The 60,948-nt window shown below is 40.4% G+C and overlaps 4 protein-coding genes across 7 annotated transcripts; 1 reads left to right on the plus strand and 3 right to left on the minus strand.

Annotated features, from left to right (window-relative positions):
- Positions 1 to 19,175: 19,175 nt before the first annotated feature.
- On the minus strand, positions 19,176 to 22,769 carry myca (MYC proto-oncogene, bHLH transcription factor a). 3 transcript variants are annotated; one of them, XM_042399261.1, is made up of 3 exons: positions 22,560 to 22,769; positions 20,649 to 21,339; positions 19,176 to 20,228 (listed from the first exon to the last, which is right to left on the minus strand). In XM_042399261.1, exons 2-3 carry the CDS (start codon positions 21,304 to 21,306, stop codon positions 19,570 to 19,572), a joined length of 1,317 nt encoding a protein of 438 aa, XP_042255195.1. In that variant the 5' UTR covers positions 21,307 to 21,339; positions 22,560 to 22,769; the 3' UTR covers positions 19,176 to 19,569. The 3 variants fall into 3 exon arrangements, with proteins under 3 accessions (XP_042255195.1, XP_042255196.1, XP_042255194.1); XM_042399262.1 differs by lacking the exon at positions 22,560 to 22,769 and adding an exon at positions 21,707 to 21,978 and having other exon boundaries at positions 19,176 to 20,225; XM_042399260.1 differs by lacking the exon at positions 22,560 to 22,769 and adding an exon at positions 21,707 to 21,957.
- A 10,000-nt stretch (positions 22,770 to 32,769) lies between these two features.
- Positions 32,770 to 42,792, plus strand: ankha (ANKH inorganic pyrophosphate transport regulator a). Of its 2 annotated transcripts, none has more exons than XM_042399941.1 (12): positions 32,770 to 33,334; positions 34,501 to 34,717; positions 34,920 to 35,038; positions 35,304 to 35,387; positions 35,502 to 35,672; positions 35,925 to 36,059; positions 36,750 to 36,842; positions 36,938 to 37,030; positions 39,454 to 39,583; positions 39,750 to 39,873; positions 40,089 to 40,188; positions 40,499 to 40,566. In XM_042399941.1, exons 1-12 carry the CDS (start codon positions 33,239 to 33,241, stop codon positions 40,538 to 40,540), a joined length of 1,404 nt encoding a protein of 467 aa, XP_042255875.1. In that variant the 5' UTR covers positions 32,770 to 33,238; the 3' UTR covers positions 40,541 to 40,566. The 2 variants fall into 2 exon arrangements, with proteins under 2 accessions (XP_042255875.1, XP_042255874.1); XM_042399940.1 differs by lacking the exon at positions 40,499 to 40,566 and adding an exon at positions 41,869 to 42,792 and having other exon boundaries at positions 32,772 to 33,334.
- Positions 42,793 to 43,177: 385 nt separating this feature from the next.
- LOC121888457 (surface protein-like) lies at positions 43,178 to 56,412 on the minus strand. The gene is made up of 11 exons (XM_042399961.1): positions 56,072 to 56,412; positions 54,460 to 54,753; positions 52,871 to 53,485; positions 52,039 to 52,221; positions 51,328 to 51,693; positions 50,171 to 50,256; positions 49,916 to 50,013; positions 49,662 to 49,805; positions 48,269 to 48,400; positions 45,524 to 45,793; positions 43,178 to 44,386 (listed from the first exon to the last, which is right to left on the minus strand). Exons 2-11 carry the CDS (start codon positions 54,606 to 54,608, stop codon positions 44,177 to 44,179), a joined length of 2,253 nt encoding a protein of 750 aa, XP_042255895.1. The 5' UTR covers positions 54,609 to 54,753; positions 56,072 to 56,412; the 3' UTR covers positions 43,178 to 44,176.
- A 1,934-nt stretch (positions 56,413 to 58,346) lies between these two features.
- otulina (OTU deubiquitinase with linear linkage specificity a) lies at positions 58,347 to 60,585 on the minus strand. Its single transcript, XM_042399632.1, has 3 exons — positions 60,340 to 60,585; positions 60,089 to 60,210; positions 58,347 to 58,974 (listed from the first exon to the last, which is right to left on the minus strand). Exons 1-3 carry the CDS (start codon positions 60,451 to 60,453, stop codon positions 58,551 to 58,553), a joined length of 660 nt encoding a protein of 219 aa, XP_042255566.1. The 5' UTR covers positions 60,454 to 60,585; the 3' UTR covers positions 58,347 to 58,550.
- Positions 60,586 to 60,948: the final 363 nt, after the last annotated feature.

The raw sequence follows: 60,948 nt of genomic DNA on the forward strand, positions 1-60,948 counted from the left end.
ATTCGACATCAAAACAGCGGCGGTTCGGCAGCTGGTGAAAGGCTGACAACAGCGTCTTGTGAGGCTCTGCTAACGCTAGCTAACATTACCTGTGGACTCCTGTGTTGTTATGTCACATAGAGACTGCTTTGCTACCTTTGCAGCGATTTGCCAGCCGCTGAACTGTCTTGTTTTACCTGCAGGTTACGTCTTTTGGTCAAACTTCCTGTTACTGATGACGCCGCTGTAGATGCTGCTGCCGCCTCCACTTGCTACGTTTTGAGCCATTAACCCGACTATCATTAACTGACAATATATACTACACAAAACAACTCTCATAAAGCAAAGTGATAAAAGGTTGAAGTGTTTGTCGTGCTAAGATTAGCTTGATGGCGTCAACAGTATGAAAGTGATTGTAGTAAATGGGTTTATATTTTTATGTTATAAAACTGCTTTGAGTGTGTAAAAATGCCAAGGAGCTGTAAAATAAAACTAAAGATTTGTACTGTAATGTAATTTTCTGGATTTTATTGAATTGGTAAAGAAAAAAGTATCGTTCAGGAACCGGTATTGAAAAGTTTTGAACGATACCAAGCTCTATACAACCGCCTCATAAACAATAAATAAACCAGGCAAAAATTCAGAGAGCTCAAGAGCAAAGCTTTACTCAAAGTAACTTTGACTCAGGTCAAACCATGTCACTAACCTTTCTGTGACTTTATGGGGGTCAAGGGTCAAAACCTTGAATATGAATAGTTTACACAAGCATCAAAACAAATAATTAACACTTTTCAGTGAAGTCTTTACAGCCTCCTCCGGGCAATGAGGAGAATGGGACACAACTGAACTTTGATGCGCACATGATGCTTGAACTGCCAAAACAACACACGAGGGGGAGGAGGGGGGGTACAACCAGAGCAGCTAACAGTTATTCTCAACATCTATTAATCTGTTGATTATTTTCTCAATTAATTGTTTAGTGAATAAAATGTGAAAAAACTGCATTCACAATTTCTTAGAGGCCACAGTGGTGTCTTTAATCGGCTTGTTTTGTCTCACTAACAGTCAAAAAAACCTTAAAATATTAAATTCACTGTCATATATGTCAAAGAAAAACACAAAATCATCACATATGAGAAGCTGGAACCAGAAAATATTGAGAAGAGTTGCTTGAAAAATGACAAACAATTATTTGATTATAAAAATAGCTGCCAATTAATTCTCTGTCAATCGACTAATTGATTCATTGTTGCAGCTCCAGTCACAACAAAGCAAGTATCAATTCATGAACAGTGAGCGGGACACCAGACTCAAGTTCACTTTAAACAGACACCTTCAAAAAGGTGATTTCAGGTCATTTTATGGTCAAACTGGGTCGTAACCTAATTTGATAAACTGCTTTACTTCCTTTCAGACTTCCTCTGAAAAATGAGTACATTTGTGTGAAATCGTTATATGACACAGTAGATACGTATAGTTGGAGGAGGCATATGATTACTATACGGGCTGCTCGTCATGCTCGCCCATGGTGATATAAGGCCGACTGTTCTCAATGACATTCATGGAATTTCACCCTGCTTATTTTTCTTTCATCTCCACTTCCAGTCATTAAGAAACATCCCCGCACAAATCCAATAAGTGAACAACCGGCCCTCACATTAGCACTCTGATGGGAGAGTGTTTATTTCCTGCTGTAAGAATGACACCATTATCATTCTCAGGAAATCAGGCCAAAAAAAATTGATTTGGGTCCCTCTACTTCTTAATTCCTGGTTGGTTCCTGACAGAGACGGAGAAATGTCATTCAGTTGGATTCAGTTCAAACTTTGTGAATTCAGTGCCTTTTTTTATTGTGATTTTCCTTGATGTCAGTTCATCTGATTGGCCCAACTGTGAACCATAAACCATCTGATTCTGTAGATAATGAAGATATATCTGACTCATCTAAACGTCACAGGGACTTTTGTGTAGCTTTTCTGTCCTCGAGGCGCAGCGGCTGAAGTTCTGCACGCTGAAGAAAGAAAGAAGCAATGAAAAGAAAACTGTACGGGCATGAAATTTTTCCCGCAGTGGTCAATGAAAGGCACCAATGTTTCACATGACAAATGACAATAACTTACAGTAAACTTCAGATTACTAAACAGGAAAAATAGGAGTCAAAATGAGGAAGTGGTAATTGCATAACTAACTGTTCCTCTCACACAGCTCCCACACTTTATAAAGGGTCATGACACCTCAGACCGGATTGTCTGGACAGGGAACGTGCTCATGGCCGGAATGACCTTTCGACCTGCTTCGGCTGTGACCTTTCACCCAGAGCTCTGGCCCTTGATGTTGTTCCACTTTCACTGTCGCTTTGAGTAACAAGCAATGAGTAACCCGACTTTACAGGATGGCGGATCCTCTGGTTTAAAAATCAGAGGCACCGCATTAATCAACAACTGCGGTGGGAAACTCCAGGGACGTGTGAAACTGGAAGCTTCTGTGTCCTCTATCCTACATTAAAAGGCGTGTTTGTGATTAATTGCTGCCCCCCTTTTCACAATGAAAATGTAGGTTTAGCTGTGAAATTTCTTTGCGGACATTCAATTCAGCTTCTTTTTATCTGGGCTACACGTCCAAGTCGGAGAAGGTCCCTCATTCATTTCGTCGGCCGCCTTTGAACTCTCTCAAACATGGAAGGCTAAATATTTACACGTCGGCCCTTGCTTGTTTAATGTTAAAGGCACACTTCCACAGAAGAGTAAATGAATGAAAAAGCTTTAGACAAAACACCTCCAGCGGCTGATGAGTACCAGGCCACTTTAGCGCGTCAGTCCCACAGGTTCAACCTCCTTTTCAGGGCATGGGAGACAGGGACCCAGGGGTCTGCTCGGGGGCTCAGCGGAGAAGCACAGCCCTGCTGACACTGCTGTCTCTCTGAAAAGAGACGATCTGTGCATTTAGAGTTGGCTTAGGCCCAAAGAGATTAAACGGAGGTAGGCTGGAATACCATGTGAGGGCATTACAGACAAAGACAACAAGCCATCTGATCAGCTGCGAGCACCATTCATGATCACAAAAGAATGAGGTGTACAAAGGCATGTACGAGCGAGTTTTTTTTTTTTTTTTTTTCCTTAATTGACCGTTATCTAAATCCTTCCCTTGAACACAGATTGTCCAATCATAGCTTAGCAACTGTAACTAGGCACGAAAAGTGTGTCAAGCTTTGGATTTCTCCACATGTTGGGGCTGTAGTAAGAGAGATACTCGGCATTTAAAGGGTCTGAGGGTCTTTTTTTTAAGGCTTTACAAAACCAAACATACAAGAGCAAATGTGTAAAGAATGGATTTATTTTTATCTGCCGAGTCTGTTAGCTTGTGGCTATTTAGCTTGCTAACTATAGAAATAACCTAACTCAGTGTTACAAGGCCAAGGAGTATTTTATACTTCCTGGGGTTACAAGTTACATAAAAAAAAAGCTACCTTCACAATAACATATCCACTGTGTAGTATATCCCAACTGTGTGGAAGCCGTTTATAGATGCTAATAATGTTAGCAGCTCTATTTGGCTCTTTATTGGATATACAGGGATGTTTACACTGCATCAACCCTAACCAAATTATCATGAGTGGTAGTTTTTGCTTTTCTCTTGTTATGTTAAAAGTGAAAAAAATACAATTTCAAAACATGAACAATAAGGCATTAATCTACATTAACCTTTGCCTTGCTGGTCCAAGTATTGTACTCTCTACTCCACTACATTTATTTAACAGCTTTAGTTACTTTTCAGATGAAGATAGATAGATAATATAACGTCCAGCAGCTACAACAGTAACATGCTGCTTCAGTATTAATAATCTAATGATGTCATATATAATAATATATCAGTCAGAGGGACCAAACCACTACTTTAACTACAGTTTACTGCTAATACTTATGTACTTTAGTAGGATTTTTCATGCAGAACTTTTACTTATAATGGAGTATTTTTACATTATATCTGAGTACTTCTACTACTGAATATGAGTCAGCTCTTACATTTTTCCTCATCTTACTCTTTATCTATAGCACTATGGTCTAAATAGCTCTATGAGAACAATGCTGTTTCTTCATTTCCATGTCATCTACATTAATTATCAACCAAGCCTTTTACCTTTAAAATGAGTCAGCTTGAAACATTAAAAAGTCTGCTGGAGACAATGTTTTCAACCAACTGTGGAGCTGATGTGGGCTTAATTAGCCGGCTACCTTTAGCGATAAGAGCCGTCATTTCAGTCGGTAAAATTGACAGTCACAGGCTATAAAATGAGAAGCCTGCTTTTGTCTGTCTGAAATCAAGGAGCCATTGTTTAAAAAGGTAGTGTGGCAAATCCATGATTGTAAATGCCAGCGAGGTTAACAAGCGTAGCAACATTAACAGTAGGGTTAGCCAATGGTCAGTTAATCCTGTCCCCTGAATTTAGTGGATGCCAAATGGCAGTGTCAGAGGTGTGAAAATCTGCTGGATTTGAAGACTTTAAGATGCTTCCTCCTGCCCTTGTGACATTTTTCAGTCTAACCACCTGGCAATATAAAGTGAAAAAAGGAGGTGTTAAGAAAGTTGTGACAATACTTCAGATGTGTGCTGCAGAAAAAAAAACCAGGAGGCAGGACTGAAAGCAAGTGAACAGTGAAGGGAAAGAGCTTTGCAGAGCAGGATCAACTCCTCTCTATCATTCTTAATCCTTAAATGAGTTTACATTAGAAGATCTAATCTAATTCTCCCGAATGAAACATCTGTTTTTACTAAGTAGAAAAAGTGCCTAGGTCAGTCAGAGAGGAGCAAGAGTTCAACTTCCAGGGAAAATAATCAGGGGAAGGAAGCTATTACTAAATGTGATCATGGAACGAATGTCAGCTCTCAGGGTTTCGCTAAATCTGTCACAAATGCTTTGGACACAGTCTTGTATCAATGTAAAGACCAGTTATATGACATCAAAAAGCCTTTTCTTCATGATCTTTGGTCACAACAGTAGGCCGGCATTATATTTCGTACTATGCTTCGTGTTATGTTAGAGTGAAACCAAGCAATCTCATGCTTGGGGACAGCAATCTAATCTGTGGTGAATCAGCAGCAACTGAAAAAGTCCCGTCCTGCTTGTCCCTGATAGTGAAAAGAACAACAGCCATCAGCAGGAAGAGGAAACAATGTCCAATGTCACCACAGCGGAGAGAGGAGGAAAAAAGAAATGTTCAAATTCTTGAAATCTGAGGATTAAACAAAAAGGGACTCGATTCGTACATTTGTAACAATTAACAGGGAGTTTTCGAAACTGTCTTCTTCCTCCAAGATGGTAGAATTTATCGTGAATCTCAGACACATAATGACAATCTGCTGTGTGAATGAAAGACTTCTGGGACGAGGCATTTTTCAGTCTGGTGCTGCATTTGTCTGATTTGGCAGAACAAAGTACAAATGCGTTATTTTATTCAGACGAGACAGAAAAAGAAAACATTCTGGCACACACAAAAAAAAAAAACCTCACTGCACTGAAAACTGTGATTGAAGGTTGAAATCATGGAAAACTAAACGTTTCATCGTCGGTGACCGGGCTGTATAACTTCTACTTTTGCAGTGTTTGGCTGAACCACCTGCTACTCATGTCCAACTTCTTGACCCGAAGCTGTTACTGTCTGAGCCGCTCCTGAAACTTTAATCCTCTGGAGAGTTGTCAGCCATAGATTACATATTATAATTGCATATGGTGGAAAGAGCTAAAACTCTGTGAGCGCTAATGATGTATACGTTAGAGCTGAGGCAATTAGTTGATTAACACAGTAAAAAAAAAAGTAGTTTTAAAAAGTTCTGGCCTCTAAAATGTGAATATTTACTAGTTTTCTTTCTTCTTTCTGTTCGACAAAACACGTAATATCAATATGTCAACTTATCTCAAAATGTATAATAATTGATAATGTAATTAGAGCTGCAACGATTAGCTGATTATTAGATTAGTTGTAAACTATTAAATTAATTGCCAACTATTTTGATAATCGCTTGGAGTCTTTTTTTCAGAAAAAAAAGTCCAAATTCTCTGATTCAAGCTTCTCAAATGTGAATATTTTCTGGTTTCTTTAGTCTTCTATGACAGTTAACTGAATATCTTTGGGTTGTGGATAAAACGAGACATTTGAGGACGTCATCTTGAGATCTGGGAAACAGTGATCGACATTTTTCACCATTTTCTGACATTTTATAAACCAAACAACAGAAAATAATTGACAGGTTAAATCAATAATGAAAATAATTGTTAGTTGCAGCCATCATTTTCATTATCAATGACTTGGGGATGCACAAATCCAACTTTTTCTCTCCTCATACTCAAGTATTGATCTCATATCAGTGCTCTTTTTCACCCAAATTTAAAAGCTCTATACATCACTGTGTGGAGCTCCTTGGAATATTTGTTATTTAAGATAACATGAGATGACCTGGGGTCAGGGGTCACTGTGGCGCTGAAAACAGCAACCCGCAGTGACTGAATGAATGTAAACGACAGCGGTAACACTAATAAAGAAACTGTTTTTTATGTGGATCAGTCACATTATGGTCAGTATCCATGGTGATACCAATCTAGTTAGATCAGATTGGTGCATTCCTACAATTAATCTGATATTTATTTGGATAGCCAGAGCCCGACGTGATGTTTTCAAATTGACTAACAATCCAAAACGCAAAGATAATTGAAAAGACAAAACAGGCAAATCCTCACATTTAAGAACCTGGAATTGAAAATGTTGGGCTAGTTTTTTCTCAAAACTGTTTGTCAGTTATCAATACAGTTGATTTATTTTCTATCAATTGACTAATGAAATCATTATGTATTATTTCTACACTAATGCTGCCCAATTTTACGGAGACACAACCCCCAAAATATGCCAAGACTACCCTTCAGAGCGGGCATGAAATGAGAAGACAAGCACTAATATCTCTTTTTATATGTTAAGGAAACTGTACTGTGGCAGCATAAATATAACCAACACAAACTATGACTGGCATCTGAATGCCTGAGTGGCAGAAAAGTAAACAAACATCCTACAAGATGACACCAGATCTGTCATTTTGCCAGTACATCAGTACATCATCTTCCTGCAGAGCGAGGATGAAAGAGAAAAGTCTTAACAACACATATATATTGAACCAGAGAATAACATAGTGAGCTGCTGCTTTAATCTATCTGGTAACTTTGGGAAGGTGGACAAGTCACAGAGGTCACCTGTAGGTGAGGTGGCTGCGCTCAGGAACCTGCTCACTGATTAAGATGAAGGACGCTGAGCACATAAGGGAGGGTAGGTGCAAACGAGCCAGGGGCCCCGGGGGGCCCATCTGTTGTGGGCAAATAAACGCAGGCTTCAGTCGATGAGAAAACAGCCCTGCTCTTCCCCTGCGAGGCGCAGCAGACAGCTCCATTAATCAGGACCAGGATGAGCCTGCTGGGCTGCAGTGACAAGTCAGCAGTGGCACACACTCTCCTCCTCCTCCTCACACTGTATCTCCATTATAGGGCCGAGGTGTCAGCTGGCTGCAGCTTCTGTTCCTCTGTTGTCACTATCAATGTTTTCACAACTGTCCTCCAAGAATAACTGAAAAAAGCGACACAGGAGGGAGCAGTGAAATAATTTATGGGTTGCCATGAATCCCACCAATAAATAAACATTTGTTTTAGGGGTTGTTTTAGTAGAGAGTGACCAAATGACTTCAGTCTGTCAACAACTACTGGACTGTATGAAAGCAACTCAATTTGTCAATGACAAATGAGTCAAAATGAACTTTATTGAAAAGATCTCACCAAGATGGTTGGAAATGTTTCTCGGCAGGCAGAAATAGCCCTACTAATAACGCAAAATAGAGAGTTACAACACGGCATACTGCACAGATAAATGGCCTTTCATTAATAAGTAGTGACCAGACATTTAAAAAGTTAAGTAACAAAACCAGCAACTGACATTTATCCAGGTCAACAAAAAGAATGGATGTACTAGTTTAGTACAAGTGATCAGACCTACATTAGCACTCTATCAAAGAACAGCTTCCACATTCATTTCAATGAGACCACTGTGTGTTGGTAGTGTAGGGGTCATGGTGCAGAGGGCCGCAGCAGAAATGTCACAATCACAGGTATGCAGGATGTAAAAATTGATAACCATGATAACTTTGTTGTAAAATCCTGCTGTGCTGAAATTTGGCCTCTTATAAGCCTTCAAACTGGACTACGTTGTTCAAATGTGCCATTGCCATTCGCGTTTCGGTGCTATTTTCAGTCTGAACACGGCCTTAGTCCCAATTGGCAGACACGTCTATTGCATCTCTAGCAGTAAGATAAGATGTCCCCACAGTCGGAGAGGGAGGTTAGGGAGGGGTGCAGGGGGTGAGAGGGGGGGCGGGCACAGACAGTGGAAAGGAAGATGGAGGAGCACTTTAATAGTATGATTCAGCAGAGGTATCAGTTCCCACAGATGGCAGGCTGGCTCCTATTGACTTACATAGGAGGGGAGTAAAGAGGCAATCAAAACCACCCCAGGGACGGACAGTCAGCACATCAAAAGGGAGCGGGATCAGTGTGCCCAAGGCTCTCCATCGGAACCCAACTGGGGAGGCATGGAGGCTTAGCTTTGTAGAGTGTGAAGTAAATGTACTATAAAATGCTAATGTCGCGAGTGATTTCATTCGAAGGAAGTAAAAGCCAAACCCTTTCAAATGTCACCGTGAGTTGTAACCTCTTCCTCTTACCTCTAATCTTAATGCATCTTTCCTGTCATGAGAAGATGCATTACTCTGAGTGGTGTATTGTGCCTTATCTGCAGACTCTTAAATTTGATTACTGAGCTCCCTCGACTCGTCGCCGACCGCATCTTCTCATCCGCGCAGACGACCGGAGAGCCTCACCGGCAAGCCAAGGCTCTCTGAACAAGGATCGGGGCTCTGTTTAGTGAAGACCAGGTGTCAAGAGGATGTCTCGAGACACCTAAAACACACAGTACGACATCCATAGACGTGCCTCTGGTGGTTTCCTTTGGAGGCCCACAGTTTTCACACTTTCTCACTAACCGCGACACAACAGGAGGAGAAGACAGAGGGAAGGTGAGAAAGCCGTTTCCACCTTCAGACAGAACGACTCGGCGCAGCAATCCGATGATCTCACCCCTCTTCTACTAAAACTGCTCCTCATTTGGCGAAACACAACAACATGACGGTGCACAGGCCGCTCTCGCTCGCAAAGTGGCGTCCAGGAGTAAAACTACATTAACCTTTTGGAGGGACTTTTAATCAGTCTAATGAATTCTGCCAGACAGACAGCAGCCTGACCTCCAACCACTGATGAACGAGTGATGGAGAGACTTGGCACTGACAAGACGCCATTAATATTTCATTAACGGTGCTTTAATGATCATTAAACTGCACTGTCGACTCTGCTGGCAACGTGATGCTGCGTTTGTGCTTCAATTTGCAATAAATAAAGATGAATTCGCCTGTAATTATAAGCAAAAAAAAAAAGAACAGGAAGAGCTGCAACGTTGAAATGATTAATGAATCGACAGGAAATTAATTGGCAACTATTTAGATAAGTGAATAATCACCTTAGTCACTTTTAAGCAAATTTGCTGGTTTCAGTTTCTTCAATGTGATGATTTAATGCTTTTCTTCATCATACATGAACTGAATATCTTTCACCTTTAACTTTTAACAAACATTTTTCTAATCGAGAAAATAAGCCACTAATGGAAAAAAAACTGTTAGTCGCAGCTCTTCATAAATGTTTTGGCAACTTCACACTAAGTGGGCTTTTATGTCACTTTTCTGTATGAGGTGAAATGGCAATCGGACAAGTAATACTTTCCAACACCTGCAACATTTCTCAAGTCTGAATCATATGATGTGACACGAATGTAATGAAACACTGTTAATAAGCCAAGTTGTAGAGAGTCTTCTCATATCAGATTGGTCAATAAAAAAATGCTTTCCTTCATATTTTCCATCAGTCTTCCAATCCAGTAAAACACTTTATATACAGCTTGTTAGCAAACTGGAATTAAATGTCAACAAGCCTTGTGTGTTCCTTTTTTTTTTACTATGTTTGGGAACTGCTGGATTGTTGGTTAATAAATGGCAGAATTCTATGTTTTATGTCATAAATGATTTACCTGAGAGACAGACTATTGCCAATTTGTTTCACAATTCAGTCTGTATTCATGTTGTTGTTAGCTGAGTCCAGTTTGGGAAAGGAAGGTTTTGTTTTGTTTTGTTCTAACCAATCATATCCCTCCCACCTCTACTGTTTCCAGTCTGCGTAGGTGGTTGCTGTTAACGGTAAAGTTTTACATCTCAATCAAAAAAAAAAAAAACATGTTAGATAGTTAAGTTGTTATATCTCTAAGTTGGCTCACATCTGCATCAATCTTATCCATTTCTCTCACTATTTTTCTGGCTCCAGCGCAATGACGATGACATCCCCCCCATCCTTATTCCAGCCTACAAAGCTCCAATTGATTGTTTTTCCAACTGGGGGAACAGCTGTCACTGAGCACAACACCAGACCTGTTTGAATCGCTGAAAAAAAAAAAAAAAAAAAAATCTGTGATGTGGGCAGCGATTCAGACGTCTGGGACCACGCTAATAAATCATGACATTGATGGGGAAGTTTCGACTGAAAAATCCATCACTGAAGCGGCGTGTGAGAGAACGGAGGAGGACACTTCATATTATTATTTCCCCCCCCCGACTCTCCGCCGTCATCCGGCAGAGATGCTGTTACCTCAAACACGTCAGGTGCCAAATATGACGCAGGTATAGCAGCTCTATCTATATATAACAGTCAGTAATGATTAATGAAGTATCAGGAAACCTGTTTGATTGCCAAAAAGGCAGTAATGTTACAAATTTCTTCTCTGGTAACATGTCATATAACATATTGCATAGCTTGGCCAATTAATCGATTAGTTACCAACTATTAAATTAATCACTATTTTGATCATCGATTAATCCTTTTGAAGAAAAAATGCTAAAATTCTCTCATTCCAGCTTCTCAAATGTGAATATTTTCTGGTTTCTTTAGTCTTCTGTGATAGTTAACTGAATATCTTTGGGTTGTGGACTGTTGGTTGGGATTTGGGAACCAGCGACTGACATTTTTCACCATTTGGACCCAAAAACAAATCGATTAATCGAGAATATAATTGACAGGTTAATTAATAATGAAAATAATCATTAGATGCATCAGAATCATTGCAACAACCTATGTGGCCCTTCCTTTCACTGCAGCGAGCGAACAAGAAGGTGTCTATCCGTCTCGCGCTCCTCCTCTGCTCTGTCAGCTCAACAATGGAATTTTGAAACCTGCTTATTAAATGTGTGGGCATGTTTCCTTTCAAACACAAGTCCTTCCACTACCACAGTGGCAGGACACATAAACACAGTATGTAGGTCAGTCAAACAGTTTGTGTCTGTTCTCTCCCTCCACGCCTGAGGTAAACTGACAGCAAAAATCAAACAAATTGTTTGCCGAGTGTGACTCATCTCACCCGCAGAACCTGGGAAGTGGAACAAGGTTAGTCTCCTCCTTGATGTCGCCCTCCATGTTCACCGTTTGTGCCAACATCTACCTGTCGAGGTGCACAGTAGTCCTGCTGTTTGACAGCAGCTGAGGATCACATTTCCTTCCTTATGATTGAGGGTTAAGTCCGACCTCCTCTGTGTGTGTGTGTGTGTGTTTACAGCAGTATGTCATTTGGTGGCATAAACTGTGCCGGGCTATAGTGAGAAGCAAGAGAGAGAGAGGGAGAGAGAAAGATGTCATGGGTTGAATTCCCTGAAATCCATTTAGTGGCTTAACACGGATGCGACACACAGCATGTTGAATTTTCCATTTGATATAATGGTGCAGCCATAAAAAAAGTAACATCATGGGTTTCTACAGTATACTGCACTTTAATAGAAGTGTGACAAAGCTTCAATGAAGCACTGGAACAAACGGAATAGATGTGACAATGTCACTCAGCGTGGAAAAATGATTTTCTAACTTTGAAGCGACTTAAAAGGATTCAAGAGGTTAAAGCTGATGTAACTCTTTAACAGGATATGTTCCTTTTATCGCACCGTGACGTGTTCATAGATAGATCGAGTGTTTTATTCATTCCAAAAGGGAAATTACAGTGTTAAGCACCCATTTAAACTGTTTCAGCATTTCAAACATTTTCTTTAACAACACATTCATGTCAGTTGAGCTGTAATTATTAGCTGATTAATCGAAAACTGGCAACTATTTTGATAATTGTCATTTTTTTAAACAAATATATCAACTATTTGCTGGTTGCAGCCGATCTGAAGCTGTTATGTGTCAGACATGATGGTAAACTGAATATCTTTGAATTTTGGACTGTTGATCAGATGAAACGAGACATTTGAAGACAACACCAATCAACACCAACACCATCATCTCTGACAATCCACAGACAAAATGATTAATTGATTAATCAAGAAGATAATTAGCAGATTGATCCAGAATAATCGTTAGTTGCAGCTGCTGGAAGACACCTTCTGCAACGACTGCAATAAGTTTCCTTTTCAGGCAGGGTGGAGTGGAAATGATGAGAGAAATTAAAGCTAAAGTTAAGCTAGCGCTAGCATAAAGCTCAAAAGACAACCTCTTCATCCCTTTCCTCTCCCGGCTCCCTTGTGCTCCTCCGAGTCCTTCACCTGCATCCTTGTGATCGTGCACACCTGATATACTGATATCTCCCTGGGGACTGGAAGTAATGGTGCTCTTAGGCTCACAGGTCGGTCTCTAAAGGTTTAGTTGTTAAAACTGGTTGAAAACAATTAGAGAGTTTAAAAAAACCTGCTTGCAGAACCAATCCAAGTCTTTAAGGCATGTCACCGCCCTCATGTTGGAGCGGTGACATGCAGTTCACTGCAGAGGAGAATGAGGAAGGTAAGGTGTGTCCTTGACAAAACGTCAGGGGTGTAGGTTTGTTAGCGGCTGTTCTCACCACCGTTCAAGCAACTACTGTGCATTTAGAAATGACCAGACTTCAGTAGGAGGAGATCTCCGATTGTCTGGTATCACGAGAATGTGGAGCTCTTAGATCACAGGTATGGGGATCTTGCTAGCCTGTGATTGAGACATAGCGATGTCTTAGGAGTAGTAAGTACATTCATGTATTGACTGACAGCCATGAGCCCCCACCCCTGACTTTGGCCTCCTCTGATTGGTTAGAAGGGCGAGGCTCGCTTAAAATCTTGATCTCCGTACTGCTGCCAGGCTGTTCAATGAGCCTGAGTCATAGAAGACTTTGACAACACCTCTCCACGTTAAGATATATTTCAACTACAAAATATAATAAAAAAAACTTATATTCTGTACAAAGTTTTTGTAGGTTCATACATGAAGTAATTATTATTTGCTAACTTATTCTCTGACAGGGAAGAAGGGTAGATTTGGTTTTTGTGCACTAGAGGCTTCAAGTTTCCGCATAAGACTTGAGTAAGTTGCATACTGGGCCAGGATTGGCTCCAAATGAGCTGTGATGTCACAAATCCTGCTCATCTCCCCCCCCCGCTAGTGTCAAACATACAGCACATCATCATGCACATCCAACTGTAGGAACAAGAAAGAGAACACATTTTTGAGTGGAGGGGTTTTAAAAGAAGGGTGCGGTGGCTCATTTTTACTTCAAAGAAGCAGAACAGCATGACCGGTCACTCAACTGATTTTTTGCAGTCATTTTTACAGAGGCTGATTTCCCAGAGCATGAATTTTCATGATAGAAAAAAGTAGCCGTGGCGATATCAGGTTAGAATATTTTTCTAGCTTTCAATCCTGTTTCGAACCTACAGGAACATTAAGTTCTGTTCAGATGCTCAGAGAAGGTCAGATGACATCAGTTTCATTCACTAGGATGGAGCAACTCAAGGCTGAACATCATCAGAGTGACTGAATGAAATACTGCGTCTGTAACTCTCATCTCTGGTGGGAGATGTTAATGTGCACGAGCACTGATGAATCCAAGGACGTTGGAGTTTTCTACTGAGGCTAATTCCTCTTTAATATGTGCAGTATGCCTTTCCACTCTTACCGTAAACTGCCTGCCTCTTTAAACTCAACACTACCGCTCTGTAAGACCACTTGTAAACAGACACAGCCTCTCATGCCTTAGTCCCTAAAATGCAAACGTGAAGTCAGCGTTCACAAGTCACATTACTGGTATTTTCGGTATGCAAGTCACCAGCCAGTAGCCACTGTCATCAATCAAAAGTCTGGCATCGAGCCAGTCAGCGTTAATGAACACATTAACACAAGAGTCAAAACGCTTTGTCCTTTGATAGTGCGCAGCTGCAACGAATGATTGAAGGTTTACACTGTGAAATGTCAGAAAATAGTGAAATACTCAGTTTTACGGAGCACAAAGTCGCTTATTTTGTCCAACAGAAGTCTAAAACACAAATATGTTCACCATAAAGTGATATAAAAGACAGAGAAAAGAGAAAGCGGAACCCTTAACCAATTATCAAAAAGACTTTGGTACTTTTCAGTTGATCGCCAATCGATTAATCCACCAATCATCTCAGCACTGAAGATCATTACACGTGAATCCGACAGGAACGCACGATTTCACACATGCCTTAGATTCCTTGCTTTCTATACATATATGCCCATCTTTCATGTGACATAAATTTTAAAAACAGTCATCATGGGAATAAAGTCTGTTCCTTGCAGCTAAATAAGATAATTATGTCAACGTTTGAACTTATGACTGGCCTTTAGTATACAATTTATCTACTGTATCTGTTAGAGCCAGTATGCTGCAGCATTCCTCCGCTCCGCCAAAAGTCCAAAAAAACCTGCCCTCCTCTTGGCCTCCTGTGTGGACGTCTGCGTTTACACCGTGCTGAGGGAAACTCCTGTGGGAGAATTAGCTTTAATCCTGCCAGCACGCCCTGCTTTGATGAGGATCGTCGTTACAATATAGCGCGTGACAATGCTCCGCTATGCACTGATGTCTCCTGCATGCAAATAGAAAAAAAAAAAAAAAAAAAAAAAGGGCTGACCAGCTATTCAGCAGCTTTTTTCCATCAGTGCTTCGCCTGAATGCGGACGGACCGGCGGCTTGAAAAAGTCGGGTTGTGACAAAAAAACAGGCTTATCAGAGACTTTCTGAGAGATTACTGTGGTCAAAACTGAACGCTACACCTTTGAGAGGGAGGGTAACGTGCAGTGTTTTTACTGTAGTCTGGTCATCTAAAACACTAGATATCCAAGAAAACATCAAGCCGAAAAAGAAAAAGTCTTGAAATTGAGGTTTGTAATCTTTAAAAACTCTCTTTCTTTAACTTATATCCTATATCAACTTGTATATTCTGAAAGCATATGAGGTTAGGCAATGACATCATTCACCAGAGGGACCAATAGTGTTACATAACAGCCAGACGTTGCTGTGGGCGCTCCGCAGCACTGTTCCAAATGGTTCCCCTCTGAGGCACCGTACATAAGTCAACTTTCTTATTTATATCCGAGAAGTGAACACAAAGTTTACTCAAAAGATTACCCTTCACCCACACCGCCTACACAGTAAAAAATTAGATCAATTTGCGCAGCTGATATTGTAAAAGTAGCCTTAAAATGCTTTCAACAAAAGTCTGAAACAGTGGTGTTGCATTCAAGAGCACACGTGCCACTTTTTTTTTTTTTTTTTTGGAAACATATCCCTAAACGGTCTCACATGGTGAACTGTCTGACACTGTGCAGCCATGAAAGCTGGCAGCGAAACACAGGTAGCCGCCGCTAATAAAAACATACTGGCGGCTCGGAGGCTGAAACAGAGAATGCAAATGAAGCAGCGTATTCCCAAAGAGGAAAGTGATGTCATTTGATAATAATGATGCTATAAAAACGAGACACAGCCAGAGAAAGAGAGAGAGAGAGAGAGAGAGAGAGAGAGAAAAGTTTAACAGGCGAGTGGCTACAGTTTTGACTTCAGGAGTATCAGCTGCTTAATCTATTCCAGTTTCCAGCTCTGAAAAGCACTGATTACATAACAGCGGACCTCCATGTATTCCTGGGCCTCTAAAGTATCTGAAAAGTATGTGTGCAGTGTTTGTGGTGAGGCGGCCGAATGCTTGGCTCGACTGTAGGTTTGCCTGGAAAACACGCAGATCTCTAAGACACACTTTAACATACTGTATGTAACGTTTACACACAAGATTCAAAGTATGTACAGTATGTGATCGCAGCAATGCGGAAAAGAAAAACTCTCTGTCTTACTCGAGGAATAGCAACTATCTATGGATCTGACTCCAGCGTTCCAGGCAGTAAACCCTGAAGAATCACATGCACATCTGTTTTATCACACAACTGTAAACTATTTCTCTCTCGAAAAAACAAACTCTACTGGTTCATATTTCAATATCTCATATTTATATTCCCTACATGGAATAACCAAATAATTTAGAGTCTCAACTGTCTCTTTTTTTAGAAACAGAACTCTTACTTCTAGGGCTGAAACAGTTCATATCAGTTCAACTTGAATATCTTTGGGGTTTTTTTGTTGGTTGAACATTTTAAGATGTCATCTTGAACTCTGGACTCTTTTTTTCACTATTTTCTGACATTTTATAGACATACTCGTCTCTATGTTTACTATAGAAGCAGCAGTTCTTCTATCTGACACAGAGCCGGTTTGAGCTGGAAACTTTGGACTCCTTTTATGTAATGAAAGTATGAAATACAGAATCTATGCAAAGCAGCGGAAATACTGCATATCATTTTGCAAAAAAAAAAAAAACCTGAAGAGATTTCCTTTGTTTTAGTGATTTCAAGTGAAAAGATGTTCAGACATCTGAGTTAAAACTGGACTAAACTTCAGTGTGTCAAAGGTCCTAACTACACACTGTAAATGTGGTTTAAAGCAGCAGTTATTTTTAACCAAGCCACGCACAAAAAACTTGACTTTTCACCTAAATCTAGCTCAGTCTGAACCTGAATGCCAACCTGTTGATGCCTTTTGACATGCAAATCACCACAACCATGCTTACAGAGCAGTAAAACTAGATTTTCTTGCCAAAATGAGATCAAAACGCTTTCTGAGGCTCATTCTGGACAACACTTTAGCAGTAGTAGATGCGTGTTGTCATGGAGGCTTGAACCCAGGTCAGCCAGTTACAGGACACTTTCCCTGCTCACTATAGACCGCCCTGCCCACCCAGAAAGTCTACACAATGAATCCACACTAATCCCATCTTTTGTGGTCCCTCCCGTGTGTCTCAGTGTGGCTGACTCATGTCTCAGACATGCTGCTGCTGCACCATCTCTGCTAAAGTGCTTTTTATATGCATTCACAGGTGAGGAAATAAACTGTAATTTAGGGGTATTTCTTCTTCTGTTGCACACAAACAAGCCCCACAAAATGCATTAAATTGCCCATAAATTCAGACACAAGACAGATGTCATCTGTTATGATCATAACAACTGCACTACTTCACTGACAGCACAGATAAAACAAATGCATGAATCAGGTTTTGTGGTCCACAGAGAATAAGTGTTAACACGTATTCAGTGTCAGTTTTATAATATATAGAAAAACAAAGATAGTATCTAATCAGTGTGATCAGCACGTGCAACAATAGGCTAGCACCAAATGTGTTGTACAAGCCTGCTGCTCTAAACTCTGCAGCATGAACAGGAGTTGGACAGACAATAGAGAAGCCAGCCGAAAATAACACTTGTCCAAAGAACAATAGTTTCACACAGGTTATGTCACAATATGCGTTTAATTCACATCAGATTAAACCTCTGCAAAGTCGTTATGATCCCCACAAGCCACTACCGCCTCTTTAAAAATCAAGTTTTCACCAGACAGATTGGAAGATACAGAGATTTGACTTTATAATATCATCAGGCCTGTTCATCTCTCTAATTAAACGTGTGATTAAAGCTGTTGAATGCAATCGATAGAAAACATACAAAAGAGCTCTTACCGGGCCGGTCGGGCTGCGTTTCTTTGCTGCTTTATTGTTTTTATATTCCTTTTTTTCTCCTCCTGCTGATCAGTCGCGCGTCTCACAGACACAAATCTCGACCTCACTTCCATGTGCTCGCGACCAGGACCACGCGCTCAAGGGAGCGCTCGGGATACGGCGCGTGACGTCACGGCAAGACTGGAAAGCCGGTCGAAAAATCGATACAGTATCAATAATACAGGTATATTATTGTTATTATTAACTGTCGCATAGCATATAATAAACAGACTTAACCGCATGTGTGTGATACTCAACTGGAAGGTTTATTTATTGATTGATATTCAGCGTTTTTTTTCATGTTATTGATAATTTTCCATCAATATTGCAGCAGAGATTCCAATTTAAGCGGTTATATTTGTGTAATATCATAGAAATTATGTTTTTTTGCCAAGAAAAACACGTGTAAATAGTCTGCACAGGCAATTTATCTGCATTAAATGGATGTAAATGTAACTGTTTAACAACCTGTTTTTAGTTTTGTGCGTCAGATTTGTGTTTAAATCTTCAAATCTGAGACATGAGCTGAAGAGATCTGATCAGAGTAAAAACTCAGCTTCACTGGCCAGAGAACCACTTCCAAGAACAATGTTCAGGGAAACATTGTGTAAATGTAGGTCTGTGTTATGAGCTGGTGTCCCTTAAATACAACACAGATCTATTTTAAGTAAACTGAACTCCCTCTGTCCACAACAACAGGTATCGGAGTGATTATAAGAATGATTTTGGAATATGACGAACTCTCCCGCAGGTTAAAAATGTGGCATTTTGCCAGTTTAAAAGCTTCCATGTGTAAATCATAAGCTTACCTTGTCTTCTTTATGATCATGAACAGGCACCACAGCAAAACTGCATCTTCCAGGTGAAAATTTCACTTATTCTAACCTTTAACTGACTTTATATATACCATGAAGCAGCCAGCGAGAGATGACTGCCTTTATCTGAGAATCATTAAGCTTAAACAGGAGCATCAGAGTCTGTGTATGACTTTTATTCAAGTAATCTGTTGACCGTTGCTGCACCCCTCCTACTTCCACATGTACCCCACCCAGCACCTAATTGATGTGAAACAACTCATAGTGCAGCTGCTGTGATATAAACATGTTTGATGGTGTTTTTTTTTTGTTTTTTTTTCCCCCCATGCACTGCAAGAACAAGGACACAACTTCCAGAAGAAACATTTTTTTATATTTCAAAGAGAATCTAAAGAACATAATGAAAAAACCAAACACTGGGTCTGAAACATCCAGACAATTGAGTCCAAAAATACATTTTCTTAGGAAATATTAATTATATACAAAACATAAAAATGTATATTTTAGTTTGGGCCCTCAACGGGGTAACCCCATTTTTAATATTTCATTAATAAAAATAAACTTTAAATATTTAATCCACCCATAACTTCAATTGAGGCAGTTTCAACATTGAAATCAAACAAGATTCCAAACAACTTAATCCGCTTTGCATTTGCATGCAACAACAACTGTACACCCTAAGTCTTGAACTTGCATAAAAAAACAAAACAAAAAAGGCCAAAAAAAGTCTATGATGATTCAAACTTTAAGCACGAGAGCCCTGCAGCTGTGCGAGTCTCTGCTTTAAAAGTTCACTTTTCCTCCTCAGCTGCTCTTTGAGTGAGAGGAGTCTCTGTTCGTCCGACTGCATGCTGTAAATGCACTCTGTAGCCTTCTTCAGGATCACCACTTTGGCCGCCTTCTCGTTGTTGGCCACTTCGGGGATCTCGTCCCGCAGGGCAAAGAAGCTCAACTTGAGCTCGTTCCTCCTCTGGCGCTCCAGTACGTTATGAGTCCTTCTCTTGTCATAGTCCTCCGTGTCAGACGTCCGGGGGCTTGAACACTTGCGGTTGCTGCTGATCTGTTTGAGGACCCTGCTGTGGCTGCCGCTGCTGCTACCGCCGCCACCGCCACCACTGCTGCTGCTGCTGCTGCTGCTGCTCTCCAGCTTCAGCCTCTTGACAGCCGGCTGCTCGTGCCTCATGGATGGATGGGCGGCGTAATTGTGCTGGTGGGTGGATACGTGGCACCTTTTCAGCACGAGCGGGCTGGGATGCCTGCTCTCTGACGGGCTGGGGTCGCACCGCTTCACCGCCTGCCTCTTCTCCACCGTGACCACGTCGATCTCCTCTTCCTCCTGATCTTCGTCCTCCTCCTCCTCCTCCTCCTCTTCCTCCTCATCGTCGTCGTCTCCGTCCTCATCTTCTGCAAGACAAGTGACAAAATGCAAAATTTAAAAAAAAACAAAAAAAAAACAGTCACACTCTGATTCTACAGCAAGGTTGCAACCCTCACTCCACTGCATGCCACAGTAGGAGGGGAAGGGGGGGGGCGTACAGTCTCTGCTGTCAGTTTCTTCCTCACTCATCTTCCTCATCAATTGATTGCTTAACATTGCAGCTAATCTCAAAGCAGCATGTCTCTACCTCCTGCCTGCCAACAAAACTGCATGTTGCATAAATTTAAACAAGCATTTTATTCATAATAGAAGCTACTATTGCTACTATCATGCTCTATCTGATGTACTATCTCTGCACACTCAGTAGAGGAGGGGGGGGGGGGGGGACGGGGACTCCTGAATGCACAGAGGGGTGTGCCTGCATGATGAGTATAGTCAAAGCTTACCTGAGTCACTACAACTGCTGCTACCGCTGTTTGGTGGCGTGTCCAAGCCCAAATCCTTACTAGGCGGCGTCACTACGCTCTGCTTGGGCGTTTCGGCTATCGGGTATGGGAAAACCACCGAGGGATCAATGCACTCCGATGCAGATGTGTTCAGGTCTTGCAGGTAGCTGCTGTTCAGCCTCCAGGCGGCTGCACCGGCGGACTCCGCGCTGTCAGCTGCTGCCGCCGCCGACGACGACTCCTTCCTGGCGGCGTGGAGAGAAGCGAGCCGCTCGGAGACCACCTTCTCCAGCTTGGCTGCGGCGGAGAAGCCGCTCCACATGCAGTCCTGGATGATGATGGACTTGAGGAAGGTCTGGGAGTAGTCTGCGTCGCAGATGATGCTCTGGTTGACCACGTCGTCGCCCAGGAACTCGGTCACCATCTCCAGCTGATCCGCCGTGGAGGGGAAGAGGCTTGACAGGGACGGCCGGCGGCTGGGTGAGAGGGGAGGGGTCGGCAGCAGCTCAAATTTCTTCCAGATGTCTTCGCTCGGTGCCGGAGGCTGAAGCTGTTGAGGGTAGAAATCCTCCTCCTCGTTGTCATAGTAGAAATACGGTTGAAGAGAGTCGTAATCGTAGTCATAGTTTTTACTCGCCAAACTTGAATTCAGCGGCATGATGTCTGCGCTGTTTCTTTCCTTATTATAAAGCTGGTTGAGGGGGGAAAAAAACACAAAATGGGATAATTAGTTGTGAATTCGTAAAAAAATAAAAAAGGTGTGCAGGATCAAAGCAGACAGCCGCTGCTTGGCACCGATCCTGCCTGCAACATTAAGTGTAAGCAATATCACATGGTCACTCCAAAACATGGAGCTCCGTTGCACGCCGTGCATGCATGCACCAGTGCTGCTGCAGCAGGTGCTCAAACTGGGAAACTGGGGGGAAAACCCATCTTCTCTAAACTGCGACTGACGATAAACTAATACCTTTTTCAGAAACTAGTGTGGGAAGGTTGACATGCAAGCTCCAGAAAAACCCAACTCCCTCCCCTCCTCTTTCTCCTCCTTCTTCTCTTACCTTTTAGATTTAAAACTGTCGGCGCAACAAGACGGGGCGAAATCGACCCAAAAAGCGAAAAAGGGGGCAGTAAAGTTATTCCAACACGAAAGTAACATTAAATCCTTCCACGGAGATGTCGCAGTCGGTTTCAGTGAGGCTGTGTGAAGCATGTATGGGGGGAGATGAAGCGGCTGCAGCAGCGCGCTCTCTGTCATCAGCAGCGTGAGAATCACAGCTGACGCTCCGCCGGCTTCAATAAAAACGGCGCGTCACTCCGCCCTGCCCTCCGCCCGGGTAGATATCCTTCCGCTCATTTTTCCCGCGAAAGACTCGCCGGCCTTAAAAATATAACACACCAAACATTTATTTCCTGCTTTTGTCACAATAAATAATCCACACTCCATATAAAGGTTGATTTGCACTCGAAATAAACTAATTTTAAAAAATGTTTTGTCACAAACTGATCTATTTTTTTTCTTCACTCCGGATCTATTTCGCTAAAGTGGGAGGGGTCATAGTAGAGTAGAGCTTCCATTGACGGGAGAAGCATGCACAAAATATTAATGTGGCTAGTAGTGACAGATAATTGGGTGGAGTTATTTCACTACTATCCCGCCTAAAATATCAACAAATCACCCAGAATTGTCCCAGCAGAGCTGGACTTTAACATAATTTATGCACAATCAGATGTGCAGCTGAAAAGTAGAATAATTTACCTGCCTTTTAAAGCACATCCTTGCTTCTTTTTTTTCCCCTAACAATTGTAAGCTACTGTCTGCAGACATGTTATAAATAAGAGATAAATGCTGATATGTTTGTGCAGCACTTTCATTATAAATGCAATGCAAAGCTCACAGGTGCAGCAGCTTACCTCATCTATCTGCAGGCACCGGGCAGCACTGAAAACAGGTGACTTCAACACTTAAAATAATTGTGGTGAATGCATAAGTTAACATGCACACACACTAGGAAACAGTCGAACAATTCCTCCTGACCGTGTAGGATCGGTTTTGAGGTCGGACAGATTGGCACAGATTGGCACCAAACCAAACTACAGGAAGGAAGCAATTAAAGGAATCAGATGGGTAATGCAGTGGGATAGAAGTACCCTCCTCCGCTGTGGAAGGGGGAGGGAGGATTGAACGGGCTCGGAACGCCCTCTGCTGTGCAAAGACATCCAAGGCTGGATTGCAGCCAGGTAGGTGCAGGGTCAAAGCAGGGAGATGAGCACAAACTCCACAAATCAGTCATGAACTAAGAGTGAAAGTTAATTAAGAGACATTCAGAGATTGTTGGTGTTTTGCATTATATGGTCAATAAAAAAAAATAGTGCTATGCAGTGGAGTAATGGAGCTGTAAAAAGTCTAATCTAGAAAAGCTGACACTAAGAAATGTAATTAATCTGGCAGCTTTTTAACAAGTAGGCTGTGCAGTTTATTAGGGCTTCAATTAATGATTATTTCCATAAGTGATTAATCTCAATTATTTTTCCGATTAATCATTTTGTCTATAAAATGTCAGAAAATAGTAAAAACTGCCTGTTATAACTTTGTACAGCTCATGGTGACGTCTTCAAATATCTGGTTTTGTCTTATCAACAGTTTCTAATCCAAAGATATTCAGTTTACTGTCATGTTTGACAAAGTAAAGCATTAAATCCTCACGTCTGAGTAGCTGGAACCAGCTAATACTGGCATTTTTGCTGAAAAAATTATTCAGTTATCAAAATAGCTGCTGATTAATTTTCTGTCAATCAATTGACTATCAAATCCTTGCAGCTCTACAATTTATAATCAGCTGCAAAAAGGTAGTAGCATTATACAATCCAATATAACTTTTAGACAGATATCAATTTAGATTTTATTTATGTTGTATCAGACATCTTAATAATTCATAATTTTGGTTTAGTCTCATAAGCACTCAAAAGAACAAAAGTACAAGAAAAACAGATTTTTTTGCAGTTTGTTATGGCAAAATGTGCCTTTATTTAATATATTATTGCCTCAAGTTATGTATTTTAAAGACTAAGTTATGCTTTATAAACATTCAAAGCAAGTAGTAATTATTACAAATGTCTTAAACACCAGAAAGTCTTACTGACAGGTGTGTCGGTTCAAAAGAAGAAACAAAACATCCTGCACACAATTGAACTCTTGTACTCTTATTAATGATGTTTCAGTCCTTAAACCTTTATCAGGTAAAGTCATATCCCACCAGCATTCAGAGGAAATTGCATGTAAAGGATGTGAAATTGTAGCTTAACATTTAAAATAAAACACACTAGTAAACCTGGACTTCACTTGGTCTGACTTGCCAAATTGGAAAAAACTAATTTTATATACATCTATGGATGTAAACCTTGTAAAAATGTGACATTACATTTCAGGCTTATACACATTTTTCTCTTTCAAAATGGTGTTGCTGCAGGTCCCTTTAAGTTCCTTTAAGACTTATGGGATTTTTTTTAATGAATTAAGCATCTCCATAAGCTCATTGATGGATATGTGGTTCACTAATGGTAATGGATGCATAAGTGTTCATTCGTTGAGGCTTCTGAGGAAAGAATAAATCAATATTGTTGAGCAGGCAAATGGAGGAAAGCAAAGATGAGACAAGAGGGCAGAAAAGGAGAAAAGAGACATTCTTTGTTTTTCATGTTTCTCTTGTTATAAGTGTTACACCAAAGAAAATGGAAATCCTCTCTCCTTTCCTCATTCCTTCATCCCTTCTCTCCTCTCCTCACTTTGGGATGCTGTGGAGGATAGCGATTGTAATAACCACCAGATTCATGTGTTGTGGTTATTGCGTTTATCGGCTCCGGATGTTTCCTGTGTTACTGTGAAAGAGGGCACCTGGAGACACAGAGGGAAGCTTTGAGATTGACTGGCATCATTTCCTCTGATAAGTGCACAGACTGTAGGTAGGGAGAGTTTTGATTGTGTTTTCCTCTCCCAGTCAAACTGCTTTCTCCCACCTCTGATTGACACAGTCTACAATAATGTGCAGGTGTTTTATTTACAAAAAAAAACACTGGATAGTTATTTTATTTTCCATCAGGTTTTCCATTCGGCTTGACTCTGGCCTTTACATTTAATATATCAGTTTAATACTAATTGCTGTATAAATTTATATCATAAGGATTTAAATTGGCCATTAAGGTGGATTCACTCCATCTTCAGTGTTACACTTAATCGCAGCAAAACTAATTTACTAATTTACATTTCTGAAGAGTAATTGTTTAATAAAATTCTGCAGAATCAGTTCAGAAACCAAATTGTTCTGCAAACTGAATGTTTAAAGGGCTGCTGAACCTCATAATGCAACAAAAATTGTGCTCGAGGCAAGAAAATATATTTATGTGGCACATTTCATACAGAAAAGGCCGTTCAAAGTGCTTCACATAAGGCATAAAAGATTAAGACATTTAACCAAAGTGACGGATAAAAAGAAATTTAAACTGAGAAATGATTGATAAATAATTGAGGGTGAAAGTGAATGTTTAAAGGGATTTGTGTTGTCTTGCTTTCTTAATTATGTTAAATAACATCAAGCTGAGAAACATGACTGTACCTCTGATCCAATAGTTGTAAATCAAAGTCACAGTTTCTATCAATTAACATTATTTCTTTTAATCATGGATTAATCATTTAATTAATTCATTTAATTAAAGGAAAAGAACCCATGATGACGTCCTCAAATTGCTTGTTTTGTCCAACATAAATGATCTTAGTAGAGAAAAACAGCAAATTATCACGTGAGAGGCTGTAAATCAAGAACGTTGGCATTTAGTTTGATAAATTACTTCAACAATTAATGAAAAATGTTGACAGTCCACCAATCATTAAATCAACCTAGAACAAACACATCATTTGCTACAACATAAGAAACACACATCATATCGGCTGTGTTTGAAATGACTCAATATTTGCTACAATATTTACTTTCCACCATAAATGCATCACTAATGCAAATGAAGTTTCCTCAAGAAGTCCCACAATCAACTGAAGAACAACATGTATGCTGTTTTTGTTTGTTTTTGCCTTAGATAAATGTAAAAATTAATTTTATGAAGAAATAATAAGGAATATACAGTACATTTATACAGAGAAATATTATATATATGTGTATATACCCACACATTTTTAAAATAGGTGCAAAATAAATGTAATATGCAAGTTATAGTGTAAAAAAAAGCTTGAGATAGTAGTGGGAGTGTGGGTAAATCAGACGTAATGGTATGTAATGTGCATAAAATGACCAAAAATAAATAGATTTCACAGATGTGGTGCGATATATAGATGAGGTGCAGAGGACACAGTGGAGTTAACGAGCCTCACAGCCTGAGGAGAGAAGCTGCTCTGTGGTTTAACTGTTGAGTGTTCATCATGTGAAAGAGTGAAAGTGATTTTTGAAGACAAAAACAAAGAAAAACTCATCACAACCGCACAGAAAGGAACAGGAAAGGTTTGTTTTTTTTAAATAAATATACTGTACAACTGTAATAAAAATGGATTCCCCTTCCCTTTCTACCCAAACACGCTCCTACATCTTCCCACCTCTAATATCTGAATCCTTATTACATAAGAAATCCTTGAAGACTATGCTTGTGGAAAATTTGAAGTTGTTCTCATATGTACAGTGGATATATTGCTATGTTTTAATGAATTGATCTTTGCATTCAGCACTTGATTCACCATATTCTCCGTGGCTGAGCACATGATCATCTTCTCTACTGAACACACAGTTAGATACATGTCTGTTAGTCATGAGGCCCCCAACTGTTGTCCTTCCTTTTGACTCAAATGCTGCCTTTCTAAACTTCCCCAATTTCTGACCACAAATCCAACGTCTTGCGTCCTGTGATTTCATATATACAGCATATTCTGCTCACTCTCGATTTCCAATCCGTGGCTTGTCTCTTCCTTTCTTGCGTTTCGTCGAAAGAGCTGACACAGTGAGAGGGGGAGGTCAGTCATGTGGCAGCATTTGACAGGCATGTACACCCACCTGCACTTAGAGCATTAGATGAAGAGACTGATACACATGAAAAACACTAGCTGACACATACTTATAAGTAAAGGGTGTGTTCCTTCCTATCCAGTCAGGACACAATTCAGCATGATGCCCCGAAATGAGGCAGGAAATCGATAGTTGTTCAGCTTAGTCGGTGAGAGGAGGTTTGCCAACGAAGCAGTCATCAATGAGCGAGCGGCACATCTGTCAGATTGCACAAGAGCTAATTGTGTCATTAATTATTGACAGTGACAGCGCACAGTTATTGACATGGTCTGAAACAGCTAACCTGCAGTGTATCTATAACAGAGACACCGTTCCTATTTCACACTGAAGATTCGTCCCCTCTTGTGTGTTTCCTGCCGGTGATCATACTCGACAACATCAAGGCAAAAAAAGACAATACAGAGAAATTTAGTGCAAAAACAACTTTACTGTATATAGCAACTGTTCGTTAAAGTCTGTACCGGAAAATGGTTAAACTTTCCTGTTCCCACAAGGCTGATAGGTGTTGTTTTGTTGTTGTTTTTTTAAATTATTGCAGCCTCTGAAATTTCTGTGATTTCTGACTCATGCTCTCTTGTGCAGCCAGCAGTAGCTGTAGCCACATGAAGCAGCTCAATAATAACATTCATACAAACTATTTTGTTCATTGTTGAGGTACAGGATTTAGAAAACTTCACATTTTTTAAGTAGTAAATGTCTAAAACCACTTATCAGTTCTCATACTTATAGCAGCAGTGAACTGATCTGAGCGGTGGAGGTTATTAATCTCACTAAACACTGTGGGAACAGGTTCATAATCGCTCCTGTGGTTTCTGTTGGACAGAGTTCAAGTCTAGTCAGTTTTATACCTTTGATATATATGAGGTGGGATCATATCTGCAGTTCCACGAATTTGTACTTTTCAGAGAAAGCTGGGCCAGCCAGTATGTCGAGTGAATGTCACTCAGTGCAGGACACACCTGCAGTAAGACAATGCAACTTATTAGTGTTTTATTGGGGCAATAGAAGGTATTGTAATCAGGTGTTATCCGTGGAGAGGCAGGGGTCATGGTCATAGTGAGGAAGGGCGGCACATGAGTGAGTATTGTGTTAATTGATGGGATGCAGATGTCAGCTGTGGAGGTTTACTTATTGGTTTTTGGTTTGGGGTTTATGGTAAAGAGGCAAATCAACATGAGAGAGATGAAATGGGGGCAAAAAAAGAGAAGGAGAAGAGTTTAAAGAGCGTGCAAATAAGTTTAATGATGTTCTGCTGCAGCACATATTCTGAAAGAAAACATAAATCAGGAGCAACACCTGGAAGCTGAGTAGGTGAGTGATCACCTGCTGAGAGGGAGAAAGGTCACCTGTAGCATCCAGTTTTATCTGTGATGAGTCCGTTTACTCGTGTCTCTTTGTCAGACATTTTCCTCTCTGCAGTTTAATCCATGACGAACATGCAGTGACACGCTCCTTCCTATCATCCGTCTTCTGTGACAACTCAGCATCAGCTGCTTTATTTGATACTAAATCTGTGCTAAATATGAATATTTTGGTGAAGTTGGAAAATCTTGTTGCTGGAAAGGAGATAGGTGGATCTTTCATGAAATGCAGCTCAAAGACATGTTTTTTTTCTGTGTGGGGCCACAGCAAATACAGGTATATGCAGTTTTCTGGGGACAGCTGCACATTATAGCTTGTGTTAGTTCAGTCTGGATATTTGTAAAGATTTTGGGATGATCTATTCCCTAAACAGGTAAATTCAAAGAAGTAAATAACTCACTTCAGGACAGCTTTGATGAATTAATTTTAATCATGTGAATGTAAAATTAATTTTGTATGTGACCAAGTGGGTTTATCATTACATTTCTAAGCTGAACACAAGAGAAAAACGTATCCTTCAGTCATAACTGCTGTCCATTTGTAAATCAGGGTTTAAAATATTCAGATCAGACAGTTGGTGTGTGTCTAATAAGCGCCTTGATGTTTGCATGTATGTGTTTATCACTGATGCTGCCTGACATCGAGAGAACGGTTCGGCATACTTTTCTGAAGTGCAGTTTCATTTAAGAATGACAATCTGGGTGTCTGAACTACTCATGTTGTTGGCAAACATAAAGTCCCTCACAGAAGCAGAATGTTTCCTCCACAAGAGCTACTAACGAATGTAATCTTTTAGGACTGATCAGTGTGGGATAAAAGTCTTTCATGATGACATGACGATGAAGCTATTTTGTCCATTTTGTGGAGATGCAATCATATCAGTGGTTGTCAATGTCCATCACTTATTGACCTGATAATGGTTGAAAGTGACCTGTGTTTAAGGGAGAAGGTCTAAGAACTGTAGGCCCCTAAATGGCCACTAGAGGGCACTTTATCACCTGAATATCCTGTAGCAGTGGTTTTCAAACTTTTTCATGTCAAGAACCCCTAAACTGACACAAATAAGACCACAGACCCCCTTCTGATAAGGTTTTTGCTTTTAGATGTTTGATTATAGAAGGTGTATGAAACCCATAACCAAAATATTCAAACATTTGTCATTGTATTACTTATTGATGGAATTATAGTGAAAATAAATTACTCCCGTTTTTGCTGGGGACCCCATGGAACCTCCTCAAGGATTCCTGGGGGTCCCTGGACCCCACTTTGAGAACCACTGCCCTGAAGTTTGCACAAAAGCTAGATTAAAGATTATTTTTAGCTGAAGGCATTTTAAATAATATCACTGTTTTTAGTCATTCAAATTGTTTAAATAAATCTTAAGACCATGTGTTTAATGAACGCTGCCAGTACATATCTTCTCTGGAGACACAAAAGTTTTCATTGATGCTCTTAAAACCCATTCTTGCAAAGTAATATCAAGGCCTAAATGAATTCCCTTCTTCTGTTGTCAGTACTGTCAGCATGGTAATAAATGGCCTCTAAATGTTTGCCTGGCAAATGTGCTTGCGCATAGACTTCCTGTGGCCAGAGCACCATAAAAATCACAAAACAATGCAATTGTAATAAATGCTAAAAGCAAATAAGTGTTTTGATCAGTGCGATAAGAGACATCTGCCACCCCGGGAAGCCTTTTAGTCCTCTGCTAATGTCAACCCATAAAATGAGGGATTCCTACTTAGGGAAAACCAATATCTCCAAACCATACGATTCAATTCATGTTGCAGGAGGGTTTTTATATTCTGGGAAACCTATAAAACCCCAATTTTCCAGCCATGAAAAATTAATACCAACATAAATATGTTCAAGCCAATCTCTAAGATATTTTCCAAAGCTGCAAGAGCAAATAGTTCTCTGATGAACCAAATGAAATCATGATTGATGTGCATTCTTGTACATATAGACATACAGCATATTCACCAATCAGTCACCAAACTAATGCTCAAACACAACTATACAAGGGTACCTGGGCATCCCGCCATGCTTTGTTATCCAAAACAACACCTGTTTAAAGAGTTGTAGTGCACACAGTAGGACGTATGTTGCACTAAAAACACTTCTCGACTGTTTACATAAAAACCTTCTTGTAAAAGTTTATTTTGGATGGCAAGATTTATTATTATTAGACAGTTAACAGTGCAGGTAATGAAACATTCCCACATATTGCGGTATTAGTATTTAACTCCCACGTGTACTTGCAGGTATGAGTTTCTTGATAAACATCTGACATTACTTGCAGCTGCTGAGGACAGGGTGCGTCAACTCTTAAAATTATTGCAGAAACCCCCTCAGGGACAAACAACTTGTTTTGTATCTTGACTCAATATTACTCAGAGTCGCACACTTCTGTAAACAAGTTTTTACCTGTACACAGGTCACATGGACATATTTGCACTTAAGATGAGGGGAAAGTGTGTAGTAGAGTAGTAGTGCAAAAGAAGAAAGGGATTGTAGAATAACAGTCTGCAGGTGAAGTCTTAGATTAGGGCTGAGTATTGGTACTCGATACCTTTAATGTATCAAAATAACCCAGAACCAAATAGTATTGAAACTTCTCCAGTTAAACAATACGTACATTCAATCCTTTGTGTATCCAGATCTAGAAGAAAATGACTATTTGTGTGGTTTTGCAGTGCAACATGTGATTGGCCCACTACCAGCAGCTACAATCCATACAGACTGTTGTTATTTAATAAATAAGTCAATAATTTGAACACTTTCAAAATGTATTTCAGTAAAAATCATTTGGATGGAGAGAAGTGGTGGCATTTTATGCAACTGAATGCTTCCATTCACATGATAGGTATCAAATGAAGTAGAAAAAAAGAGATTGAATGAAGTACTCTATTGGTATTGGTATCACTTTAAGGGTACTGGTATTGGTTCTGGTATTGTAATTTTTTTAAACAATACCCAGCCCTATCTTGGATTAATGTTTGAATTAAATAAGTAAATGAATAAATAAGGGTTATAAAGCATGTACTTGCACAATCAAATCAAATTCTGACCCTTGAAACAGCATTTTTCTTTCTCATTGAGCAACAATCCCCCTTTGATGTGCAGTAACCTGCATTTCTTCTCTGTTAACTGAAGGCTGAATGAAAAGAAATCAGAATGACAATTACTCTTTTAATATGACAACTTCGGTGATGCACACAATCAATTGATATGAGATACATAAATAAAGGTAATGACATGCATCTGTTCAGATGTATCTTCCAAATTTACAACCTTTTAGTCTCAAATCCTTGTGTTTCCCCAAGTGTTCCCGTTGCTGAGATGCAGTGGGGAGATAGTATTACAATGAAGGAATTTGGCTTTAAAAAGACTAACTTTGGAAAATTAATTTGGCTAACTTAGACTGCTGAAACCTCATATTAAATTCTTAATAATAAACCTTTGAGTGTTTATTGGCACAGAATGAGGACTTTGGATTTAGTCCCTCATCTCTTACAATGAAATTTCATTAGGAAGAGATCTTTCAGTGACCAGTATGAACAGGAGGAATGATTACAGCAACCAAAAACTGACTGTTGTTTAAAGTCAGACTTGAGAAAAAATCAACCTTTAAAGGAAATGCACCTCAACTTGTCTCACTTTGCACAAATGTTCATGTTTATCGTGACCTTTTTATTGTTATTTCTCAATTTGATCAATCACTAGATTTTAACTAATTTTGATTCCCTGTCTTGTCCACCTGGGGTCAGTATATCACTAGTTATGGCCATATCAGGGCTTATCTGTTTATCCAACATATAATTATCATCATCCTCAAAGGAAGAGTACAGTGTAAATATAAAAACTTAGACAAGACCATTCAGGTATCACAGTCAAGTGTAAATCCAGTGTGTGTTTCATTCAGTTAACTGGCGTTATACCAGAGTCCAGTTTAATTTTCCTAATATTTGGCAGCTTGTACCTTTATCTGATGTTTTTTTATGACTCTTGTAACTGTTTTTTTTTTTTTTTTTTTTAATTAATTCTTTATTGATTGTGTAGTTGTGCTGTTTCTATTTGCTGATGAATGTTTCTTGTTCTCAGGTCTCTCTTGAACAAAACAAAAAAATCTCAACTAGAGATTTCCTGGTGAAATAAAGATTAGGCAATCAAGTTGTAGCAACACCTAGTCATAAATAATAGTATTTCTTTAATGTAAACACATATTATACATCTGTGTGTAATAATAAAAGCCAGGTTTAGAGTGATGTGGTGGTGATGTCACAACAGGTGTTACAACGTATTTGGTGACCCATCAGATTCTGTAACCTGCAGTGTTAGAAGAAGTATTCAGATCCTTTACTTAAGTAAAAGTATTAGTACCGCAATGTAAAAATACTTCACTACAAGTAAAAACCCTGGATTTAAAATCCTACTTAAGTGAAAGTAGTAGTAGTGAAAGTATACAAGTATTACCAGCTAAATGTACTCAAAATACTAAAGTAAAAGTACTAATATTGCAGAAAATCGGGCTGTGCTTTTACTTTAGTACTTTAACTAGTATTTTTACTTGTAATTAAGTATTTTTACATTGTGGTATTGCGACTTTTACTTAAGTAAAGGGTTTGAGTACTTCTTCCAAACACTTCAGGGCACTGAATCTGATGGGTCACTAAATATGGTGTAACACCGGGATGCCGGGGAGCGGTGGGTTCCAGCCCCGCGGAAGGTGGAGGGTATCCGGACCGCCAAGCACAGGCGCACAGGCGCAGTCAAATGCGGAGCTACAACCTAACCAGCCTCCCGGATTATCGTTTTTTTTTTTTTTTTTTTAAATAAACAACCTCTAGCGACGGTAACGTGAGACTCCTCCTCGCTCAAACTCGGCGCTGTTTGCTGTCACCTTGCGTCTCCCCCTCCCCCTTGATGATGATTTGCGAGGAAGATGCGCCGGTCTGAAATTTCCGTTGACCTTCGCCTCCGCTCCGCAGCACCGAAGCATTGTGAAGCGCAGCCGCTACAGGTCAGGAGCGCCCCGGCTCCTGCCGCTGCCCCACATACTAGCTCCCATTCTCGCTAGAAACACAGGTGCTCTGACTGCCTTCTAGCCGGGTAATCTCTGATTTTGTGACCGAGGCAGATGCCCCTCGCTCTGTCATCCCGGCTTGTACTATGGTGGAGTTTCCATCTCTCAGTCCTTACTGGCCTCTCATCCGCTTTCTGGTGCCTTTGGCTATCACCAATGTTGCCATCGACCTCGGAGAGCAGGTAACGTTTCTGGGTGTTTTCTTTTTGTGTTTGCTCGGTGCCGTGTTATCCTTGTGATACGTCAATAACAACAGAAACAAGCTCAAGACTGCGGCTGTCTTTGCTAGCAGCGGCTAACGGCTTTTAACGGTTATTATTCCGCCGCTGACAGCATTATGTTTTCGGCGTGTCAACCGCCGCTGCCGCTGCCGTGCATCAATGTTTGAGCTTTCAGACGTCCAGAAAAAAAACACCGACACGGAATATTTCGAGCTTGTTTCGTCAGCCACAAAAAAAAAAAAAAAAAAAAAAAAAAAAAAAGGCTGGCGTGTGTTGTAGCTAGAGCTAGCTTAGCTGTGAAGCTGGGAAGATAATCATTAGTGGTTTTTCCTTATATATTACTTAGGAAGAGGAGAAGAGGAGAGGAAAGGCCCTTGTTTATTCTGAGATGTTTTGCCAAATGCACTGACTGAGCCCTTGCGGATTTCAGTGTTATTTATCACCCAGCTTGTCCCGGGCAGGCAACATACTGTACCTGCCTGTGATTTGTGTCATTATCATGAATCGGTAAATCTTAATCCAGGCCCGGTTGGAGATTATGGTGGATCATGCACACACGTTAAACAACATTTATGCTGTATTTTCTTCCATTGTCTTTTTTTTTTTCCGCTGGGAGGTTTCCTGTCTTTTCTCAGCCAAACGTGTGATCTCAGTGGCTGCTGCCTTTACCCAGGGGACACTGGGCTGATAGTGTGAGAGTTTTAAAAAAAAAAAAAAAACAACACATTGAGGCTTTGAGATGTTAGGATTAAGCTTATGTAATGGCTCTGTTGGTTGGTATAAATAGCACACAGTTCTGCAAAGGAGAAGAGCAGCCATAGTAGTTGTTCTGACTGTAAAACTGAATGGAAATAATGCTGTTTTTAGGGATGTGGGTGTTTCCTGTCCAGACATGAACTGCTTTTGCACTGGTCAAAGATCTGTTTTTTTATTGTGACTGTAAAGCACATATTCATTCTTTTAACGCACTCATGACCGTTGAGGACTTTGGTGGAGTATCAGCAATTGCCTTCTGGTCAGAGATAAAGTTCAGGCTAAGTCATGGTCATGTGGTTGAACTTCTCCTACCCCCTCCCCTCTTCTTCCTCTTTCACCTCTCCTTTTCCACCCTGTGACATGTCTTCCAGGCCCTCAACAGGGGCATAGCCACAGTCAAAGAGGATGCAGTTGAAATGCTGGCCAGCTACGGCTTGGCCTACTCCCTGATGAAGTTCTTCACCGGGCCCATGAGCGACTTCAAGAATGTGGGCTTGGTGTTTGTCAACAGCAAGAGAGACCGGAGAAAGGCTGTGTTCTGCATGGTGGCGGCCGGGGTCATCGCGTTTGTCCTTCATATCTTGATAGGTGTGTGTTTAAGGGTTGTTTGTGCACACACGATAATGACACGCTGCGCTTAAACCGCGTCCTGTAAAAGGGAAGTTTTTGTATTTGTGGCAAAACTAAACTTGTCAGGCTTTCTTTGTGGGGAATGTCATAATCACTGCTGTTCAAAACAATATCACCTCACTCTCTACTCACCTGTGGTTTCCTTTTTTTTTCTCTGTAGCGTACACAGATTTAGGGTACTACATCATTAATAAGCTCCACCATGTGGATGACTCTGTGGGACACAAGACAAGAAAGGCTTTCTTATACCTGGCTGCTTTCCCTTTGTTGGATGCGATGGTGAGTATACAGTACAGCGTGGTTATTTTATCATGCAAGAGATAGATTTAAACACACCTGACCTATAAATTTATGATGTTTAATCCCCTGTAAGTGCTTTTTCCAAGTGATGGAGCATCCCCAGCCTTTAAAGTGCACCTCACTTCTTTTATATAGCCCGTCATCCAGCTGTGGTTGAGAAAAATGCTCAAAATAGAGCTTTTGTTTTTGGTGTAGAGCTCGGTGTCTTAGGGCTAATGTCTCTGTCCATTGTTCTGTTTTACAGGCATGGATTCATGCAGGGATTCTCCTCAAGCACAAGTACAGCGTCATAGTCGGCTCAGCCTCCATCTCTGATGTTGTGGCCCAGGTAACGAGAGCTTGATTTTTAATCCAATGCAGAAGAGTTTTATTGTGAAATTGGACGTTTGAAGCACGTTTGGTAGTGTTTTAAGTGTTAATAGGTGCTGTTTCTCTCCTGCAGATTGTGTTCGTGGCCATTCTCCTCCACAGCAATCTGGAGTGTGTGGAGCCTCTACTCATCCCAATCCTTTCCCTGTATATGGGTGCCTTGGTCCGTTTTAGCATTGTCGGGTTGGGTTACTACTGTAACATTCATGACACTATTCCAGACTCCAGTGGACTTGATGTGGGTGTAAGTTCCCTTTGTGTGCCCTTTGTTTTAGTTTTTGTCACAATTTTCCATAAAGTAAGAGGAAGGAAATTAGGACATAAATGAATGAGAGGTTTGTACTTCCACTTTTTTATGCGCAACCTAACTTCTTAAGCTGCCTGAAGCAAAGGGACAGTGGTGTTTGTTGGATTTTTTTTATAACAGTAAAATAAGAATTAAGCATTTGTTTTCTAACACAAGACTGATTTATCGGGTCCGTCTTGATCCCTGCAGGGCGATGCCACCATCAAAAAGATGCTGAGTTTCTGGTGGCCTCTGGCCCTCATCCTGGCTACTCAGCGCATCAGTCGACCCATCGTCAACCTCTTTGTGTCTCGCGACCTCAAGGGGACCAGTGATGCCACAGAGGTGGGTGTTTTTTAATTTAATTTCTCATCCATAACTGTTCTGTTTTTCCTCAGCATTTCTGACTGTGATTATGTCAAATATGAGTTGGAAGAAATAAAGTTTTATTTTCTTCTTTAATCTGGTTCGCATGAGTAAATTTATATCACCTAGTAGTAATACTGGTATTATAGACTGTTGTTTGATATACGGTATCATTAAGAGACTTTACAGCTACGTGAAGCCAGTGGACTAATTTTCCCCTCAAGTTATTGCAGATGAAATGCCAGATGCTAACAAACTCCCTCTGGAGCTTTCTGGCTTACAGAGACCCTAACTACTAGAGACAATACAAAGCTGTTTACCAGAATGAACTGGAAATCATTGACAACACTGGCTGCCAGTGGTTTGGGTGATTCACCATGTTCATGTGGAACTCAGGGCATGATTACACTGAGTGAAAACATTCCTACATGGCCCTACTGTTCCTGCGTAAAGCCTGACACCGCCTGTTGTTGTTTGGGACACAATAACAAGCTCAAGGCTGTTATCCAATGGTAAACTTGTGAAAAACCGCACGCTGATGGGAAAGTTAGGGACACACCTGTCATTAATATAGCTGTGTGTGTCGCGTGTGGTATTTTGGACATTAAAGTGGGAGGGGGGGGGTGAGCGTGCTGATGACTTATCGCTGCTGTGTCTTTGTCATTCCAGGCCGTGGCTGTGCTCACAGCCACATACCCTGTGGGTCACATGCCCTACGGTTGGTTAACCGAACTGAGAGCAGTGTACCCTGCCTTTGACAAGGTAAACCAGACTCCCATACTTGTGTTTGCTGTAGTGGTGACAGATTATTGTAGAAGGATTTGTTTATGCCACTAATATTGTTCTCTCTCTGACAGAACAATCCCAGCAACAAGCTGAACGCTGGTAGCCCAGTCACCAAGACGAATATTAAAAAGTTTACATTCTGCTGTCTGGCTCTGTCGCTTACGGTAAGATCAGTCATATTATTTTACTGGTAATCCTCTCAGGATATGGCAGGTATTAGCTTAGAAAGAAAGAAAGTTGGGTTTTGTGGTCTGTGGGGAAACAAACTTGGGTCTGGAATCAAGTTTGAATAGATGAGCTTCACTAACTAAAAAATAATATTGGTTTTCAGGTATCGTTCAAACAACTAGACTCACCTTGGTAGTTGAAACAGCAAGCATAGTGTTTCAGGATTCATTTTCAGAGCAGGCATTCCCACTCCTGTACTGTATTTATTTACAACCTCAGGTGTCCTTCATTCACATTCTCCTACAGCAGGTGTCAGTTGTCATACTGTGGTGTCCTGCAACAACCTCATGTCTGAGGCAAGTCATTTTGTTTCACAGTTGAACTAAAAATGCCCAGTTATACCACAGACACTCATAAATTTAGGCCAGGAATTGCAACATGACTTGTTTTTGCAAATCTATTTCTGTGCCTGATAATATTGGATACTTTGGAACATACAATAAAAAGTTAAAAAAACATCACCACCAACGCACAGAACATTTGAAAAACACATAACATAGTCTGTGTTTCATTATGTTTACCTTTTTTCAAAACCCAGCTGTGTCATAGATGGAAGATAAAAGTGTTTCTAAGTCAGGGTTCAGCTCCAGAACTGGCAGAACCGGTCCAGTGTTATGCAGAAACAGGTTGACATAGTTTTTACAAACCTTGCCAGAGGCAATTCTGTCAATGATCTCCCACTAAATCATCTCTGAACCTGAGTGCTTTCTGAAAAACAAGGGCTAAAAAAATTTTAAAAATCTGTAAACAAGCTCATGTTTTAGAGATTTAATCATGCTGTTACTGCTGTACACTGTGCAACGTGATGGGGGTTCACCACTTAGTCGCGGGCGTACTGAATGTACTTTTCCTTTGCCATCCTGTCGTGGTTTCAGGTTGCAGGCAGGGAGAGAGAGAGAGAGAGGGAGACACATTAGGGTGGAATTTGTGAAGAGGCTGAGGGGCTTTTGTTCCCCGCTAACACTCCCATCCAAGCTTTAAGAGCTTAATAAAATAGGCATTCACATAAAACATATCAGTTAACGCATACCAAAAGCTCCTCACAGGTGTACTTTTCTTTGCTAAGTAATGAGTGCTGCAGCCACACAAAAACTCCAAAATATTTGGATACCAGCAGGCTAACAGCAATATCACTCTTTAATCTAGTCTCTCTCATTATATTTGCCTTCTATTCAGCATTGAAAGTGAACGTCTGTTAAGTAAAACAGAGCCTTTGTCCTAGTTAGATGTCTTAACAGCCTGAATAAGAAAAACAGGAAGTTTGTGGCCAAGGTTGGGTCTTTTTAGGAGAAGGAGGAGGAGGAGGAGGAGGAGGAGGAGGAGGAGGAGGAGGAGAATGGCACACCAGATGTGGAATCCCAAAGCTGTAAACATGTATGTGAGGGTGTGTGCTCGGCGCAGCACAACAGGCTGATAGGTATGGCCTGCAGCAGTGTTGAAAACCCAGAGCTGACAGCCCTCATGCCAGGACTTGTCCTGATTACAGATGGAGGAAAGACAACGGAACGAAAAACAGACGAGGAAGCAGACGAAGTGATTGCAAAAGTTGATGTGGGAAAGAATTATTCTGTACAAGCTTATGAAACCAGACCATGATGAGGATGTTGTGAGTGTGGATGTCTCCCCTTATTTAAGGGAAACCACATCGGAGTCAGGGGAGACTGTGGTTTCACTCGAGCCATTCAATTTAATTATTATGTGCCTCCATCTTACTAAAATAATGATAGATGATGGGTCCATACTAAATAAAATCATCAGTTACAAGTAATCTATCCCTAAACGTCGGCTCAGAGGATCACAAACCACCAAAACCACATCACAGACATCACAGACAAATTCATCATTTCCTCCTACATATAGAAAAATAGGTGGTGGAATGTTAATTACTTAATTGCAAGAGAATTTCTTTGGGCGATTTTTGTTCCTCTAGGCTAAAAATAACGCAGCACCATCATCTTGTGTCTTTTCTCTTACCTCAAAATGTGGCTCAGTGGGCTCCACGTGCAATAATTTTAAATAAATTGACGTATTCATGTTCAGATCAGACAGGCTCATGCGTGTGTGTGTGTGTCTGTGTAACACTCCTTAATGTTCGTATCATCACACCATAATAGCGTTGAGATGTTTCGGTAATGTCGCACGTGCCTCGGCAACTGCTTCTCGAAACAATAACATTGTCCGTCATGCGCTCGCCCGCTTGTTTTTATGTGAGCTTCAAAGAGCCACATTCAATCCCAAACCCCCCTCTTGAGTTAATGAACTAATGAAATCTAATGAGGCGTGCTGGGGCCGACTCCATTGTGGTGCAGCGAACGCAAAAAAAAAAAAATTAATTTGCCTTTGTTCATTTTGTGTCCAGCTTTGCTTTGTGGTGTTTTGGACTCCTCACGCATCAGAGAAGATCCTGGTTGATGTCATTGGAGTGGATTACGCTTTCGCCGAGCTGTGTGTGGTCCCACTCCGAATTTTCTCCTTTTTTCCTCTGCCAGGTAAGACGCATGTGTATGAATGTTGTTGTTTTTTTTGTTTGTTTGTTTGTGCAGCATCAGTGTCCAGCTGTGTTTTTCCTTCCTGTTGTGGCTTTAACAGAGACGTAGCTCAGACCAGTGGGGTGATCTTTCTACTTTGTGTGTGTGTGTGTGTGTGTGTTTCCAGTGACTGTTCGGGCTCATTTGACTGGATGGCTCATGACCCTCAAAAAGACCTTTGTGCTGGCCCCCAGCTCAGTTCTCCGCATCATTGTCCTCATCACCAGTCTAGTTGTGCTGCCTTATATGGGGTAAGTCAACACTTCAGAGAACACTGTCAGGGTCACAAAGGTCAGCGCTGTGACTCAGACCGACTGTGTTATTTAATACTGTGCTGTGTTTGATTCTGGTAACACAACACTCACAAAGAAGGATTAGAAAACCAATACACGTCTACATTTGTAAAACTATAATATAATTAGATTTAAAAGCAGCGGCAACTTGATATAATCCTTTTGTATTTCAGGGTTCACGGGGCCACACTCGGGGTTGGATCCCTCCTGGCCGGTTTCATAGGGGAGTCGACAATGGTTGCCATAGCAGCCTGCTATGTTTATCGACAACAGGTGAGAACACCTGGCTTGAGGTCATTGAAAACACACACACACACGCCTTATTTTGTGCTTCATGCAATTCTCATCACCAGCCACTCTGAACCAGCTGTGTCTCTTCATTGTGATCATTGTTTAGTTTGAAAAGAGGCGTATTAGAAAATAATCCATCTATAAATAGATGCAAGGAAAAAAAAATTAATTTAACACAGGTTTATATCTGAACAGCTGTGTTATGTTTTTGTGTGAATTGCATTTGTGTTTGTTTTAAGCACTAAATTTTATTTGATGATAAATCTGGTGATGTTCTCTATTTTTCTTCTAGTCAACAAATCCCAAGAAAAGACGAAAACTGACAATAAACTAATCCTACTGACAAGTATTGTCTGTGTATCCAAAGCCTGATATATTACTCCTCTGTGCCATGGAGCTTATTAAAAACACAATTTGTTTTGAGTGGATCCCACATACTGCACACCATCCCGCTGCAGTAAAAAACTCACTAATGCACCAAATGTGTTAATCCGCTGCTGAAAATAGTCCTCAACATATGCTGTATTTCATGTTTGAGTGATGTTTACTTAAAAACTACAGCTGTTTTAAGAAATTATTGAGCATTTTAAAAAAGTCAGACCTTATATTTGTGAGCCCTTTTAAGACTTGTGTCTCAGTAGAAACCAGTGGACTTGGGACCGAGTGCCACAGTCGGGGTAGGGAAGTCAGACAACTAAGGCACTGTTGGTTTTGGTATTTACATGTGATTTTAATTTACAGAGTAATGCAACCTTATTCTATTAAGTATCTAAAAAGGGTGTTTTTGGCGTCACACAGTACAGCTACTATAGCTTTAACAGTTAATTAAGTTTCCAGTTTGAGTTTTTCTGAATTCCTTTCAGAAACATGTTCGTTCAAAGACTCGTTGAATGTTTCAGGTCCAAGAATTATTCATAATGTGCTTGTTACCGGCAGTCAGGAGCCTTGTGCTCAGGCATCACTATCTTTCTATTATGAAAGCTTCATCCAGAATATTATATTAAAGAGCAGGATTTCACAGCTCAAGATAACTTGTAAAACACAAATTTTTACTGTCCCAAAAATGACACGAGTTGTCATCAGCTGCCAGCTTGGTCAAATTTGTTTCTTACTTTGAATAAGAGGGTTGATTAAAAGTCGTGTCTTCCAACAATTTCAACATTCTCCACATCTTATAATTAACTCATGTTTGATCAAGGGGAGGTTTTGTGCTGCACCATCTGCTGTTTTTATCCAATTAGCTGCTCAATTTAGGGTCTAAAAAAAAGTCAAATGTTGTATCTTCGTACCTCCTGCTCTTTGAGTACACCTTTTTGGAAGCTCTCAAAGCTCTTTTTCAGATATTGTTTCTCTATTTTGAAATTTAATCAAAATCATAACCAAGTCTTCAAAATCTTCTAATTTGTGTTTCCAGTATGTATTAGGTTGCTGCTAATAATCTAAATGAGGTTATTGAGTTCAGCTCTGTAAATCTTCACGTGAGAACTGGATTATTCACACAGTTATATGACGTTCTTACGCTTTGCAGTTTATCAAGAATTAGATTAACGCAACAAAGGTCTCAGCTGCAGTTTTTGGCAGTGCGAGTTCTCCTTTTTCCCTCTGAGTTTTAGAGAATGTGTTTTTTTTTTTTTTAAATATCTTTGACTGCTGTCTTTGCAGAAAAACAGCGAGATGTCCAATGAGCTGGTGGTGGAGGGCGAGGACTCCGCCCCGATGAGCGAGGTGTGCTCCAGGACTCAAATGGACGCCATCGAGGAACTCCAGGAGGAGGAGGAGGAGCAGGAGTGAACTCTGTGAGAAAGGGAAGGTAAAGCCCGACCTCCATGTTCGAACTTTGCTGAAGAGGAGACCGCTGAGTGATAAGTGCCGGAGAGGAGAGAGGAGAGAGGACCTGAATGTGGTTTTGGTTTCAGAGGTTCTCCCGACAGACTGAACTTTCAATAAGCGCAACGAGGTCTTCTTCACGTCGACCTGCACCCCATTACAACGCACACTGTAAAGAAAGCCATGCACCTCCCAAATGTTCATCCATCAGTGTAAATACCTGTACGTCTTCCGACCTTTTCAACAGTTCTCATAGTTTTGCATCATCACATCTGCAGGTGTTTTAACCAATTTCATGTGTTTACTGGTAAACAAGGGAAAACGACACAGGAGAACTTCTCCTCCTCAGTGGCAAGAATGAAACGTCTGTCGAGTGGTAGTGGAGTTGCCAAAATACACTATTTTATGTTATTTTATCAAGATTAAGCAGCAAGACCTTGCTTGAATTCAAATAATAGAAATATTGTGGGACTTGTTGGGTTGTGCAATTGTATTTTACATAAAATGGTGTACAGATTATTGTTGTTTTATATAGGTAATGCAATGTGTATATTTAATTGCTCAGAGGGGTCAGGAATCCCTCGTTATATCATTGCGTGTTACAGAATACAGTTATGATTGTTCACTTTCCATGCAGTCTGAGAGTCAATCTACTTTTGTTTTGCCAAGCATTTCCCTGGTAGTATTCAGACTGTCGTATGTACTGTATATACTGTATAGGCATTCTTATTTGGCAAATAAATTGCTTTATTATTATTATTAAGCCTTGTGTTTTGTTGACATCAGCTTCTGCGTTGTTTGCCGTCCCACAGAGCCTCCCTCCCCTCCCCCCTGCTATATGTGTAATAATTAAAAGATTTGTTTTTCTTTATATATTTTTCCCTTTTCCTCTGATCTTATTAAACCCCAGAATGTAGAAAAGTTTGAAAGTTAACCCGTCAAATTGCCAGAAACTTGTACATTTAAAGAAGGTGACACAATAGTGGACATAAAGTTGTGTACGGGCAATGTGTGAACACATATTTAGTCCTTTTTTATACCAAAAAGTCTTTCATGGACAAAGATTATTACTCTATTATCAGTTAAAAGAACAAACAGCACATTAGGGACCATTTGTAATGAAGAAGAAAAAAAAAGACTTACAAAAATTGTACTTTAATTTTATTCAAACGCCATCCAAAAAATCTGACAGTGCAAGAACAATCCTGCAAATAGCATAATCAACGTTACTGTTAACACCTTCACCTGCTCTGGAATTAGGGCAATTAGCCTCTGATCACTAATAACCAACATTCATTCTTATTGTGCATTATTTCTAAGGCAACATGGAGGACCAAGCGACCCTTCACTACTGAATCCTGCGGCTGGTGGTTTGACTGTTGCCAGTATTTCTTAGCAACATTGGCACGTTTTTTTTTTTTTTTTCCCCCCCCCCCCCCCTTCAGAACAGCTTGGTTAAAGGCAACATGTTACACATTGAGTTTGACACACACACACACACACACACACACACACACACACACACACACACACGCACACTTTGAAACATACACACAAACCATGACGAATCACGCCTCTGACACAGAGGTTGCGATTAATCTTCCAAGTCCTCCGGTCGTCACCTGGTTGTGAGCTGTTGTTAAACCTGATAAATGATCAAACCCTTCACGGACTGATTCAGCTGTTTCACTCGACACCTGAAGTCTGTCACACTAAATACATTTGTTTCTTGGACATAATCAAACAATAAATTAATACACAAATCTGTATCAAAAAAGTGCCAAAATTCCAGTGTAGACACCAAACATCTAATCATGTTTGTGCTGTTGGCAGCTCTGTTGTATTGATTTTGATTTTACAAAGAAAAACGTTTGGTTTTTTTTCTCCAGCTGAAACTCAAAACGACACCCTGCAAACTAATTTCGACCAAACTGAGATGACTCTCCAACGTCTGATGCACATATATGTACACATATCCAAATAGAAAACTCTGTTTACAGTACAGTGTGTACAAAAATGTGTAAACCACACCTTGCACAGGGTCTCAAATCAGCATTTTTTTTTTTTTAAATTGGTGTAAATCTATTCATCTTGATCGACCTGAGGAGTGTTTCTATGGCAGGAGATTTCTCTGCAGTGGCAATCAGCTGGAGGGCAGCTCCTTGGGTAGCTCTGCGGCTTCCTCGACTGGCACGTTATAGTGGCGGTCGTCCTCCGTGACGAGGCACACGGACGGCCAGTCGTCCTTGTGGTCGTCCGGGTAATAGGTGACAAACTCCTCTGTGTCAGCCTTGTACAGTCTGTAAACTTGAATGGTGCACTGCAAGGCGTAGCCCAGCAGAAACATCTCCACCTGCACGGAAAGCAACGAAGAAGGGAGATAATTGCAGTTGCGGAGAAGCGCGGATTAAAAATGGATGCTCCTTCAAAAGCACAATGTTTAATCAGCTGCTCGAGCATGATATTTTAACGGGCGGGGCGTCTTTATGGGAACCGTGTCTATAAAGGCTTTAATTAAAGAGTGAATGTAACAATTAAATCACTCAACGACATGCCCTTCCTGAAACCTGCTCACCCCTGAGGCTGATGATGCAGCAGCAGCAGCAGCAGCATCATCACAGCTTGAGAAAGAGGGAAAACAGCACAAGCGCCTGCATGTTGTACAGTTCAGGGTTCAGATTATGAAATCACTACACACCCGATCTCATGACATCTGTCGTTAATTGCTGTTTTTATTCATTACTAACGAACACTACTGTTAACTTCAAAAGAAATGTTTTGCTGGGTTCAAAAGGACAAGAAATTCCCAGCAGCTACTATCTTTTAAGTGATGTTTATCATCGAGGTTCACATAAGTGACGAAGCTAACTAACCCTCAGGCCGCATTCACGCCGGATGAGGTGTTTGCGGTAGGGATGAGAAGAGGTGTGTGGGCGGGTTTATTTGTCCTCTAGAACGTTACTGCTGTGAAACAATCAGAAAATAACATTTTAATGATCTGATTCACCAGCTTTCCACGCTACCGCCACTCCCTCTCTTCATTCACTCTCTAGCTCGCTTGACCACAGCTGCTCTCTCTCTTTTTTTCTCTTGTATATTTAAAAAATCGAGTCAGGAAGCCGAAAACAAAGTCAAACTTTACTTTTAACGTTATCAAACAAAGAGTTCCTAGTTAGGTCTTTGTTCTGCCTTGTGGCAGTGTTGTACAGCTCTGATCGGTCTGATCGCCGGCTCTGATTGGCCAGCGTGACGTCAGGTTGCATGTCTCGGAAAGTTGATTCTGGATCAACTTCCTCGCTGCAGGCTGCTGCGGCCAAAACCCTCACAGCCTAAATGAACAGGAGGACTGGCGTTTTGGTCTAAATCCAGCCTAACCCCACCTGCCAAGGAGCATCTGTACGCTGTCAGTAAAACACGCCCTCAAATACCTTCTGAAGTGAGCTGCGGTTGATCTGGACACGTTAAAAAAAAAAAAAAAGGTTTCTTTTACCTGCTCCAGCCCGGCGCTGAGGCCCACGTGGCTGAGGTGGTTGGAGAGGAAGGAGCGCGGGCAGTCGGATGAGTCCCGCGCGAACAGCAACCAGCAGAATAAAGGGACGTCTCCGCCGCCCTGCATGCAGCCGTGCAGCTCCACCGCTCTGCCCAGCATCAGCAGCTTGAGCGCCTCCAGCAGCCCCAACTCTTCTTCTCCTCCCTGGAACACGCGCTCGCACAGCTGCTGCCGCTCCGCAGCCGAGCAGCAGTCCACCGCCGCCTGCCACTGGAGGACAAATCAATGAGATGAATCGATGACTATTTTTGATAAACATTTGATCACTGAGGTCACTTATTAAGTAGAAATACCAAAATTTTGCTAGTTACAGCTTCATGAATGTGAGGATTTTCTGCTAACATTATTTAAATTTAAATTGGAGGCATTCAGCAAATATTACTAATGATGTAGGGCTTCATTATTGATTTATCTGTCAATTATTTTGTTGATAAATCGACAAATGTCAGGAAATGGTGAAAAATATCAATAACCGCTACCCAAAGCCAAAGACACAACCTAAAAAGTCTTGATTTATCTTGACAAACAGTCCATAACCCAAAGATATTCACTTTACTGACATAGAAACAGAAAATATTCACATTTAAGAAGCTGGAACCAGAGAATTTTTGCATTTTGATAACGATAATTGATAATCAAAATAGTTGCAGATTAAATTTTCTGTTGGTCTACTCATTGATGCAGCTTTATTACGATGATTAGATTATGAGATATCCAGTGTGCAAAGTTCGCACTGTGGCTTGATGATGGTGTTAGACAAAAGATAATCAGGATTCATCCTCTTGATGAATATCGACGGCTAATTTGATGGATTGAAGGAGAACTTTATTGATTCAGCTTTGCTCTCAGACTCATGATGGACAACTTTAAAAAAAAAAAGTATTAAAATCGATGCAGCAGAATCACAGATATCGTCTGTTTTATTCCTTGCTTTCTTCTTTCTTGTCAAAACCTGTCACCTACATTACCCACAATGCAAATCAACTCGATTGACGCCTGACTGGACTGTACAGACTCAGGTGTGTTATGCTGGTAGCCTCCAGCAGAGATGAGAAGTGAGCTACAGAGATCTGATAGCATCACTTCCTTTCTAACTCCACGCCAACGGATATTGTTTTTATTTTCAAACTTGCTGATTCAAGTGACATAACTTGAGAAAATTTATCAAAATTCATGATTCTCTCTGGAGCCACAAAAGGCTTTTATAATTTTTTTCACATGTGCAGTTCACAGAAGTCTGTAAACAGAGTTTCATGTGTAAAATCAGTGGAGTTCCTTGATCCTCCCTAACCCGAAGCCCAAGGTGACGTCCTCAAATGTTTTCCCAACCAACAGTCAAAACCCCAAAAATATTCAGTTTACTGTCATAGAAGCAGAACCAGACAACCAGAAAATATTCACATTTAAGAATTTGTAAACAGAACAAAACAAAAAAGAAAAATGATTCTTCTATAATCAAAATAGTTGCAGCTCTACTTTGATTGACTGGTTTATTTAAAATGGTTCTCTATGGAGTTTCTACTAGCATTATGGAGCAGTTTTTGATGAGTGGGTTGTATCATGCATGTGAACAGGGACACACATGCATGCACGCTTGGGTGACGCGACACACAAACCACTCCCCCACTAATCTACGAGCGGCTGCAATGCCCTAAAAACCAGCAGCAATCCCCCAGCAAAAAGGCAGGAAAGAAGACGACTTTGCAACAAGACAAACTTTGCAACAAGGCTTTGCAAATGTTTCCTCAGGAAGGAAATACATTTAATACCATTGTTAGATCTCAAGGATAAACACAATGGTGAGTTAACACTAAGTGTAAACATAACTTGTGTTTGCCTGAGTTGTGTCATCTCAAACAAAGCCATATTTTTTTCAAGCTGTCATCAGTCTATTTGATGAATCTTCAGAGTTCCTGAGATGCCGTAACAATGCAAACAGTGAAGTGCAAAGAGGACTTTTAGTTCTCGATTTTAATGCCTTAATTTAGTCCCTGGGAATATTTGCTCTGAAAGGAGCTTTCAGGGGATATTTTAATCCAAACAATAGAAACTACAGCCTCAAAAATCCCCACAGAGTTGAATCACCTCAACTAGAACAAAATATCAGCTTTTCCAACCCGGTGTTTTTTGAGGAGCTAAATATAGTAGTGTACATAAAAAGCAATACTTGTGGAACCAGTGCAAACCAGAATAACACACAACACAACAGTGTAACTATGTGACCAATAATGGCAGGCACACAGCTAGCACTCATAGAGCGAGAGAGGTCTGTTTTTTTTTAAAAACGTGTGTGCAGTAAACACCAAAATTCCTCACAAGCTAACAGTGGCAGCGACTAACTATAAATTCTGCCGAAGGGCCTCAAACTGTTATAGTAAAGAGGCACTTGTGGTTTTAACAGTTGAAACTGTTTCTTTGAGGCTGAAGGTCCATCCATCCCTCCAAATCCTTTAGAGTATTACTGGGCTGTTTTAATGACACACAGAAAAAAAAAAAACAACCATGCGAGACGGAGCAAACTACCTCCCTTTAACATGTGGTAGCAATCACATCCAAAAAGCTCTGTGGATGAATATCAATACCCTCAGTGTCCACTGATGGCTTAAAAATAGTGCTGTGGTTTAATCGTTCTGTCTTGAAAAATATTTTCTCACTGTATCATCTGAGCAGATGTACAAGCGCTACCTTCTTTCGGAGAAGCTCCACGTAGCCTTTTAGCTGCTGGGTGACATCTTTCGTCCCATCTCCCTGTAGGCACTCCCCAGGAAATGTCCACTGACTTATCAGCCCTTCCTGGGCCTCAAGTTCCTTCGGCAGCTGTAAACACAAAGCATTAAAATGTTAAGATGTAAGACCAGATGTGTCGTCCGGAGCCGAAGCACTGACACGATTAACACATATAGGCAAGTTAAGTTTTTTATTTTATTTGCACTTAATTGTCTAATGAAACTGACAGTCCTCTATTTCTCTGCATGTTGAAGCGGTACGCATGCAGCGGTTTGGAGGGTGGCGTCTTTTTCATCTGGTCCAAAACACAAAACACAAAAGCAATGTGAGGAATGAATTAAATTGGGTTTTTATTTACTTTTACGTAAGTTGCAATCGTTAGCATGTCTGGCTAACCAGCTTAGTGCCTGCAGTAGTGACTTCTGAGGTCAAGGAGCATTTTATTATTGTGAGGTTAAATGTTGTTAAAAAAAAAATCCTCTATTGACGACTGCCATTCCACTCTGCTGTGTTCTTAAAGGGGACATTTCATGCTTTTTGTGATTATCTGTTATTTATACACTGTTGTGATGTCAGATATCTATGCTAAACATCGTCAAAGTTGGAAAACTTCAGGTTAACATATATAGAAATGTTCCCTGCGAGTTAAAAGCCGGGGCTTCAACCTGCTCTGACGCTTATTTTTTTCTACCTTGCCAACTAGCTGACAGCTCATCGTACATGCCCAGAAACGGCCGTCTGTTCCAGGTTATTGCAGTAAATCATGCAAAGATATTCCAGTAGAGCCCCAGGCTAAAAACACATACCTGTAAATGTGCATGATATGTCTCCTTAAAATTGGATTCGGGGTAATAATTACACTAGTGTTACGTTTGACAAACACATCAGATAGTCCTCATCTTGAAGCTTCTTCTAATCCAGCTGACGTTTAAAGTGAAACAAGTAAAGTGTGTCCAAACTTTTGTACTGTATGTAAACTAAGCAGCCCAACAGGGTTACGTTAGAACGCAATAACAGTCTGATCTTACATTTTTCCCTATTAATACAAAGACAGCTCTACACTGTAATATGAGAAAAATGTTTCTTTATTTCACTACATAGTTACTCCATCTTGTCATTTAAGCCGACAAAATCGATGATCACCAGCTAGGATGAGAGACTGCTTTTGTCAAACGTTGCCTGAAATCAAAGTATTGTTTAGAAAATTACTCAGAATTGTCTAGTGGTAGCGTTACCTAAATCTGCCTCGGTTATAATTATAGACTGTTTATGTGCCATGCCACGGTGGAAAGGTTGACAGGCATAGCAACAATAACCAAGGGAGGCGTTGCCTCATTAACTGAGCCTTTACCGTAGTGATGTCCTCCTCCTGCAGCCACGCAGGCAGCTGGGTGCTGTGGGAGAGCACCTGGAACAACGTGGCTCTGAGAGCGCAGTAGTTGTCCCCCCTCACTCTCCTCAAGCTGCCAAACCTCTGGGACATCTCTTTATAACCCTGCAGCAGCACACAGGGACACAACAGGAAGTCTCTCAGCCATTACAGCGAAAAACACAACAACTGGCTTTAATCTGAAACACTTCTTCCCAGGAGCCACAGGCACCGACCTTTCTAATGAGAGCACTTTTGGCAGTATTTCCTTTCCACTCTCTCTCGCTGTAAGACAAAATATCCACCGCTGGGGCCAAACTGCATCTGTCCTCCACTTTTGGGAGTGAGGAAAGAGAAAAGTGAATAAGAGGATGTGATGGACAAAACAAAAGGACTTTTGTCTTTTTGCTTACATGACAAAACAAAAGAAGTGCTGTTTGTGTTTTTTGTTGCTGTCTAATTACACAGATGTGTGATGTTGATGTACTGACGTGTAGTTTCTAACGCAGGTGGAGGTCCTGCTTTATTAGTCTGAGATGCTGACAGCTCCTCGGCTCCTCTGTACAGGTCTTCTTCACTAAGAGGAAACAACAACACATAACACATGAGCGCAATACTTAAATCAATAGTTTTATGAGAGCAAATGCTTAAATTACACGTGAAAGGGGGGTCGCTCGTAGTGACACACAGACAGAGAATGAGAACCGATACTGCGGTTCTCCTCCGCCACATGAAATTGTTTTGATTTGGTTCACTCCCACCGTCTCTTATCAACCTCAGTTTCTGCCACAGAAAGCAGCTGGTATCAGCGTAAAACAACATCAAACGGCAAAGTTAGCGACATAGAACATGAACGTCGTGAAGCATTTAGCTGCTATGAGAGTTTCATAAGGTGGAGTCCAACACGGAGCTAAAAGGAGAGTGAATTTATGTGAACAGTAACATGACTTGGAGTGAATGATAATGTTGCTTGTGTATTTGCTGCGTGTGTGAATAAGCAACTGCCTGCTAACACATTTACAAACTTTAAAATGAAGAATTATAACTGTAATAAAATAAAAAAAGAAGAAAATGCAACATAACTGCAACATCTGCAGTTTGATTCAGGCAGCGGACCGTTGTTATTGCATGTCATACAGCATCTTTCTCTCCTCTTCATTTCCTGTCTACTCTCCAATGACACTATAATAAAACTGTCCCCCCCTAAAATAAACAAATGACAAACTATTTTTGAATTTGTTGACCAATCTTGCATACCATACACGACAATTCCCATGTTTTTTATAAATAAATTCCCATAACTTTCTCTTCTGGACAACTGTGTATTCTCAGTGGTTCCTCTGTAGTGTTATCAGTGGTCACATACACACATTAAACCCCAGAGCACAACTAGTTTCAACAACGTCTCTGTTAATGGAAGAATAAATGAAAATAAATTTGTCATTTTGTGTATTTGTTACATTTCCTCCCACTTATAAACAGTCACTTCCTGCATCGTGTCTCACAGCGACGTTATGTTTCAGGTTTACGGGAGCATCGTTGCAGCCTCTGAATCTTTCAGCGAATAAAATGACTAACAGGTGTGGTGTTGACATCAGATTCAGGACTATAAAACTATAAAAAAAAAAAAAAGAAGATCTTTACAAACCTGTTCCCCAAACCATCTTCAGAAAACTCTCCCTTCTCTGTGACAGGTTTCTCATCCACATCGGCGGATGAGTTCCCTGCCGCCCGCCGCTCTTCTCCAGTTCCCTCCTGAGTCTCAGCATCTTTGTCAGCCTGATTCACAGCCTCGGTGGGAGCCTTCTCCGCCGCCCCCTCCTCCTCTTCCTCCTCCTCCTCCTTCTCTTCCTTCATCTCATTGTTCTCCTTGGGAACATCTACATCTTTGTTCTGCACCTCCAAAGTACTTTCCACCCCGTTATCCTGTGTGATGTTCTCCGAGGACGGGACCTCGTTTGAGCTTGTAGTTGAACATTTAGGATCAGGCTTTTCATCCTGATTGGACTTTGAGCTGGAGAGAGCAAACACTTCTGTCACTTTTCCTGCTTAACATACAATCATTTCATTATTCATATATTATAAACGTATTACACTAAATGTGCCACTTAAATGACATTTTACATCATGAAACATATATTCAAATATGTGTACAAATACTGTAGGAGAAAGTAAATAAGAAGGTATGAGGAAGAAAAGAAGAGCAGTGCAAAACATAAAAGGGGAGTCTGATAATAATCTGCTAATAAAACAAGCAGTGTTGTCTCTATGCCCCCTAGTGGTCAGACAGAGAAAAACAAAAACACACACTTTATGTAAACAAGTGTCTTGTTTTGATGTCACAAAATCAGAACCTGACCTCTCGCTGGCGTCTGCTGGATCTGTGGTCACTGGCTCGCTGACAGAGTCTCTTTCCTCACCGCTGTCGTTGAGTCCTGAGGGCTCCGATCCAGGATGAGACTCAGACCCATCGTGGTTTTTTATGTCTTCAGGATCGGCCTCCTTACACACCGAAGAACCCTCTGGATCCTCTGTCACAGCACTACACACAGGATGACAGGAGAGAGACGTTAATGCAGACTGCACAGATGTAGGGTTAGGTGATGCGGACAGAATCTTCTATCATAGCATAATGTAGTTTAATATCAAAATATTGGAAGGTGAATTGATAAACCGTTACAGATGTTGTAACCAGAGGGGAGTGTCTGTTTATATTATCACAAAAAAAAACTTGTACTCTGAGTTGTTTGTGTGAGAGGAATGTTCTTCCAAGTTTTTACGAAATCTGCACTTACTGTAAGTCAGCTTCTGCCAAATTCATGTAATATATAATCTAATATTATCAGTAATGTCATTAAGCAGCACTTGCTCATTTATTTTGCAACAGAGCCTCAGTAATGCAAAACCTCCTCCACATATACTGGACTGAACGGCAAAAATCTCAACTATTTCACAAGTTATTTTGTCACATTTCCCAATTGTACAGATAAGTCTGGGTGAAATGGAAGATATAAAGACCTCAATAATCAGATTACCTTCTTCTAGAATAGATATATATGATGGTATCTCTTTTAGATGTTGAAAATCCCATCACAGGTCGTCTAATTTTAGTGGAAGAAGTTTTAGAGGTATTAAAAATGATAAAACCCAGAAAAATAAACCTAATTTTGTGCAGCAAAAAATATGCTTACCAGCTAGACTCTGAGTGGATCTCCTGACTAATCACAGGGATGGACGACACCTGACGAGCTGCTGCGGCGAGCTGAGTGTTTGGCACAGACAACACTTCATTGTTTTGAGAAAACTCCCCCGATGGCTCAGCTGCAGTATCATCAATAGTGACTTTGAAGGCTGCGTCTTCATTATCATTGTGACTACTGTCCAATGTAATGTGCTCTCTTGTTGCGTTTGTCTCAGTGTGGGAAGTGTTTTTGGCCTCGGCTGTTTGTGTGATGCCATCTGGGGTTTTATCCTGCACTGCAGCTGGATTTTCTTCCGCTGTCGCCGCATTTGTTGCTGCGAAACCCTCCCGATCATCTGCAGCGCTTCCTTCATGCGGGACGTTTAAAGTGCAATGCAGAGGTTCAGCTTGTCCGCTGCCGGCCGGGGTTCCCTTTATATGTTTATCTTGTGCTCTGGTGGAGTTTTCTTTAAGTTTGGGCCCTTTAATGGGAGAAAACGTAGCTGTCGGTGTGCCTTCCTTCTGCAGGGGTCCGTTCTCCTGAGTGTTACTGGGCTCTCCGTTCTCAGGACTCTGCTTCACCTGCACAGCCCCAGCCTTTATATTGGCCTCATCAGCTGTTTTCCTAAGTGACACAACACATAGAGCATGAGCAAAGAGATCACATAACGCGACAAAAACATAACAGAGCCCTCACTAATTTACAGCTTTTCATATCAAGAGTAAAAGCCTTTTTCATGATTACATATGTGACCACCAATAATATTCTGAAGCTCTCTTTTCACTTTTCACTGGTGTATGTGGTGTAATAACAAAAAAAATGTTTCTCTTCCTGAAAATGACTCACTGTTATAACATTACAAGTTGTGCAAACATTTCACAGATGTCTCCAGTCTGCCCAGAATGATAAAATGTTAGCCTGAGTCAAAACTAATGTTTAGATCCAATATTTTCACAGGCAGACAGTTAGACAGCCTGTTAATCTTCCTCAAGAATCTAAAGTAAATTTCAACGCTGACAAATATCTTTCGTAAGTGTTATAAACTTCCTTTGTTGAGTCACTTTCAGCAGCTACGATCTGTTGATTACTTCAGTCTGAAAAACAAACACCAACTGCTAAAAATTGTGAATATGTTATATAATATTTACATAATTAAATGATCTTCACGGCTTGTATCAAGTCAGGGCCACACAGAAAGCTCAGAGTTAATCAGGATGGATGTTTCACCTCTTAACTAACAGATGAGCGCCATCTTTTATTCCATTGGCTATTTGCTTTTTAAATAAAAAAAGCAGCAGGGGTGTCAGCTGGTTTCTGGCCTTCTTCTTCTTCTCACTATGTTCTCAAGATGGTTTTGATGACAAGTAACAGTGAAGTTTATTATTAATGGTTGCTGCATGTGAGCCAAATTGCCCCTTAAGGACATGAAAAGATTTACTCTGCTCCCTTCTACACTCTTCATCTGTGGGATTATAAATATCTTTGAGGAAGTAACCAACTGCTGGAAAAGCTATGACTGAACCATGGAGCAACATAGTACTGAGGTAAGAAAAAGGGGCTCAAAAAAAAGGGAATCATCACTGCACAGGTTATCTCACCTCACGTCATCACCTCCTTCAGGACCACACGTGCCCACCACAGTGGTTTCGCCTGTGGCCGTCGTGGCCTTCGAGTCATTTTTCAGCAAACCGCTTCTTTCCTCCTCACTGCCACAGGGACTCTCAGCGTGACAGCAACTGTTCCCCATCTGCTCGCTCCCTCGGCCTGGGAGGTCAGACAGGTATCAGGCTGAACGATGACCTCTGCTCCAAAACAACAGCGAGCGACCTGATGAGTCGCTGAAGGCTGGAGATTTCAGGAGTCCATGACGAAGAGGGTCAAGGGATTGACACCTACAGGAAGAATGTGCAACATCACTGGATGAGTAACTTGAAGACTCGTGGTGTTACAACAAGAGAGAGAGTCTTGAGAACGGGTTACATATACACAGCATCACAATGAGATAGTTCATTCCAGTGTTTCCCCTATGATTGTACAGGCCTGGTGGGCCACCAGGCCTATAAGAGGCCCCACCGGGCCAAAAAAACCTTTTCTTTAATGCCAAAAATAACACCTAATATCCATTCATTTGGAAATCAATAATCATATGTTTTTGGGAGCCTCTGTGCTGCACTGTTCTGAAACATGAGTCAACCTCTGTGTTGTTGCCAGGGAAACTCTTGACGCGATATGAGTACCTCGTCTATTTAGGGTTTTTTCGGTGCAAACCACCGAGCCTGGGAAAAATTCTAGGGGAAACACCGCATTCTCATAACTATCACAAAACAATCATTATGAACACTTCTTTTTTTTTTTTCCATTTCAGTCAATTTTACATGTCCCACTTTAGAAAATGTGGTTTGCAATGTGGGATATCAGGGTTATTTTAATGTCGGACAGTCATATATGTTGTTAAATTGGTGAAATATGCATTTAAGTACAATACCAGCAGTTATTGAGGGGTCTTAGACTTGTAATGCTTAATTTTTACTTATTTTAAGGCAGGTTGCAAATTATATTGTTACTAATATTAATACATAATACATTACTATACTATCAGTGACAGCAAAAACACTATATTTACTGAAATGACCAAATGTGAGCATAAACTGGAGGTTTTTATTGTATAAATTAAGGTGATTTAGACCTTTTAGTTTCCCAATGAGTTTACTATATTTCAGCCTGAACTGTCCCACATTAGGAAAAGCACATGAACTGGGACAATTTGGAACAAGGAAGACTTTTATATTGTTTTATATTATTTTATATCACAGTGTGATATTTTATCTTCTCTTCTCTGATATTATTAGAAACACCTTGAGGATTTCAGAAAGGTATTGGGTGCGGACAAATGTGTTGGCGTCATAATAAAATATATATAAATATATATATACTGCTTAAGTGCCAATTGCAGAAATTGTACATTATTATAGGCTCACTTCTTTGGCTGAAACCTTTCTACATTTCTCAAATCTATCCGGGAAGCATTTTAGATTTCAACCAACAGAATACAGCGTGTTGTAGCGCGATACTGTGTATTTAGTGTATAAAATCATAACTAACTCACATTTTAGTGCCACTGAAACACAAGGAAAGACGTTAATACATAACATATTTCACACAACACATAGCCAACTGTCACTGTCACGTTAATAAAGACGAGATACGTACCTCGGTTGAGCTTTAATGGAGACAAACTCCACAAGCTTTCAATCATGAAGCTGCGATTTCTCTTTCACTTTTGCTTCGCAGGGAAAACAGGCTTGTAGTTAAGCTAGCCAGCTAGCAACACGGTGAACTTAAAATACAAACATGCGCCACCCGGAGAGGTCGCCACTCATCAGAAACACCGCGGACACACCGGTGACTCCCTATAATGACGGAAACATTACCGTTTAACGCGACACACTTCGTAAACAGCGCGTGTTTATGTTACATCTGTCGATACGAGCCCCTTAGCTTAGCCGGAGCAGCAGGGTCACGCTCTGTCCGAGCGCATGACGTCATCCTCATGAGTATGGAGGACCACGACTGTCACGGAAATAGTAATAAAGCGTTTAATTAATTAATAACTAATTGCACAATAAAGACAATAACTAGTAAATTCGCTTACAAATTAATTAATCCATAAATAAATAGACTAAATTAAAAACTGACTAATTAATATTTTAATGGCCAATAAAAAACACGAATTAAATATTAATCATCAATAAATAGTTCAAATTAAAACAGGATTTACAAAAACAACATAAAACAGTCAATAAGTACATAATTTAAAAATACATTAATGAATTCCTACATAAATAATTAAATTTCAAAATCGATTTGACAATGCAGTTTTAAAAGAGAAATAAGAAACTAAATTCGCAAATTGAATTAATCTGGCTTTTAAAATGGAAAATCCCTTTCTCATTTGCATTTCCATTTCCCAGCTGTGGAGGACCACAAGTATCATGGAAATAGTAATAAAGCATCTAATTAATTAATAATTTATTGTACAATAAAGACAATAATTGCTAAATTCGTACACAAATTAATGAATTAATCTCTAAATAAATAGACTACATTACAGAATTACAATTACAAAATTATATTACATTAATATACTAAATTACAGTCCCGTTTGCATTTCTATTTCCCTGCTGTTTTTACTTGTCATATTAGCTATGCAATTTAACTTCTCCTTTTAGCCATTCCATGACACTTGTGGTCCTCCATACATTGTGGACTCAACAGTTAATAAATTACTTTTTAAAAAGTAACTGATAATTATTGTCAGTGCAAATAGCCCTACAGAATGTAAATGCTGCACATTACTGGCTTGGAAAGATAATTTGAAAAAAAAAAGGTTTTCTTTGTTTGTCTTGTTATGTAGTTTAATCCTGTCATATCTACTTGCAAAGAAAATTATATACATTATAGTTTGAATACAGTACTGTGATTAAAAAATGTTTTCATTGTTATTATTGAATAAAAATATAAAGATTTGTTAAAGAGGGAACAAAGTTGTTGCCTGATATCAGACAGAAAAGTCAACTCATTACTGTTTCAACAGAATCAGTCAGCTCGACTCGGAGTAGGCGGATTCAAAGGTCTGGATCCAGGCAAACAAATGTGGCCACATTCTTGAGTTGTGCGCTCAAAAAGAAACAAGTGAACAAATAAATGAACAAAAGCCCTTTATATAGAATGGCATTTCAGTGCATGAGAATATTTTCTGTTACCTGTTCAAACAAAAACATTGGTCACATTTTATCTCGTCTTTGTAAAACGCAAAATGCCAGAAAGAGGAGATGTTCTGTTATTTAGAAAAAAAGTTTTATGGACAGTTTGGCTCATCCTATATAATTAGAGTGCTGTTTTTGCTTTTTGTTGGTGTCTTTGTTTAGTTTGTGGCCCGGGGTCGGGGAATGATGAAATGTGTGGACTGCTTATAGTATCAGTACAGTTTGATTAAATGGAAAAAAGTAAAAAATATACTGAAAAAACAAAAGCCACATGTATTTTGGTATTTACAGTATGTCAGTGTCGGCACTATTATTCGATTGGTCGGTAAGTCGGTCGACAGAAAAATAACTCGGCACATTTCTGATAACTGATTAATATAAGTCACTATTAGGAGAAAGATGCCAAACATTTGCTGTTTTTGGCTTCTAAAATGTGAGGATTTGCTGTTTTTCTCTGTCTTATGATGGTAAAATGATGGTTTTTGACTGTTTGTCATGAAAAGACAAGAATAAAAAAGCAACTCTGCCAATCTGATGACAGACAAATATTTACAAATCAAACTAACGGCTTTGAGCAGCTGTGCTGCAATTCTTGATTGTTTTTACAAATAAACACATGGCCAATAATAAATAAGCCCTAATATAATTAGGGCTTATAATATAAATGTGTTTTTTTCATTTAGGTGGACAATGATGTAAATATATGAGAACAGAATAAGTAAAATATAGCAAATCCATTTTTATTTAAAATAAAATCTTCAACCATTGTACAGTATACAAATTATATATGATTTTATATAATATCAAAAATACTTCATTTCTGTGTAAAAGAAATTCACACTAAAACCTATTTTGTGTCACAGCTCATGGTGTCCATTCAAGGGTTCAAACGCACTCTGACTCTGCTCTCTGATCTTCAGTCACTACATGTTCTGCAACTCGTGTATGTGAGCGATCAGCTCCTGCGGCAGTCCGAGCTCCGACACTAAATCCACGCAGCGCTGCAGGAGGTTGTCAAGACTTTCTCCTGAGCTGGAGGAGCAGTCACTGGACCCTGAATACTGCTTCTGTGGCTGGTGAGGAAAGTCCTGGTCCATTTTTTCTCCTCTCCTGCAGCAGTCCGCCTCTTTGCATCCTTCTCCGCAACAACCCTGATCTCCCTGATCCACCTCCAGATCTTCCATGCTCTCCGAGACGTCGCTCACACTGGGAGGAGGATTCTCCAAAGCCCTCTTGATGCCCTCTGTGATCGCGTCTTCGTGCTGTGTAACTCGCTGCAGGAGGTCAGTCACAGAGGCTGGGACGGGGTTTTCCGGATGTTGGATCTCGCACCAGCACCATATAGCACTGAGACACAAAGAGGCAACAGTGTCAGATACAATAGGACAGAGAAGTGACTGGGAGAACCATCTGACTAACAGAAAAAAAGACTTTAATAATAGCCAATACAAAAGAGACTCATGATGTTTCTGTGCAAGAAAGAAGCTGAAATCTTTACAGTGTTTTTAAAAAGTTCACAAACATAGAAAGCCTGAAAAAATAACCAGATACTCTTTTCTGATATATATGATTATTATATGTTAAAAAAACAACAACAAGTTGATAAGTTTCCTGGTTGATGTTCATTAACTTCTATTATTAACCGCAACAACAGTTAATAATAGTAGTTCTGCTGCATGATTGTAACATAAAATATTGTCACATGAAAGACACTAAAGCTACACACTAATAACCACCAACATGCATGAGTTTATAGCTAAAAAAACCCAGTTATAATACAAGTAACTGGTCAGGAAGATGACGGAAATCAGTGGTTCTCAATGATTTTGGTTGGTGACTCCTTAAAAATGAAGCAATGTCTAATTGTGACCTCTAATCACAACTAGATTGTTTTCATTTGAAATATTTTTAGAGGCCTGGAGAGGTGAACGGGAGAAAAGTAAGAAAATGAGAGAAAACTGTTAATTAAACATATTTTGGAACAGAATATACACTCACCGGCTACTTTATTAAGAACATATGTGCAATCTAATGTAATCCAATACAACAGCTCTGCCATAAATTCTACTTTAATGATGCTTATACATTTCCAGTTTTTGTTGATGTTGTCAGAAAGGTGATAATTCTATTTTATGTTTATTATTGAGGTCGTAGTGGATGGTGGTGGTGTACTGGAGTGCATTGATTGAATGGTGTTCCTAATATTTACTACATTAACATATATGATGGGGGCAAAATATTAGGAACACCATTCAATATAATGCACTTCAGTACACCACCATCACGACCTCAATAATAAACATTGACTTGACTTTAATTTCACTATGTATGTATGTATGTATGTATGTATGTATGCATCTATCTATCAGAATATAATCAATAGTCCTTGGCAAACACTTAACATAACCAACCTAAAAACGCAGATAAGTACATATATCTCTATATAAGTTAGATGGTTTACCTTACTATTCCTTTGAGGCGGCCCACAGCCACAGTCTGAGCTGCTCCTTCTCTGAATCCCAGGTCGAAACCCCTCTGAAGTGAGGCCTCCTCTCCGGCGTCAACACCGTCCACATAACCATCCTGTTCACACAACAACATCCCACAGTCACATTTACACACTAAACACACCCCTACAGCTCTGTGAACATGAGTAGTTTCACTGATTTAGAGCTCGTAAAACAAGAAATTGTGAAGCCGCTTCAGGTTTACCCTGACACGTTTCTTCATGTTGGATATCCACTCTTTACTCTGCAGACTCAGCTCGTCTCCGCTCTCGTCGAAAACATCTCCTCCTCCGTACGACACAGATTTAAACCAGGACATCGTTAAAAAAAAACTGTCTGTGGATGTTTTACTGGCTGTGAAACTGTGTGAGCATCAGACAGGCAGCTACGCACTTTTCTGCCTCAGTAGCAACTTCTAGTTGTTGTACGTGACGTCATCATCCTGCGCCTAACGGGGTAAATTCTTCTTCTTTTGTTGTTTTAATGGCGGCTTGCAAATAGCTTTTAGATGCATTACCGCCACCTTCTGGATTGGAGTGTGAATCAGCCCAATTACTATACTATTACATTAAATTCTCTTATTAATTCCTGTAAATAGCCCTGCACCCTACATCAGTGCTTCTCAAAGTGGGGTCCGGGGACCCCCAGGGGTCCTTGAAGGGGCTCCAGGGGGTCCCCAGCAAACAGGGGAATCATTTATTTTCATTATGATTCCATCTATAACACAATGACAGAATGTATGACTGTTTTGGTCATGGTTTTCACACACTTTCTGTAATAAAACATCTAAAATCTTAGCCTGTGGTCTAATTTG

Source organism: Thunnus maccoyii, chromosome 21 (genome assembly GCF_910596095.1).
Source record: "Thunnus maccoyii chromosome 21, fThuMac1.1, whole genome shotgun sequence".
Classification (NCBI taxonomy): domain Eukaryota; kingdom Metazoa; phylum Chordata; class Actinopteri; order Scombriformes; family Scombridae; genus Thunnus; species Thunnus maccoyii.

What these genes read in the sequence shown, in the direction of transcription:
- myca (XM_042399261.1), bottom strand. Translation starts at nt 21,306, where the DNA reads ATGCCGCTGAATTCAAGTTTGGCGAGTAAAAACTATGACTACGATTAC. An exon ending in CAGCAGTTGTAGTGACTCAG is followed by an intron (nt 20,229 to 20,648) that starts GTAAGCTTTGAC and finishes CTTGTCTTGCAG; the next exon opens with AAGATGAGGACGGAGACGAC.
- ankha (XM_042399940.1), top strand. Translation starts at nt 33,239, where the DNA reads ATGGTGGAGTTTCCATCTCTCAGTCCTTACTGGCCTCTCATCCGCTTT. An exon ending in GGACCAGTGATGCCACAGAG is followed by an intron (nt 36,060 to 36,749) that starts GTGGGTGTTTTT and finishes TTGTCATTCCAG; the next exon opens with GCCGTGGCTGTGCTCACAGC. An exon ending in CTCCTTTTTTCCTCTGCCAG is followed by an intron (nt 39,584 to 39,749) that starts GTAAGACGCATG and finishes GTGTGTTTCCAG; the next exon opens with TGACTGTTCGGGCTCATTTG.
- LOC121888457 (XM_042399961.1), bottom strand. Translation starts at nt 54,608, where the DNA reads ATGGGGAACAGTTGCTGTCACGCTGAGAGTCCCTGTGGCAGTGAGGAG. An exon ending in GAAGATGGTTTGGGGAACAG is followed by an intron (nt 50,257 to 51,327) that starts GTTTGTAAAGAT and finishes GTTTCCTCTTAG; the next exon opens with TGAAGAAGACCTGTACAGAG. An exon ending in ACCTGCGTTAGAAACTACAC is followed by an intron (nt 50,014 to 50,170) that starts GTCAGTACATCA and finishes CACTCCCAAAAG; the next exon opens with TGGAGGACAGATGCAGTTTG.
- otulina (XM_042399632.1), bottom strand. Translation starts at nt 60,453, where the DNA reads ATGTCCTGGTTTAAATCTGTGTCGTACGGAGGAGGAGATGTTTTCGAC. An exon ending in ACATGAAGAAACGTGTCAGG is followed by an intron (nt 60,211 to 60,339) that starts GTAAACCTGAAG and finishes TTGTGTGAACAG; the next exon opens with GATGGTTATGTGGACGGTGT. An exon ending in CGCCTCAAAGGAATAGTAAG is followed by an intron (nt 58,975 to 60,088) that starts GTAAACCATCTA and finishes TTTGTGTCTCAG; the next exon opens with TGCTATATGGTGCTGGTGCG.